The following is a 68,261-nucleotide window of genomic DNA, read 5'->3' as shown; positions in this document are numbered from 1 at the left end:
ATATTTCAATGCAGGATTTTATGAAACATGATTTGCCAAAAATTTATGTTTTATTTAGGTAAAATTATTGAATTTTTACAAAGGGTTGATATATTATGCAAAAGTGTGTGCTAGAGTCTTATTATTTATTTCAGCGTACTTACTCTCATCGCCATAAAAAACATCTTTATCAGGTGTGGCCTAGACCTAGAAGTTTTCACCAACCTTCATCCTCCTGTATGACTGCATTTGACTGTCAATTTTTTGCTTGAAAAATGCATTAAAGCTTTCGAAATGTATAAGAGAACACTACACATATCCTGAATCGAAAAAATAAGAAACACCAAAGCTCTCAATAGAATGCAGGAAAACTAATGATAAAGCTAATGATAACAATAAAATAGTGCAAATTATGGTGTATTGGACCTAGAATAAGAGGAGATTATAATGAAATACATCGGTTGGTTTTCAAGGGAAGAATTTAGAGAAAAGGTGAATAGTGAGAATACACAACTCATTGCTCGAGGATCTACACAGATGGCTCATTCAAAATCTTCAGAGCAGCTGTTTAACGAGTTGCTTGCCACTTGGATTGCCAACCTTTAAAGGAATAGGGCCGAATGGAAGGAGTAGAGCGGAGCTCTTATCACATCATGATTCTTAGAAGCATGATACCCCAAAAACCGTAAAAACAAATGGTCGTTAAGCTCACAGCGTTGCCGGGGCAGCACCTGTTAAACAATCTCTAATAAATTTAATTCTTTTTTGAATTAGTTTCCTCTGAACAAAAGCTTTTCTACTGGTCCCAACTGATCAAAGTACGAGCGAAGCTCGTACTTGTTATAAGAGCGTAGCTCTTATAGAGGGCCGCTTCTTTTTGGGAGTTTTCGCACGACCTCGGGACTCGTCGGATAAAAGTGGTTATAACTTTTTTTCTAATTAGGGTGGAGAAATGATTTTTACCTTTTTATAATCTAAAAATATGAGGCTTTAATCTCATTATTTACAAATTTTCATTTGTTTTTTTGTTTAGGACTAAGACGCCTTCAAAATCAAAAAATTTTTTTTGTCCAATTTTTTCAATGGGAATTCGATACAGGTCGCAGCGGTTCTTTGAATGTTATGAAATTTAACAGATCGATTACAGTTCATGGGCTACTTATCTGTATAGTTTTTGGTTATTCTCAGCACACGGGAAGTATTTTTTTTTAACGCTCAAAGTTTCAGACATGTGTGATATTCCAGCCCCTCTGACGGTTTAACGGTATCTTTCCGGAAATAGTGACTCACAGAAAATGTATGCGCCTCATCGAGAACTACAATTTTTATTCAGGACTTTTTTTAAAAAAATCTTTTTTTTTGGGAAAAAAATTAAAAAAACCTAAAAAAATTGATTTTTTTTAGTTTTTTCTGTGTAAAATTTTAATGGTGCAAAATTTAAAAAAATTTCATTTGGATTAATTAAACCTGCGTCCTTTCCGAATAAAACGGTGTATTAAGTTTAACGCTATCATTTATACAGGGTGAGCAGCGCTCAGTTGAAAATACCCTTTTTCACACTTTTTTTTTTCCCGCCTTAATAACTTTTTAGTGGCGCCGTTTAGAGCCAAATGGCTTATGGGCGGTTTGTAGCGCGTGATAAGCAGAATCTTTTGCAATTTCAACCTTACTTCTAAGTAAAACCGTTTTTGAGTTATGAATTTTTTAACATTTTTTGACTTTGGAAATTAATTGTGCGCACCCGGTATGTGATAGAAAAACCAAAACCAATCGAGAGGATGCGCCATTCATTTTACTATAACATACTAAAATTTCATTTTTTCGCTAATATTGCAAGTACCCTAAAAGTATTTTTATTTCAAAAAAGTCCCAAGCACGAAAAATCGCTAAAAATCACCCTGCACACTGATGAAATCTCGAAGTCGCCTATGGCCGCGTCTCCGTGGCGACGAAAACGGCGATTTTCGCCGAAAAAAGACCCTTTTTATAATCGAAATTTAACTACTAAAACCGATTGGAATCGGTCCAGAATTGATGTTAAACTGTTCCTAAGGCTTTATACTATTTTTCCATGTACAAATCATAAGGTAAAAACCTTTTTTTATACCCGAAATCATCGTCTGAAAATGGTCGATTTTGACGTCTACGCGCGATTTTAATGCCGACTTTTACGGCTGACTTTTACGTTTTGACAGCATGACGTCAACGCGGATGAATTGGCTCGGACTTGCTTCCTAATTTCATTGATAAAATGCTTAAAATAGCTCAGAACTTCCTGAAATTGGTACGAAATTATTCCAGAGACTCTGGAGAATCCGAATATGTGCATATCTTTTACCAAATCGGGTTCTTTTAGCCGTGATAATTCGGCAACGTTTGACGTTTTAGCATTTTCCGTGTAATATAATATAATATTCATGCGACACAGTGGCTATACAAGGCATTTTGCTAGACAAAAATTACAACACAGTGGGTCCTAATGATAAAAAAAAAATCTAATCGGGATTTAATGGGTATTATTATTTTATATGGTAATTTTTTTTTTTTTTTAACTTTTTTTGTATTTGCCCGATTTGAATGAAATTTGGTATTTGGGTTTGGTTTAGGGTATGATTATTAATTTTTTACAAATTTTTGAAATATTGAGTTTTAGGGTCACGTGACTACCAAAACTTTTTTCCTATGGGTCCGATTTGATTCAAATTTGGTATTTGGGGTTTATTTAGGAAATAATTATTGATTATTAACAAATTTTTAAAATATTGAGTTTTAGGGTCACGTGACTACCAAAACTTTTTTCCCATGGGTCCGATTGGATTGATATTTGGTATTTGGGGTTTATTTATGAAACAATTATTGGTTCGTATCAAATTTTTAAAATATTGAGTTTGAGGGTCACGTGACTATCAAAAGGTTTTTCCTATGAGTTCGATTGGATTGAAATTTGGTATTTGGGGTTTATTTATGAAATAATTATTGGTTTGAATCAAATTTTTAAAATATTGAGTTTGAGGGTCACGTGACTATCAAAAGGTTTTTCCTATGAGTTCGATTGGATTGAAATTTGGTATTTGGGGTTTATTTATGAAACAATTATTGGTTTGTATCTAATTTTTAAAATATTGAGTTTGAGGGTCACGTGACTATCAAAAGGTTTTTCCTATGGGTCCGATTTGATTGATGTTTGGTATCTGGGGTTTATATAGGATACAATTATCAATTTTAAGCAAATTTTTGCAATATTGAATTTTAAGGTCACGTGACTATCGGAACTTTTCCTTTCCGATACGAAAAGCGTGTGACTGTCCAAAAATTTCCAAAAGATGTCCTATACTTGCCTATACTTTCCTATTTAGTAGTAAACTTATTAAAATTAATAAAATAAATAGGCATTTAATACACGCATTAAAATAATTAATAGATACATATATCTATAATATATGTATAGGTTAGAGTGTTAGATATAAGTTTTTAGATTATTAAGTGACACAATGAGTTTTTCAAATTTGTTTGAGACATAGGTAGATGTGATATGAGCCATTATTTATCATAATTACCGTTGTTCTGCTTGAAACTCGTGGGTAATGTGCTCGGTACAGGGCCAATAGAAAAAAAAAAGTGTCACGTGACTATAAGTTTTTTTTCTTATTTTATTCATTTGATTGAGAGTTGTTATTTGAAGTACTTAGATTTATATGTATATAGGAAAAATAATGATTATAATATTATTTTTTATTTATTTATGATACTCGTAGTTGTAATCGTGAGAAACAGGGTTATTAAGGCTTAAGGTTATGGCTTAAAATTATTTGTAAAGAAAATAAGAGTAATAATTAGTAGTAGTAATAATTTTAGTTTATGGGATTCTTTCAAGTAGGGGCTGTTAAGTAGAATGTGAAAACAGTTGCTGTGTGAAAAACGTGCTTCCATTTGTTTTTTTTTTTTACTTTTTTTGATATCTCGGATTTTATAGCTTCTATTCAGTTCCTTGATGGCTTCTTATTCTTTTCTGTTCAATTATTTTCATCTTTTAATATAATTGCCTTTCAAACTAAAAATGGAAAATTGAACAGTCGACGTGAACATTCTTTTATCCAATCCCAATACACAGACTATTATACGATCTAATCTGTTCCTTTGCTATTGTGACACTGCCATAAATTGTAGAAAACTTTGTCAATAAGCGTTTTTACTATTTTTGAATGATCTTGAACCAATAAAAAAATTGAATAGGGAGCATATTTTGAAAAAAATTTCATTTTGAATACGGATTTTGTTCGAGAATTGACAAATGAAAAATAAATAGGTTTTCATTTCGCTTTAGAGTCAAATCGGTCATAAACTTTTTTAATGTCGATGTCCCTGTCGATTTTCGAACAAAATGTTTTTCTTTGGTTTCACTAGCCATTTTAAGAAAAAAAAGTGATATAGTGGGAAAAAACGAGTTTTCTTTTGGTTTTCCCACATTTTTACTTATATCTCAACTCCTATAGCTTCGATTCAATTCGTTTATGGTTTCTTTTATTCCTTATTCTCCTCTTGTCTTTTTTTTATATCTTATTACTATTGGCTCTCAAGCATAAAACTGAAAAATCAAAAAAATCTACGAAAAAACCCAGTTTTCTTATCCCCAAACATGAATTCTTATGGGAGCTAATATTTCTCTTTATATTCTGGCACTCGCATACATCGTACAAAATTTTGTCATAAAGCTTTTTTACTAGCTTTTGAATGGTCTCTAACCAGAAAAAAAAATTTTTGAATTCGGAGCATATTTTGAAAAATGCTCATTTTGGTGCCCGATTTTGCTTCAAAATCGAAAAATTCAAAGAAATAGGTTTTCCGTTTATTTTAGAGTTAAATCGGTAATAATCTTTTTTAAAGCTACTCTAAAGCTGTATATGATAGAAATATAAAAAATTGAAATTTTTCCATAGGACTCTTGATAATTCAATATTTATGTTTTACACTTTTTTTCAATTTTCTCCGATTCTATAATAGCTAGATCCGATTCATTTTAACATGCGAATACCTCGTAATATTCCTGAGAACTTTTATTTGAAACAAAAAGTTGCCAGAGTTCCAGTTAATTTAGAAAAAAATAAAAACCATTTTTTCGCAATTTTTCATGGCTATACCCCTTTCGATTTTCGACCGAAAAAAAATTATTTTTTTTATTGGGTTTTTTTACTATATATTGTTAGTTTAGGGCTTACTTTAAAATTTGCCAATAATCATTTTAGGAAAAAAAATGGTACGGTGGGAAAAACCAGTTTTCTTTTGTTTTTCCCACATTTTTACTTATATTTTGGCTTCTATAGCTTCGATTCAATTCGTTTATGATTTCTTTTATTCGTTATTCTCCTCCTGTCAATTCTTTTGATATTTTATTACTATTGGCTCTCAAAAATAAAACTAAAAAATCAAAAAAATCCACGAAAAAACCCGTTTGTCTTATCCCCATACATGAATTTTTATGCGACCTGATCTTTTCCTTTATATTGTGGCACTCGTATAAATCGTGAAAAATTTTATCATAAAGCTTTTTTACTAGTTTTTAAATGGTCTTTAACCAGAAGAAAGAAATTTTGAATTCGGAGCATATTTTGAAAAAATGTTCGTTTTGACCCCGGGTTTTGTTCGAAAATCGAAAAATGCCAAGAAGTAGGTTTTCTGTTCATTTTAGAGTTAAATTGGTAATAACATTTTTTAAAGGTATTTTGAAGTAGTACAGGATTAAAAAATAAAAAATTGAAATTTTTCCATAGGGCTCTTGATAATTCAATATATATGTTTAATAGTTTTTTCCAATTTTCTCCGATTCTATAATAGCTAGATCCGATTCATTTTGACATGCGAATACCTCGTAATATTCCTGAAAACTTTTATTTGAAACAAAAAGTTGCCAGAGTTCCAGTTAATTTAGAAAAAAATAAAAACCATTTTTTCGCAATTTTTCATGGCTATACCCCTTTCGATTTTCGATCAAAAAAAAATTTTTTTTTTCTTGGGTTTTTTTACTGGAAATTGTTAGTTTAGGACTTACTTTAAAATTTGCCAATAATAATTTTTTAGGAAAAAAAAATGGTACGGTGGGAAAAAACCAGTTTTCTTTTGTGTTTTCCACTGTTTCATTAATATCTCGGCTTCTGTAGCTCCGATTAAATCCGTTAATGGTTTATTGCATTCCTTATTCCGTTTCTGATAATCTTTTGCTTATTTCATTATATTGGCCTTAATATAAAGGCCAATATAAAATAAAGGATATTAGAAAAGACATATGACAAAACCAGTTTGGCATATTCCAATGCAGGCTTTTATGAAACATGATTTGCTAAAAATTTATGTTTTATTTAGGTAAAATTATTGAATTTTTACAAAGGGTTGATATATTATGCATAAGTGTGTGCTAGAGTCATATTATTCATTTCAGCATACTTATTTTCATCGCCATAAAAAAAACACCTTTATCAGGCGTGACCTAGACCTAAGTCTTCACCAACCTTCATCCTCGTGTATGACTGCATTTGACTCTCAATTCTTTGCTTGAAAAATGCATTAAAGCCTTTGAAATGTATAAGGCATTGGACATAGAATAAGAGGAGATTAGTATGAAATACATCGGTTGGTTTTCAAGGGAATAATTCAGGGGAAAGGTGAATAGTGAGAATACAAAACTCATTGCTCGAGGATCTACACAGATGGCTCATCCAAAATCTTCAGGGCAGCTGTTTAACGAGTTGCTTGTCACTTGGATCGGCAATCTTTGAAGGAAGACGGCCGAATGAAAAGAGTAGAGCGGAGCTCTTATCACATCATGATTCTTAGAAGCATGATACCCCAAAAACCGTAAAAACAAGACCTTGTATGACTCACAGCGTTGCTGGGGCAGCACCTGTTAAACAATCTTTTTAATTAGTTTCCTCTGACCAAAAGCTTTTCTACTGGTCCCAACTGATCAAAGTACGAGCGAAGCTCGTACTTGTTATAAGAGCGTAGCTCTTATAGAGGGCCGCTTCTTTTTGGGAGTTTTCGCACGACCTCGGGACTCGTCGGATAAAAGTGCTTATAACTTTTTTTCTAATTAGGGTGGAGAAGTGATTTTTACCTTTTTATAATCTAAAAATATGAGGCTTTAATCTGATTATTTACAAATTTTCATTTGTTTTTTTGTTTAGAACTAAGACGCCTTCAAAGTCAAAAAATTTTTTTTGTCCAATTTTTTCAATGGGAATTCGATACAGGTCGCAGCGGTTCTTTGAATGTTATGAAATTTAACAGATCGATTACAGTTCATGGGCTACTTATCTGTATAGTTTTTGGTTATTCTCAGCACACGGGAAGTATTTTTTTTTAACGCTCAAAGTTTCAGACATGTGTGATATTCCAGCCCCTCTGACGGTTTAACGGTATCTTTCCGGAAATAGTGACTCACAGAAAATGTATGCGCCTCAACGAGAACTACAACTTTTATTAAGGACTTTTTTTGAAAAAATCTTTTTTTTTGGGAAAAAAATAAAAAAAACCCAAAAAAATTGATTTTTTTTAGTTTTTTCTCTGTGAAATTTTTATGGTGCAAAATTTAAAAAAAATTCATTTGGATTAATTAAACCTGCATCCTTTCCAAATAAAACGGTGTATTAAGTTTAACGCTATCATTTATACAGGGTGAGCAGCGCTCAGTTGAAAATACCCTTTTTCACACTTTTTTTTTTCCCGCCTTAATAACTTTTTAGTGGCGCCACTTAGAGCCAAATGGCTTATGGGCGGTTTGTAGCGTGTGATAAGCAGAATCTTTTCCAATTTCAACCGTACTCCTAAGTAAAACCGTTTTTGAGTTATGAATTTTTTAACATTTTTTGACTTTGGAAATTAATTGTGCGCACCTGGTATGTGATAGAAGAACCAAAACTAATCGAGCAGATGCGCCATTCATTTTACTATAACATACTAAAATTTCATTTTTTCGCTATTTTTACAAGTACCCTAAAAGTAATTTTTTTTCAAAAAAGTCCCAAGTACGAAAAATCGTTAAAAATCTACCCACACAAGAGGTACATTCGAGTCACCTATGACCGGCGTTTTCGCCGGCGTGCGCATGGCAACGAACACGGCGATTTTCGCCGAAAAAAGACCCTTTTTATAATCGAAATTTAACTACTAAAACCGACTGGAATCGGTCCAGAATTGATGTTAAACTGTTCCTAAGGCTTTATACTATTTTTCCATGTACAAATCATAAGGTAAAAACCTTTTTTTATACCCGAAATCACCGTCTGAAAATGGTCGATTTTGACGTCTACGCGCGATTTTAATGCCGACTTTTACGGCTGACTTTTACGTTTTGACAGCATGACGTCAACGAGGATGAATTGGCTCGGACTTGCTTCCTAATTTCATTGATAAAATGCTTAAAATAGCTCAGAACTTCCTGAAATTGGTACGAAATTATTCCAGAGACTCTGGAGAATCCGAATATGTGCATATCTTTTACCAAATCGGGTTCTTTTAGCCGTGATAATTCGGCAACGTTTGACGTTTTAGCATTTTCCGTGTAATATAATATAATATTCATGCGACACAGTGGCTATACAAGGCATTTTGCTAGACAAAAATTACAACACAGTGGGTCCTAATGATAAGAAAAAAATCTAATCGGGATTTAATGGGTATTATTATTTTATATGGTAATTTTTTTTTTTTTTTATTTTTTTGGTATTTGCCCGATTTGAATGAAATTTGGTATTTGGGTTTGGTTTAGGGTATAATTATTAATTTTTTACAAATTTTTGAAATATTGAGTTTTAGGGTCACGTGACTACTAAAACTTTTTTCCTATGGGTCCGATTTGATTGAAATTTGGTATTTGGGGTTTATTTAGGAAATAATTATTGATTATTAACAAATTTTTAAAATATTGAGTTTTAGGGTCACGTGACTACCAAAACTTTTTTCCTATGGGTCCGATTTGATTCAAATTTGGTATTTGGGGTTTATTTAGGAAATAATTATTGATTATTAACAAATTTTTAAAATATTGAGTTTTAGGGTCACGTGACAATCAAAAGGTTTTTGCTATGGGTCCGATTGGATTGAAATTTGGTATTTGGGGTTTATTTATGAAACAATTATTGGTTTGTATCTAATTTTTAAAATATTGAGTTTGAGGGTCACGTGACTATCAAAAGGTTTTTCCTATGAGTTCGATTGGATTGAAATTTGGTATTTGGGGTTTATTTAGGAAATAATTATTGATTATTAACAAATTTTTAAAATATTGAGTTTTAGGGTCACGTGACTACCAAAACTTTTTTCCCATGGGTCCGATTGGATTGATATTTGGTATTTGGGGTTTATTTATGAAACAATTATTGGTTTGTATCTAATTTTTAAAATATTGAGTTTGAGGGTCACGTGACTATCAAAAGGTTTTTCCTATGGGTCCGATTTGATTGATATTTGGTATCTGGGGCTTATTTATAAAATAATTATTGGTTCGTATCAAATTTTTAAAATATTGAGTTTGAGGGTCACGTGACTATCAAAAGGTTTTTCCTATGAGTTCGATTGGATTGAAATTTGGTATTTGGGGTTTATTTATGAAATAATTATTGGTTTGTATCAAATTTTTAAAATATTGAGTTTGAGGGTCACGTGACTATCAAAAGGTTTTTCCTATGAGTTCGATTGGATTGAAATTTGGTATTTGGGGTTTATTTATGAAACAATTATTGGTTTGTATCTAATTTTTAAAATATTGAGTTTGAGGGTCACGTGACTATCAAAAGGTTTTTCCTATGGGTCCGATTTGATTGATGTTTGGTATCTGGGGTTTATATAGGATACAATTATCAATTTTAAGCAAATTTTTGCAATATTGAATTTTAAGGTCACGTGACTATCGGAACTTTTCCTTTCCGATACGAAAAGCGTGTGACTCTGTCCAAAAATTTCCAAAAGATGTCCTATACTTGCCTATACTTTCCTATTTAGTAGTAAACTTATTAAAATTAATAAAATAAATAGGCATTTAATACACGCATTAAAATAATTAATAGATACATATATCTATAATATATGTATAGGTTAGAGTGTTAGATATAAGTTTTTAGATTATTAAGTGACACAATGAGTTTTTCAAATTTGTTTGAGACATAGGTAGATGTGATATGAGCCATTATTTATCATAATTACCGTTGTTCTGCTTGAAACTCGTGGGTAATGTGCTCGGTACAGGGCCAATAGAAAAAAAAAAGTGTCACGTGACTATAAGTTTTTTTTCTTATTTTATTCATTTGATTGAGAGTTGTTATTTGAAGTACTTAGATTTATATGTATATAGGAAAAATAATGATTATAATATTATTTTTTATTTATTTATGATACTCGTAGTTGTAATCGTGAGAAACAGGGTTATTAAGGCTTAAGGTTATGGCTTAAAATTATTTGTAAAGAAAATAAGAGTAATAATTAGTAGTAGTAATAATTTTAGTTTATGGGATTCTTTCAAGTAGGGGCTGTTAAGTAGAATTTAAAAACAGTTGCTGTGTGAAAAACGTGCTTCCATTTGTTTTTTTTTTTACTTTTTTTGATATCTCGGATTTTATAGCTTCTATTCAGTTCCTTGGTGGCTTCTTATTCTTTTCTGTTCAATTATTTTCATCTTTTAATATAATTGCCTTTCAAACTAAAAATGGAAAATTGAACAGTCGACGTGAACATTCTTTTATCCAATCCCAATACACAGACTATTATACGATCTAATCTGTTCCTTTGCTATTGTGACACTGCCATAAATTGTAGAAAACTTTGTCAATAAGCGTTTTTACTATTTTTGAATGATCTTGAACCAATAAAAAAATTGAATAGGGAGCATATTTTGAAAAAAATTTCATTTTGAATACGGATTTTGTTCGAGAATTGACAAATGAAAAATAAATAGGTTTTCATTTCGCTTTAGAGTCAAATCGGTCATAAACTTTTTTAATGTCGATGTCCCTGTCGATTTTCGAACAAAATGTTTTTCTTTGGTTTCACTAACCATTTTAAGAAAAAAAAGTGATATAGTGGGAAAAAACGAGTTTTCTTTTGGTTTTCCCACATTTTTACTTATATCTCAACTCCTATAGCTTCGATTCAATTCGTTTATGGTTTCTTTTATTCCTTATTCTCCTCCTGTCACTTTTTTATATCTTATTACTATTGGCTCTCAAGCATAAAACTGAAAAATCAAAAAAATCCACGAAAAAACCCAGTTTTCTTATCCCCAAACATGAATTCTTATGGGAGCTAATATTTCTCTTTATATTCTGGCACTCGCATACATCGTACAAAATTTTGTCATAAAGCTTTTTTACTAGCTTCTGAATGGTCTTTAACCAGAAAAAAAAATTTTTGAATTCGGAGCATATTTTGAAAAATGCTCATTTTGGTGCCTGATTTTGCTTCAAAATCGAAAAATTCAAAGAAATAGGTTTTCCGTTTATTTTAGAGTTAAATCGGTGATAATCTTTTTTAAAGCTACTCTAAAGCTGTATATGATAGAAACATAAAAAATTGAAATTTTTCCATAGGGCTCTTGATAATTCAATATTTATGTTTTACACTTTTTTTCAATTTTCTCCGATTCTATAATAGCTAGATCCGATTCATTTTAACATGCGAATACCTCGTAATATTTCTGAGAACTTTTATTTGAAACAAAAAGTTGCCAGAGTTCCAGTTAATTTAGAAAAAAATTAAAACCATTTTTTCGCAATTTTTCATGGGTATACCCCTTTCGATTTTCGACCAAAAAAAAAATTTTTTTTTCTTGGGTTTTTTTACTGGAAATTGTTAGTTTAGGACTTACTTTAAAATTTGCCAATAATCATTTTAGGAAAAAAAAATGGTACGGTGGGAAAAACCAGTTTTCTTTTGTTTTTCCCACATTTTTACTTATATCTCGGCTTCTATAGCTTCGATTCAATTCGTTTATGATTTCTTTTATTCGTTATTCTCCTCCTGTCAATTCTTTTGATATTTTATTACTATTGGCTCTCAAAAATAAAACTAAAAAATCAAAAAATCCACGAAAAAACCCGTTTGTCTTATCCCCATACATGAATTTTTATGCGACCTGATCTTTTTCTTTATATTGTGGCACTCGTATAAATCGTGGAAAATTTTATCATAAAGCTTTTTTACTAGTTTTTAAATGGTCTTTAACCAGAAGAAAGAAATTTTGAATTCGGAGCATATTTTGAAAAAATGTTCGTTTTGACCCCGGGTTTTGTTCGAAAATCGAAAAATGCCAAGAAGTAGGTTTTCTGTTCATTTTAGAGTCAAATTGGTAATAACATTTTTTAAAGGTATTTTGAAGTAGTACAGGATTAAAAAATAAAAAATTGAAATTTTTCCATAGGGCTCTTGATAATTCAATATTTATGTTTTACACTTTTTTTCAATTTTCTCCGATTCTATAATAGCTAGATCCGATTCATTTTAACATGCGAATACCTCGTAATATTCCTGAGAACTTTTATTTGAAACAAAAAGTTGTCAGAGTTCCAGTTAATTTAGAAAAAAATAAAAACCATTTTTTCGCAATCTTTCATGGCTATACCCCTTTCGATTTTCGATCAAAAAAAAAATTTTTTTTTCTTGGGTTTTTTTACTGGAAATTGTTAGTTTAGGACTTACTTTAAAATTTGCCAATAATCATTTTAGGAAAAAAAATGGTACGGTGGGAAAAAACCAGTTTTCTTTTGTGTTTTCCACTGTTTCATTAATATCTCGGCTTCTGTAGCTCCGATTAAATCCGTTAATGGTTTATTGCATTCCTTATTCCGTTTCTGATAATCTTTTGCTTATTTCATTATATTGGCCTTAATATAAAGGCCAATATAAAATAAAGGATATTAGAAAAGACATATGACAAAACCAGTTTGGCATATTCCAATGCAGGCTTTTATGAAACATGATTTGCTAAAAATTTATGTTTTATTTAGGTAAAATTATTGAATTTTTACAAAGGGTTGATATATTATGCATAAGTGTGTGCTAGAGTCATATTATTCATTTCAGCATACTTATTTTCATCGCCATAAAAAAAACACCTTTATCAGGCGTGACCTAGACCTAAGTCTTCACCAACCTTCATCCTCGTGTATGACTGCATTTGACTCTCAATTCTTTGCTTGAAAAATGCATTAAAGCCTTTGAAATGTATAAGGCATTGGACATAGAATAAGAGGAGATTAGTATGAAATACATCGGTTGGTTTTCAAGGGAATAATTCAGGGGAAAGGTGAATAGTGAGAATACAAAACTCATTGCTGGAGGATCTACACAGATGGCTCATCCAAAATCTTCAGGGCAGCTGTTTAACGAGTTGCTTGTCACTTGGATCGGCAATCTTTGAAGGAAGACGGCCGAATGAAAAGAGTAGAGCGGAGCTCTTATCACATCATGATTCTTAGAAGCATGATACCCCAAAAACCGTAAAAACAAGACCTTGTATGACTCACAGCGTTGCTGGGGCAGCACCTGTTAAACAATCTTTTTAATTAGTTTCCTCTGACCAAAAGCTTTTCTACTGGTCCCAACTGATCAAAGTACGAGCGAAGCTCGTACTTGTTATAAGAGCGTAGCTCTTATAGAGGGCCGCTTCTTTTTGGGAGTTTTCGCACGACCTCGAGACTCGTCGGATAAAAGTGCTTATAACTTTTTTTCTAATTAGGGTGGAGAAATGATTTTTACCTTTTTATAATCTAAAAATATGGGGCTTTAATTTGATTATTTACAAATTTTCATTTGTTTTTTTGTTTAGGACTAAGACGCCTTCAAAGTAAAAAAATTTTTTTTGTCCAATTTTTTCAATGGGAATTCGATACAGGTCGCAGCGGTTCTTTGAATGTTATGAAATTTAACAGATCGATTACAGTTCATGGGCTACTTATCTGTATAGTTTTTGGTTATTCTCAGCACACGGGAAGTATTTTTTTTTAACGCTCAAAGTTTCAGACATGTGTGATATTCCAGCCCCTCTGACGGTTTAACGGTATCTTTCCGGAAATAGTGACTCACAGAAAATGTATGCGCCTCAACGAGAACTACAACTTTTATTAAGGACTTTTTTTGAAAAAATCTTTTTTTCTGGGAAAAAAATTAAAAAAACCCAAAAAAATTGATTTTTTTTAGTTTTTTCTGTGTAAAATTTTTATGGTGCAAAATTTAAAAAAATTTCATTTAGATTAATTAAACCTGCATCCTTTCCGAATAAAACGGTGTATTAAGTTTAACGCTATCATTTATACAGGGTGAGCAGCGCTCAGTTGAAAATACCCTTTTTCACACATTTTTTTTTCCAGCCTTAATAACTTTTTGGTAGCACCACTTAGAGCCAAATGGCTTATAGGCGGTTTGTAGCGTGTGATAAGCAGAATCTTTTGCAATTTCAACCGTACTTCTAAGTAAAACCGTTTTTGAGTTATGAATTTTTTAACATTTTTTGACTTTGGAAATTAATTGTGCATACCCAGTATGTGATAGAAAAACCAAAACCAATCGAGAGGATGCGCCATTCATTTTACTATAACATACTAAAATTTCATTTTTTCGCTATTATTGCAAGTACCCTAAAAGTATTTTTATTTCAAAAAAGTCCCAAGCACGAAAAATCGCTAAAAATCACCCTGCACACTGATGAAATCTCGAAGTCGCCTATGGCCGCGTCTCCGTGGCGACGAAAACGGCGATTTTCGCCGAAAAAAGACCCTTTTTATAATCGAAATTTAACGACTAAAACCGACTGGAATCGGTCCAGAATTGATGTTAAACTGTTCCTAAGGCTTTATACTATTTTTCCATGTACATATCATAAGGTAAAAACCTTTTTTTATACCCGAAATCATCGTCTGAAAATGGTCGATTTTGACGTCTACGCGCGATTTTAATGCCGACTTTTACGGCTGACTTTTACGTTTTGACAGCATGACGTCAACGTGGATGAATTGGCTGGGACTTGCTTCCTAATTTCATTGATAAAATGCTTAAAATAGCTCAGAACTTCCTGAAATTGGTACGAAATTATTCCAGAGACTCTGGAGAATCCGAATATGTGCATATCTTTTACCAAATCGGGTTCTTTTAGCCGTGATAATTCGGCAACGTTTGACGTTTTAGCATTTTCCGTGTAATATAATATAATATTCATGCGACACAGTGGCTATACAAGGCATTTTGCTAGACAAAAATTACAACACAGTGGGTCCTAATGATAAAAAAAAAATCTAATCGGAATTTAATGGGTATTATTATTTTATATGGTAATTTTTTTTTTTTTAACTTTTTTTGTATTTGCCCGATTTGAATGAAATTTGGTATTTGGTTTTGGTTTAGGGTATAATTAATATTTTTTTACAAATTTTTGAAATATTGAGTTTTAGGGTCACGTGACTACCAAAACTTTTTTCCTATGGGTCCGATTGGATTGAAATTTGGTATTTGGGGTTTATTTAGGAAATAATTATTGATTATTAACAAATTTTTAAAATATTGAGTTTTAGGGTCACGTGACTATCAAAACTTTTTTCCTATGGGTCCGATTTGATTGATATTTGGTATCTGGGGTTTATGTAGGAAATAATTATTAATTTTTAACAAATTTTTGATATATTAAGTTTAAAGGTCACGTGACTATTAAAACTTTTTTCAATTTGTCCGCTGTGGTTGAAATTTGGTATTTAAGGTTTATTAAGGTAATAAATATTGATAATTAACAAATTTTTAAAATATTAAGTTTCAAGGCCACGTGACTATAAAAACTTTTTGCCTATGGATCTGATTGTATTGAAATTTGGTATTTGGGGTTTATTTACGAAATAATTATTGATTTTTAACAAACTCTTAAAATATTAAGTTTTAATGTCACGTGACAATCAAAACTTTTTTCCTATGGGTCTGATATGTTTGACATTTGGTATTTGGGGTTTATATAGGATACAATTATCAATTTTTAGCAAATTTTTGCAATATTGAGTTTTATGGTCACGTGACTATCGGAACTTTTCTTTTCCGGTGCGAAAAGCATGTGACTCTGTCCAAAAGATGTCCTATACTTGCCTATACTTTCCTATTTAGTAGTAAACCTATAAGAATTAATAAAATAAATAAGCATTTAATACACGCATTAAAATAATTAATAGATACCTATATCTATAATATATGTATAGGTTAGAGTGTTAGATATAAGTTTTTAGATTATTAAGTGACAATGAGTTTTTCAAATTTGTTTGCGATATAGGTAGATGTGATATGAGCCATTATTCATCATAATTACCGGTGTTCTGCTTAAAACTTGTGGGTAAATGTGCTCGGTACATGGCCAATAGAAAAAAAAAGAGTCACGTGACTATAAGTTTTTTTTCTTATTTTATTCATTTGATTGAGAGTTGTTATTTGAAGTACTTAGATTTATATGTATATAGGAAAAATAATGATTATAATATTATTTTTATTTATTTATGATACTCGTAGTTGTAATCGTGAGAAACAGGGTTATTAAGGCTTAAGGTTATGGCTTGAAATTATTTGTAAAGAAAATAAGAGTAATAATTGGTAGTAGTAATAATTTTAGTTTATGGGATTCTTTCAAGTAGGGGCTGTTAAGTAGAATCTGAAATCAGTTGCTGTGTAAAAAACGTGCTTCCATTTGTTTTTTTTTTAACTTTTTTTGATATCTCGGATTTTATAGCTTCTATTCAGTTACTTGATGGCTTCTTATTCTTTTCTGTTAAATTATTTTCATCTTTTAATATAATTGCCTTTCAAACTAAAAATGGAAAATTGAACAGTCGACGTGAACATTCTTTTATCCAATCCCAATACACAGACTATTATACGATCTAATCTGTTCCTTTGCTATTGTGACACTCCCATAAATTGTAGAAAATTTTGTCAACAAGCGTTTTTACTATTTTTGAATGATCTTGAACCAATAAAAAAATTGAATTGGAAGCATATTTTGAAAAAATTTTCATTTTGGATACGGATTTTGTTCGAGAATTGAAAAATGCAAAATAAATAGGTTTTCATTTCGCTTTAGAGTCAAATCGGTCATAAACTTTTTTAATATTGATGTCCCTGTCGATTTTCGAACAAAAAAAATGTGTTTTTCTTTGGTTTTTTTTACTAGAAATTGTCAGTTTAAGGCTTACATTAAAATTGGTCACTAGCCATTTTAAGAAAAAAAAGTAATATAGTGGGAAAAAACGAGTTTTCTTTTGGTTTTCCCACATTTTTACTTATATCTCGACTCCTATAGCTTCGATTCAATTCGTTTATGTTTTCTTTTTTTTATGGATTATTCTCCTCCTGTCACTTTTTTTTATATCTTATTACTATTGGCTCTCAAAAATAAAACTGAAAAATCAAAAAAATCCACGAAGAAACCCGGTTGTCTTATACCCAAACATGAATTCTTATGGGAGCTAATCTTTCTCTTTTTATTCTGGCACTCGCATACATCGTAGAAAATTTTGTCATAAAGCTTTTTTACTAGCTTCTGAATGGTCTTTAACCAGAAGAAAAAAATTTTTGAATTCAGAGCATATTTTGAAAAATGCTCATTTTGGTGCCTGATTTTGCTTCAAAATCGAAAAATGCAAAGAAATAGGTTTTCCGTTTATTTTAGAGTTAAATCGGTAATAACCTTTTTTAAAGCTACTCTAAAGCTGTATATGATAGAAACATAAAAAATTGAAATTTTTCCGTAGGGCTCTTGATAATTCAATATTTATGTCTTACACTTTTTTTCAATTTTCTCCAATTCTATAATAGCTAGATCCGATTCATTTTGACATGCAAATACCCCGTAATATTCCTGAGAACTTTTATTTGAAACAAAAAGTTGTCAGAGTTCCAGTTAATTTATAAAAAAATAAAAACCATTTTTTCGCAATTTTTCATGGCTAAACCCCTTTCGATTTTCGACCAAAAAAAAATAATTTTTTTTATTGCGTTTTTTTACTATATATTGTTAGTTCAGGGCTTACTTTAAAATTTGCCAATAATCATTTTAGGAAAAAAAATTTTACGGTGGGAAAAAACCAGTTTTCTTTTGTTTTTCCCACATTTTTACTTATATCTCGGCTTCTATAGCTTCGATTCAATTCGTTTATGATTTCTTTCATTCGTTATTCTCCTCCTGTCAATTCTTTTGATATTTTATTACTATTGGCTCTCAAAAATAAAACTAAAAAATCAAAAAAATCCACGGAAAAACCCGTTTGTCTTATCCCCATACATGAATTCTTATGCGACCTGATCTTTTCCTTTATATTGTGGCACTCGTATAAATCGTGGAAAATTTTATCATAAAGCTTTTTTACTAGTTTTTGAATGGTCTTTAACCAGAAGAAAAAAATTTTGAATTCGGAGCATATTTTGAAAAAATGTTCATTTTGACCCCGGGTTTTGTTCGAAAATCGAAAAATGCCAAGAAGTAGGTTTTCTGTTCATTTTAGAGTCGAATTGGTAATAACCTTTTTTAAAGATATTTTGAAGTAGTACAAGATAGAAAAATAAAAAATTGAAGTTTTTCTATAGGGCTCTTGATATTTCGATATTTATGATTAACAGTTTTTTCCAATTTTCTCCGATTCTATAATAGCTAAAACCGATTCGTTTTGACAGACGGATACCTCTTAATATTCCCAAGAACTTTTATTCCATACAAAAAGTTGTCAGAGTTATAGTTTATTTATAAAAAAATAAAAACCATTTTTTTTTAATTTTTCGTGGGTATACCCCTTTCGATTTTCGACCAAAAAAAAAGTTTTTTTTTCTTGGGTTTTTTTACTGGAAATTGTTAGTTTAGGACTAACTTTAAAATTTGCCAATAATCATTTTAGGAAAAAAAAAATGTACGGTGGGAAAAAATCAGTTTTCTTTTGTTTTTTCCACTGTTTCATTATTATCTCGGCTTCTGTAGCTCCGATTCAATCCGTTAATGGTTTATTGCATTTCGTTTCTGATAATCATTTGCATATTTCATTATATTGTCCTTAATATAAGGGCCAATATAAAATAAAGGATATTAGAAAAGATATATGGCAAAACCAGTTTGGCATATTCGAATGCAGGTTTTTATGAAACATGATTTGCTAAAAATTTATGTTTTATTTAGGTAAAATTATTGAATTTTTACAAAGGGTTGATATGTTATGCATAAGTGTGTGCTAGAGTCATATTATTTTTTTCAGCATACTTAATCTCATCACCATAAATATCAGGCGTGGCCTAGACCTAAGTCTTCACCAACCTTCATCCTCCTGTATGGCTACATTTGACTCTCAATTATTCGCTTGAAAAATGCATTAAAGCTTTCGAAATGTATAAGGGATTGGACATAGAATAAGAGGAGATTAGTATGAAATACATCGGTTGGTTTTCAAGGGAACAATTCAGGGGAAAGGTGAATAGTGAGAATACAAAACTCATTGCTGGAGGATCTACACAGATGGCTCGTCCAAAATCTTCAGAGCAGCTGTTTAACGAGTTGCTTGTCACTTGGATCGCCAATCTTTGAAGAGAGAGGGCCGAAATAAAAGAGTAGAGCGGAGCTCTTATCACATCATGATTCTTAGAAGCATGATACCCCAAAAACCGTAAAAACAAGACCTTGTATGACTCACAGCGTTGCTGGGGCAGCACCTGTTAAACAATCTTTTTAATTAGTTTCCTCTGACCAAAAGCTTTTCTACTGGTCCCAACTGATCAAAGTACGAGCGAAGCTCGTACTTGTTATAAGAGCGTAGCTCTTATAGAGGGCCGCTTCTTTTTTGGAGTTTTCGCACGACCTCGGGACTCGTCGGATAAAAGTGTCTATAACTTTTTTTCTAATTAGGGTGGAGAAATGATTTTTACCTTTTTATAATCTAGAAATATGAGGCTTTAATTTGATTATTTACAAATTTTCATTTGTTTTTTTGTTTAGCACTAGGACGCCTTCAAAGTCAAAAATTTTTTTTTGTCCAATTTTTTCATTGTAGATTCGATACAGGTCGCAACGGTTCTTTGAATGTTATGAAATTTAACGGATCGATTAGAGTTCATGAGCTACTTATCTGTATAGTTTTTGGTTATTCTCAGCACACGGGAAGTATTTTTTTTTAACGCTCAAAGTTTCAGATATGTGTGATATTCCAGCCCCTCTGACGGTTTAACGGTATCTTTCCGGAAATAGTGACTCACAGAAAATGTATGCGCCTCATCGAGAACTACAATTTTTATTAAGGACTTTTTTTGAAAAAATCTTTTTTTTTGGGAAAAAAATCAAAAAAACCCAAAAAAATTGATTTTTTTTAGTTTTTTCTGTGTAAAATTTTTATTGTGCAAAATTTAAAAAAAATTCATTTGGATTAATTGAACCTGCATCCTTTCTGAATAAAACGGTGTATTAAATTTAACGCTATCATTTATACAGGGTGAGCAGCGCTCAGTTGAAAATACCCTTTTTCACACTTTTTTTTTTCCCGCCTTAATAACTTTTTAGTGGCGCCACTTAGAGCCAAATGGCTTATGGGCGGTTTGTAGCGTGTGATAAGCAGAATCTTTTCCAATTTCAACCGTACTTCTAAGTAAAACCGTTTTTGAGTTATGAATTTTTTAACATTTTTTGACTTTGGAAATTAATTGTGCGCACCCGGTATGTGATAGAAGAACTAAAACCAATCGAGCAGATGCGCCATTCATTTTACTATAACATACTAAAATTTCATTTTTTCGCTATTTTTACAAGTACCCTAAAAGTAATTTTTTTTCAAAAAAGTCCCAAGTACGAAAAATCGTTAAAAATCTACCCACACAAGAGGTACATTCGAGTCACCTATGACCGGCGTTTTCGCCGGCGTGCGCATGGCAACGAACACGGCGATTTTCGCCGAAAAAAGACCCTTTTTATAATCGAAATTTAACTACTAAAATCGACTGGAATCGGTCCAGAATTGATGTTAAACTGTTCCTAAGGCTTTATACTATTTTTCCATGTACAAATCATAAGGTAAAAACCTTTTTTTATACCCAAAATCATCGTCTGAAAATGGTCGATTTTGACGTCTACGCGCGATTTTAATGCCGACTTTTACGGCTGACTTTTACGTTTTGACAGCATGACGTCAACGTGGATGAATTGGCTCGGACTTGCTTCCTAATTTCATTGATAAAATGCTTAAAATAGCTCAGAACTTCCTGAAATTGGTACGGAATTATTCCAGAGACTCTGGAGAATCCGAATATGTGCATATCTTTTACCAAATCGGGTTCTTTTAGCCGTGATAATTCGACAACGTTTGACGTTTTAGCATTTTCCGTGTAATATAATATAATATTCATGCGACACAGTGGCTATACAAGGCATTTTGCTAGACAAAAATTACAACACAGTGGGTCCTAATGATAAAAAAAAAATCTAATCGGGATTTAATGGGTATTATTATTTTATATGGTAATTTTTTTTTTTTTTAACTTTTTTTGTATTTGCCCGATTTGAATAAAATTTGGTATTTGGGTTTGGTTTAGGGTATAATTAATATTTTTTTACAAATTTTTGAAATATTGAGTTTTAGGGTCACGTGACTACCAAAACTTTTTTCCTATGGGTCCGATTTGATTCAAATTTGGTATTTGGGGTTTATTTAGGAAATAATTATTGATTATTAACAAATTTTTAAAATATTGAGTTTTAGGGTCACGTGACTACCAAAACTTTTTTCCCATGGGTCCGATTTGATTGAAATTTGGTATTTGGGGTTTATTTATGAAATAATTATTGGTTTGTATCAAATTTTTAAATTATTGAGTTTGAGGGTCACGTGACTATCAAAAGGTTTTTCCTATGGGTCCGATTTGATTGATGTTTGGTATCTGGGGTTTATTTAGGAAATAATTATTAATTTTTAACAAATTTTTGATATATTAAGTTTAAAGGTCACGCGACTATTAAAACTTTTTTCTATTTGTCCGCTTTGGTTGAAATTTGGTATTTAAGGTTTATTAAGGTTATAAATATTGATAATTAATACATTTTTAAAATATTAAGTTTCAAGGCCACGTGACAATCAAAACTTTTTTCCTATGGGTCTGATTTGTTTGACATTTGGTATTTGGGGTTTTTATAGGATACAATTCTCAATTTTTAGCAAATTTTTGCAATATTAAATTTTAAGGTCACGTGACTATCGGAACTTTTCATATAATTCAATAAAATAAATAAGCATATAAGACACGCAATAAAATAATTAATAGATACATATATCTATAATATATGTATAGGTTAGAGTGTTAGATATAAGTTTTTAGATTATTAAGTGACACAATGAGTTTTTCAAATTTGTTTGAGATATAGGTAGATGTGATATGAGCCATTATTCATCATAATTACTGTTGTTCTGCTTGAAACTTGTGGGTAAATGTGCTCGGCACAGGGCCAATAGAAAAAAAAGAGTCACTTGACTATAAGTTTTCTTTCTTATTTTATTCATTTGATTGAGAGTTGGCATTCGATTTATTTAGGTTTATATATAAGGAAAATAGTGATTGTTATATATATTTTTTTATTTATGACAGTCGTAGTTGTAATCGTAAGAAACAGGGTTATTAAGGCTTAAGGTTATTAATAGCTTAAAATTATTTGTAAAGAAAATAAGAGTAATAATTAGTAGTAATAATATTAGTTTATGGGATTTTTTTAAAGTAGGGGTTAAGTAGAATATAAATGTGAAACCAGTTGCAGTGTAAAAAACCTGCTTCAATTTCTTTTTTTTAACTTTTTCTGATAAGTCAGATTTTATAGCTTTTATTCAGTTCCTTGATGGTTTCCTATTTTTTTTCTTTTAAATTCTTTTCATCTTTTAATATAATTGCCTTTTGAAATAAAAATGGAAAATAGAAACAGTCGACGTGAAAATTCTTTTATCCAATCCCAATACACAGACTATTATACGGTTTAATCTTTTCCTTTTCTATTGTGGCACTCTCATAATATGTAGAAAATTTTGTCAATAAGCTTTTTTGCTATTTTTTTAATGATCTTGAACCAATATGTTCATCTTGAATACGGATTTTCTTCGAGAATTAAAAAATGGAAATAAATAGGTTTCAGTTCATTTTAGAGTCAAATCGGTTATAACCTTTTTTAATCATTCCCTGTCGATTTTCGAACAAAAAAAAATGTTTTTCTTTGGTTTTTTTACTAATTATCTGTTTAGGGCTTATATTAAAATTAGTTAATAGCTATTTTAAGACAAAAAGTGATATAGTGGGAAAAAACGAGTTTTATTTTGGTTTTCATACATTTTTACTAATATCTCGGGTTCTATTGCTTCGATTCAATTCGTTGATGGTTTCTTTTATTCCTGTTTTTCCTCCTGTTAATTCTTTCATATTTTACTACATGTGTCTCTCAAAATAAAAGTAAGAAATTTAAAAAAATCGGTGTAAAAACTCGGTTGCATAATCCGAATACATAGACTCTTATGGGACCTAATCATTTCCATTTATATTGTGGCACTCGTATACATCGTGGAAAATTTTGTCATAAAGCTTTTTCACTTCTTTTTGAATGGTCTTTACTTAGAAAAAAGAAATTTTGAATTCAGAGCATATTTTGAAAAAATGCTCATTTTGGGCCGGATTTTGTTTGAAAATCGAAAAATGCAAATAAATAAGTTTGTGTTCATTTTATAGTCAAATCGGTAATAACCTTTTTTAAAGGTACTCTGAAATATTACATGATAGAGTAATAAAAAATTTAAATTTGTCCATAGGGCTCTTGATAATTTGATATTTTGATTTAATAGTTTTTTCCTATTTTCTCCGTTTCTGTGATGGCTAGAATCAATTCGTTTTAACACTCGAATACCTCGTAATATTCCCGAGAACTTTTATTTAAAGCAAAAAGTTGTCAGAGTTATAGTTTATTTAAAAAAAAATAAAAACCATTTTTTCGCAATTTTTCGTGGGTATACCCCTTTCGATTTTCGACCAAAAAAAAATTATTTTTTTTATTGAGTTTTTTTACTATATATTGTTAGTTTAGGGCTTACTTTAAAATTTGCTAATAATCATTTTAGGAAAAAAAAATGTTACTGTGGGAAAAAACTAGTTTTCTTTTGTTTTTCCCACATTTTTACTTATATCTCGGCTTCTATAGCTTCGATTTAATTCGTTTATGATTTCTTTTATTCGTTATTCTCCTCCTGTCAATTCTTTTGATATTTTATTACTATTGGCTCTCAAAAATAAAACTAAAAAATCAAAAAAATCCACGAAAAAACCCGTTTGTCTTATCCCCATACATGAATTCTTATGCGACCTGATCTTTTCCTTTATATTGTGGCACTCGTATAAATCGTGGAAAATTTTATCATAAAGCTTTTTTACTAGTTTTTGAATGGTCTTTAACCAGAAGAAAAAAATTTTGAATTCGGAGCATATTTTGAAAAAATGTTCATTTTGACCCCGGGTTTTGTTCGAAAATCGAAAAATGCCAAGAAGTAGGTTTTCTTTTCATTTTAGAGTTGAATTGGTAATAACCTTTTTTAAAGATATTTTGAAGTAGTACAAGATAGAAAAATAAAAAATTAAAGTTTTTCCAAAGGGCTCTTGATATTTCGATATTTATGATTAATAGTTTTTTCCAATTTTCTCCGATTCTATAATAGCTAAAACCGATTCGTTTTGACAGACGGATACCTCTTAATATTTCCAAGAACTTTTATTCAATACAAAAAGTTGTCAGAGTTATAGTTTATTTATAAAAAAATAAAAACCATTTTTTTGAAATTTTTCGTGGGCATACCCCTTTCGATTTTCGACCAAAAAAAAAAATTTTTTTTCTTGGGTTTTTTTACTGGAAATTGTTAGTTTAGGACTAACTTTAAAATTTGCCAATAATCATTTTAGGAAAAAAAAATTGTACGGTGGGAAAAAATCAGTTTTCTTTTGTTTTTTCCACTGTTTCATTATTATCTCGGCTTCTGTAGCTCCGATTCAATCCGTTAATGGTTTATTGCATTCCTTATTCAGTTTCTGACAATCATTTGCATATTTCATTATATTGGCCTTAATATAAGGGCCAATATAAAATAAAGGATATTAGAAAAGATATATGGCAAAACCAGTTTGGCATATTCGAATGCAGGTTTTTATGAAACATGATTTGCTAAAAATTTATGTTTTATTTAGGTAAAATTATTGAATTTTTACAAAGGGTTGATATGTTATGCATAAGTGTGTGCTAGAGTCATATTATTTTTTTCAGCATACTTAATCTCATCACCATAAATATCAGGGGTGGCCTAGACCTAAGTCTTCACCAACCTTCATCCTCCTGTATAGCTGCATTTGACTCAATTCTTCGCTTGAAAAATGCATTAAAGCTTTCGAAATATATAAGAGAACACTACGCATATCCTGAATCATAAAATTAAGAAACACCAAAGCTTTCAATAGAATCCAGAAAAACTAATAATAAAGCTAATGATAATAATCAAATAGTGCAAATTAAGGTGTATTGGACATAGAATTAGAGGAGATTAATATGAAATACATCGGTTGGTTTTCAAGGGAAGAATTTAGGGGAAAGGTGAATGAATCGTGAGAATACAAAACTCATTGCTCGAGGATCTACACAGATGGCTCATCCAAAATCTTCAGAGCAGCTGTTTAACGAGTTGCTTGTCACTTGGATCGCCAATCTTTGAAGAGAGAGGGCCGAAATAAAAGAGTAGAGCGGAGCTCTTATCACATCATGATTCTTAGAAGCATGATACCCCAAAAACCGTAAAAACAAGACCTTGTATGACTCACAGCGTTGCTGGGGCAGCACCTGTTAAACAATCTTTTTAATTAGTTTCCTCTGACCAAAAGCTTTTCTACTGGTCCCAACTGATCAAAGTACGAGCGAAGCTCGTACTTGTTATAAGAGCGTAGCTCTTATGGTGGGACGCTTTTTTTTTGGAGTTTTCGCACAACCTCGGGACTCGGCGGACAAAAGTGCCTATAACTTTTTTTCTAATTAGGGTAGAGAAGTGATTTTTACCTTTTCGTAATCTAGATATATGAGGCTACAACTCTATCAACTATAATTTTTCATTTGTTTTTTTAGTTGGGAGGGGGAAGCTTTAGAACTCAAAAAATTTTTTTTGTTCGATTTTTTCCGCGTGCTTCGATACAGGTCGCAACGGTTGTTTGAATTTTATGAAATTTAACGGGTCGATTAGACCTCATCTCTAGATGGACTGTATACTTTTTGGTAATTCTCAGCACACGGAAAGTATTTTTTTTTAACGCTCAAAGTTTCAAACATTTGTGATATTCTAGCCCCTCTGACGGTTTAACGGTATCTTTCCGGAAACAGTGACTCACAGAAGATGTGTGCGCCTTATCGAGAGCTACAATTTTTATTTAGGACTTTTTTTTAAAAAAAATTTTGTTTAGGAGAAAAACCAAAAAAACCTTAAAAAATTGACTTTTTTTAGTTTTTTCTCTGTGAAATTTTTATGGTGCAAAATTTAAAAAAAATTTATTTGGATTAATTGAACCTGCGTTCTTTCCAAATAAAACGGTGTATTAAGTTTAAGGCTATCGTTTATACAGGGTGAGAAGCCCTCAGTTGAAAATACCCTTTTTCACACTTTTTTTTTTCAAATATTAATAACTTTTTAGTGGAGGCACTTAGAGGTTTCATTCAATTGGAGCATTTAAAGAACCTTTTAAAAGCAATTTTTTGACATACTCTACAATCATCTACGTAGAGTAGTTTTTGCTCTACACTATTTTTTGACTTTGACGCCTTATACCGCAATGGCTATGCCACCTACGAAGACCATTTTTGTCCTCAGACACGCGGAATTTATCTGGTTATAATCCACTAAATACCATTTTGTTTCAAATATCACCATTTTCCAAGAAAATGGAATTTTCCATGAAAGGTCCCAAAAAATCGGTCAGCTGAACATTGGTACCCCCCCGGGCGGAGCTCACAGGGTATAATAACTAATATGGTCTAGCACCCAACAAGTGCGCGTCTCCATGGCAGCGAAACCGGCGATTTTCGCCCGTTTCCACTTAAAATAAGACCCTTTTTATAATCGAAATTTAACTACTAAAATCGATTGGAATCGGTCCAGAATTGATGTTAAACTGTTCCTAAGGCTTTATACTATTTTTCCATGTACAAATCATAAGGTAAAAACCTTTTTTTATACCCGAAATCATCGTCTGAAAATGGTCGATTTTGACGTCTACCCGCGATTTTAATGCCGAGTTTTTCGGCGGTTTTGACAACATGACATGACGTCAACGTGAGCAGTCAACGTCAACGTGGATGTATCGGCTCGGACTTGCTTCTTATTTTTATTGATAAAATGCTTATATTAGCTCAGAATTTCCTGATATTGGTGTGAAATTATTCAAGAGACTCTGCAGAATCCGATTATGTGCATATCTTCTATCAAATCAAGTTCTTTTAGCTGTGATAATTCTTGTGACAGTGTTTTCATGTGACAAAAGGACTCATACATGGCATTTTGGGTGCGGGAGTGGAAGTTTAATGTGGACTATTTATTTATTTTACCACAAAATCTAACTGTGGATCATTGTTATTATTTGAATAAGTTGTAAAGAAAACGCAAGCGTTAAAGGTAAGCCTTAATGTAATGTGAGCTTTAATGCAATGACAACCTAACCTCTGTCATGAGTGTCATGTACTATGTAAATAAATAATAATACCAAAAAGGAAAAAATATTGAACTTATAAGTTGGAATAAGGTCCAAAATGTTGAAGATTGGCAAATTTGCGCTTAACTAAACGTTGTAAATATTATATTACACCTTGCATATAAGTATATAATCAGTTTTCTGCGTTTCAAGCAAGAGGCGTGTAACCTTAAAAGAGTAAGAAAATTCAACTACAGTTATGTGTCCCTAGTAAAATATGAATAACAAATAGATATCTGTATGATCTAACAATGAGCGCCCATACAAGGGTATCTTAATGCTTTTGCTTCTGACTGTCACACATTAGTCTGAATGCTCTGGTCAGCGAGATGGCAGGCTTTAAAAATCTAAGAGGATAATCGAAGCAGTAGATAGCATCCAGTTGTGGCACTATCAATGGGGAGGAATGCAGATTCTAGCAGCAAGATGTTTCAAGTATTGAATTCATGATAAGGTGGAAGATGGTGAAAAGAAGCAGAAAAAACCAATCTAAAACTAGAGAGACTTTTTTTTATCTGTTCTTTATTGTTGTTTAATATTCTTTATTACTTCAGTACCAAAGATAGTTTCCTTACAGAGAAGTATTTATATATTACTCAGTTTGGTACATATTAAATAACATATTAGCGATTACTCCACAAACAAAAATGTACATGATCATTTTACGAGAAATAGAGAACATATATATATACAGATCTTTATAGGATACACAAGGGTATGTGTGGGGTTTCTTTCTATGGTCCCAAACTCTATAATGCTCTCCCTGCTACCATTAAACTGCCAAGTTTTTTACTGCAATTTAAATTTACTATAAAACAATATTTATTGAAAAAATGTTTTTTCTCAATACAAGAATTTCTAAACGATGATTTCTCATATATGTAATTATAATATAAAACTTTTAGGCTTTAAATCCTTTGATTATTAATAATATTAAGAAGTGTAAAGATTTTCTCTGTGACATATGTGAGCTCCTTTGTGTATATGGCATGAATAAATTGTGTTTATGTTTAAATTAGGTGAAAGAACAGCTATTTTTGTTAAATCTCTCTTTTCTATCAGATAAAGTGATGTGTAAGTGTAACATATGTGTGTATGAGTAACATAAGTGTTTCTGAAATAAAGATGATTTTACTTAATTATTTAACTGTGGCCACCATTTATTTTACCTACCTAAAATATAGCGGGTTGGGAAGGGCAGAAAAACTTCCTGGTTTTTCATGTAAACATTACAGCTATGTAGTGTTAGAGTCTGATGATGATGCAACAAACATCAACTCATCAAAATGCATACCTCTTGACAAAAGATTGGCATTTTCATTTGTCGAGAAAAGTCTTCCCAACCCACTATATTATAGCCACTCCACTTCAACAATGGACATCTACTTATAAAAAAAAAAAGATTTAAATAATATTGAATGTTTTTTCCTTTAACTTGGAATATTTAAGAGAATTGTGTGAGTATTCATGTTCTTCTTCTACTGGAAAATAAAACTGTAAAATAATAAAAATATTATAAATGATTTAACATATTTTTTTATAAAGTGGGCTAATATGAATGATCTCTCTTTAAATGTAAATAAGTGCTACTCAATTGGATTCTCTAGACTTAAAAATAAAATGATTAATATATACACTATTGATGACATAGTACTTAGTTCTGTTGACTCAATAAAGGATTTAGGAGTAGTCTTTGATACTCAGCTCAAATTTGGGGAACACTGTGATCTTGTGGAGGGGAAGGCCTCTCAGATGTTAGGTTTTGTTTTAGGAACTTGTCGTGACATGTCTATATCTACTTTGAAGATACTTTATTGTTCATTGGTTAGAAGTCATTTAGAGTATGCCTCGATCATTTGGTCTCCTTTTTATAATTGTCACAAAATGCAACTTGAAAGAGTCCAAAAGAGGTTTACCCAGTACTGTTCCTACAAGTTGAATATGCAGGATAACCTACTTGACATGGAGGCAATATTGGGACTTCAATCGTTGGAATCTAGAAGGATTCAAAGTGACCTCAGCTTTATGTATAAGGTTATTCATGGGCTTATTGATTGCCCTGCTCTCATCAACAGCTTTAATTTAAAAGTCCCTGCATGCACCCTAAGGAGACATGAACTGTTTGCTTTACCAATCTGTCACTCCAACTATTCTTTACATTCTCCAATCTGTCCTAGTCTTGCCTATTTCAACTCTCACCCTGAACTTGATCCATTTGCAAACTCACTGGATTTATTGGTCAACTGGGTCAAATATTTTAATTTATTGTTTTCTTATTGTGTTTATTTCTTGTGTATATGTTTTGAATACTGTCTTATTATGTTAGTGAAAGTACTTTTATTATGTTAATTATACATCTTTTACTTTATTTAATATTGTAACCTAATCTTTTGTACAATGGGGTTTCCCGTATATTGATTGAATAAATAAATATTTAATTGACCGAGAGCATTATGAGAAACTAAAAGATACTTGTAAGTGTGCTGAAAGGGTTAGTGTTCTCTTGTCCTCCCTTTCAGCCAGTGTACCAATTTAGAAACCAGATATGTTTGCTTTTCTGCAAGGCATTGTAACTTATGAATCACCTAAGTACATATCTGAAATGACTTTCTAAATAAATTAAAAACATTGATTAAACAAGATATATTATGATTAAGCAAAAGAATAAAGCACTCCTTTAGTTAAGTATGTAAGAACATTCAGGTATAAATACTGTCTATGAAATATTTCTGATTAAGTGTATGTACAAATTTAAACTGATCGCCACATATAAACAGTAGCTCATAGAAAACTGTTCCAATAATATCTGCTTTATATGAGGGTAGATTGTCAAAACTATTTATTATATGAAATTTTAAAATTAAACATGTGTATGAAATGGATAACAATCATATGGTAATAACTGCAGAGAAGAGCATAATGTGGTTTATGCCTTAAGGAATGGAATCTTCAAAAAAAAAAAACAACAACAACTTTCTCTTTAATTATTATAACTAAATAACTGTATGACAAAATTTAATAAAACAATAAACAGGTCATGGAACATAAACATTAAATAAGTTTTATTTTCTAACCAAAAATAGAGACTTTGGGTCCAGTTAAAGTTGACCAGGATGAAAACAAATCATACCTTGTAATAATTCTAGGTACACAAAACAAAGGCCACACAGGCAAAATATATGCGAACTTGAATGAAGTTATGAGATTTTCATCAGTTTTATTTAGCAAATAATTTGTGTTGAAGTTTTCCAATAAATATTAGTTAAAAAATAATAATAATTTCTCAAGGCGAATTATATTATTGTTTTATTGGGTTGACATTGACATCTGAATTTAACTGACTTGTCAAATTCAGATGTCATTGAGCATTGCTGTTTGAGCTTGGCATGTCATGGGCGCACTAAAATTTATTTTTTCACGGTCGGTTTGATAAATTATATAATTTAATATTTTGGCAGCAAAATTCCTATACCTAGTTCTAATTGTTTTTTTCAATTTAGGGTTTGGGCGACATAGGGTAAGTTTAGTAGATAAATTTCATTGCAGGGGTTGTTAAAGCAAGTGACGGTTATTTTATTTCAATGGTTTATTTTACTAGCTTAATTTTAGCTTCTATTGATCTTTCCATTTACCTAATTGACTTTCAAAATGAAAATGGAAAATAGAACAGTCGACGTAAGAATTCTTTTATCCAATCCTAATACACAGATTATTATACGGTCTAATCTTTTCCTTTTCTATTGTGGCACTCCCATAAATTGTAAAAAAATTTGTCAATAAGCTTTTTTACTATTTTTTGAATGATCTTGAACCAATAAAAAAATTGAATTGGGAGCATATTTTGAAAAAATGTTCATCTTGAACACGGATTTCTTCGAGAATTGAAAAATGCAAATAAATAGGTTTTCTGTTCATTTTAGAGTCAAATCGGTTATAACCTTTTTTAATCCTTCCCTGTCGATTTTCGAACAAAATGTGTTTCTTTGGTTTTTTTTACTAGAAATTATCTGTTTAGGGCTTACATTAAAATTAGTCAATAGCCATTTTAAGAAAAAGAAAGTGATATAGTGGGAAAAAACAAGTTTTCTTTTGTTTTTTCCAATGTTTCATTAATATCTCGGCTTCTGTAGCTCCGATTCAATCCGTTAATGGTTTATTGCATTCCTTATTCCGTTTCTGATAATCTTTTGCTTATTTCATTATATTGGCCTTAATATAAAGGCCAATATAAAATAAAGGATATTAGAAAAGATATATGGCAAAACCAGTTTGAAATATTTCAATGCAGGATTTTATGAAACATGATTTGCCAAAAATTTATGTTTTATTTAGGTAAAATTATTGAATTTTTACAAAGGGTTGATATATTATGCATAGGTGTGTGCTAGAGTCTTATTATTTATTTCAGCGTACTTACTCTCATCGCCATAAAAAACATCTTTATCAGGTGTGACCTAGACCTAGAAGTCTTCACCAACCTTCATCCTCCTGTATGACTGCATTTGACTCTCAATTTTTTGCTTGAAAAATGCATTAAAGCTTTCGAAATGTATAAGAGAACACTACACATATCCTGAATCGAAAAAATAAGAAACACCAAAGCTCTCAATAGAATGCAGGAAAACTAATGATAAAGCTAATGATAACAATAAAATAGTGCAAATTATGGTGTATTGGACCTAGAATAAGAGGAGATTATAATGAAATACATCGGTTGGTTTTCAAGGGAAGAATTTAGAGAAAAGGTGAATAGTGAGAATACAAAAATCATTGCTCGAGGATCTACACAGATGGCTCATCCAAAATCTTCAGGGCAGCTGTTTAACGAGTTGCTTGTCACTTGGATCGCCAATCTTTGAAGAGAGAGGGCCGAAATAAAAGAGTAGAGCGGAGCTCTTATCACATCATGATTCCTAGAAGCATGATACCCCAAAAACCGTAAAAACAAGACCTTGTATGACTCACAGCGTTGCTGGGGCAGCACCTGTTAAACAATCTTTTTAATTAGTTTCCTCTGACCAAAAGCTTTTCTACTGGTCCCAACTGATCAAAGTACGAGCGAAGCTCGTACTTGTTATTAGAGCGAAGCTCTAATGGAGGGCCGCTACTTTTGGGGAGTTTTCGCACGACCTCGGGACTCGGCGGACAAAAGTGCTTATAACTTTTTTTCTAATTAGGGTAGAGGAATGATTTTTATATTTTTATAATCTAGATATATGAGGCTACAACTCTATTATCTTCAATTTTTCATTTGTTTTTTTGTTTAGGAGGGGGAAGCCTTAGAACTCAAAAAAAAATTTTTGTTCGATTTTTTCCACGTGTTTCGATACAGGTCGCAACGGTTCTTTGAATTTTATGAAATTTAACGGGTCGATTAGACCTCACCTCTAGATGGACTGTATACTTTGTGGTTATTCTCAGCAAACGGGAAGTATTTTTTTTTAACGGTCAAAGTTTTAGACGTTTGTGATATTCTAGCCCTTCTGACGGTTTAACGGTATCTTTCCCGAAATAGTGACTCACAGAAGATATGTGCGCCTCATCGAGGGCTACAATTTTTATTTAGGAATTTTTTTGAAAAAATGTTTTTTTTAGAAGAAAAATCAAAAAAACCCAAAAAAAATGCTTTTTTTTAATTTTTTCTGTGTAAAATTTTTATGGTTCAAAATTTTAAAAAATGTCATTTGGATTAATTAAACCTGCATCCTTTCTGAATAAAACGGTATATTCAAATTAACGCTATCGTTTATACAGGGTGAGAAGCCCTCAGTTGAAAATACCCTTTTTCACACTTTTTTTCTTCAAATATTAATAACTTTTTAGTGGAGGCACTTAGAGGTTTCATTCAATTGGAGCATTTAAAGAACCTTTTAAAAGCAATTTTTTGACACACTCTACAATCATCTACGTAGAGTAGTTTTTGCTCTACACTATTTTTTGACTTTGACGCCTTATACCGCAATGGCTATGCCACCTACGAAGACCATTTTTGCCCTCAAACACGCGGAATTTATCTGGCTATAATCCACTAAATCCGTTTTGTTTCAAATATCACCATTTTCCAAGAAAATGCAATTTTCCATGAAAGGTCCCAAAATATCGGTCAGCTGAATATTGGTACCCCTACGGGCCCGATGATCAGGGTATAAAAACTAATGTGGTCTAGCACCCAACAAGTGCGCGTCTCCATGGCAGCGAAACCGGCGATTTTCGCCCGTTTGCACTTAAAATAAGACCCTTTTTATAATCGAAATTTAACTACTAAAACCGATTGGAATCGGGCCAGAATTGATGTTAAACTGTTCCTAAGGCTTTATACTATTTTTCCATGTACAAATCATAAGGTAAAAACCTTTTTTTATACCCGAAATCATCGTCTGAAAATGGTCGATTTTGACGTCTACCCGCGATTTTAATGCCGAGTTTTACGGCGGTTTTGACAACATGACATGACGTCAACGTGAGCAGTCAACGTCAACGTGGGTGTATCGGCTCGGACTTGCTTCTTATTTTTATTGATAAAATGCTTAAATTAGCTCAGAATTTTCTGATATTGGTGTCAAATTATTCAAGAGACTCTGTAGAATCCGATTATGTGCATATCTTCTACCAAATCAAGTTCTTTTAGCCGTGATGATTCGGCAAAATTTTTGAAGTTTTAGAATTTACCGTGTTTTCATGTGACAAAAGGACTCATACATGGCATTTTGGGTGCGGGAGTGGAGGTTTAATGTGGACTATTTATTTATTTTACCACAAAATCTAACTGTGGATCATTGTTGTTTGTTGTTATTTGAATATGTTGTAAAGAAAACGCAAGCGTTAAAGGTAAGCCTTAATGTAATGTGACCTTTAATGCAATGACAACCTAACCTCTGTCACGAGTGTCATGTACTATGTAAATAAATAATAATACCAAAAAGGAAAAAATATTGCACTTATAAGTTGGAATAAGGTCCAAAATGTTAAAGATTGGCAAATTCCGCTTAACTAGACGCTGTAAATGTTATATTACACCTTGCATATATTATAAGTTGTCAGCGTTTCAAGCAAGAGGTGTGTGTAACCTTAAAAGAAAGAAAATTCAACTACATTTATGTGTCCCTAGTAAAATATGAATAACAAATAGATATCTGTATGATCTAACAATGAGCGTCCATACAAGGGTATCTTAATGTTTTTGCTTCTGACTGGTAGCAGGCCACTTAGTCTGACTGCTCAGGTCAGCGAGATGGCAGGCTTTAAAAATCTAAGAGGATAATCGAAGCAGTTGATAGCATCCAGTTGTGGCACTATCCAATGGGAGGAATGCAGATTCTAGCAGCAAGATGTTTCAAGTATTGAATTCATGATAAGGTGGAAGATGGTGGTGAAAAGAAGCAGAAAAAACCAATCTAAAACTGGAGAGACTTTTTTTTATCTTATTGTTGTGGTTTAATATTCTTTATTACTTAGGTATCAAAGATAGTTTCCTTACAGAGAATTATTTATATATTACACAGTTTGATACATAATTAACAACATATTAGCGATTACTCCACTAACAAAAATGTACATGATCATTTTACGAGAAATAGAGAACATATATATACAGATCTTTATAGGATACACATGGGTATGTGTGGGGTTTCTTTCTATGGTCCCAAACTCTATAATGCTCTCCCTGCTACCATTAAACTGTTACCTACCAAGTTTTTTACTGCAATTTAAATTTACTATAAAACAATATTTATTGAAAAAATGTTTTTTCTCAATACAAGAATTTCTAAATGATGATTTCTCATATATGTAATTATAATATAAAACTTTTAGGCTTTAAATCCTTTGATTATTAATAATATTAAGAAGTGTAAAGATTTCTCTGTGACATATGTGAGCTCCTTTGTGTATATGGCATGAATAAATTGTGTTTATGTTTAAATTATGTGAAAGAACAGCTATTTTTGTTAAATCTCTCTTTTCTATCAGATAAAGTGATGTGTAAGTGTAACATAAGTGTTTCTGAAATAAAGATGATTTTACTTAATTATTTAACTGTGGCCACCATTTATTTTACCTACCTAAAATATAGCGGGTTGGGAAGGGCAGAAAAACTTCCTGGTTTTTCATGTAAACATTACAGCTATGTAGTGTTAGAGTCTGATGATGATGCAACAAACATCAACTCATCAAAATGCATACCTCTTGACAAAAGATTGGCATTTTCATTTGTCGAGAAAAGTCTTCCCAACCCACTATATTATAGCCACTCCACTTCAACAATGCACTTACAAAAAAAAAGATTTAAATATTATTGAATGTTTTTTCCTTTAACTTGGAATATTTAAGAGAATTGTGTGAGTATTCATGTTCTTCTTCTACTGGAAAATAAAACTGTAAAATAGCTAATCTAGTGAAAATATTATAAATGATTTAACATATTTTTTTGTAAAGTGGGCTAATATGAATGATCTCTCTTTAAATGTAAATAAGTGCTACTCAATTGGATTCTCTAGACTTAAAAATAAAATGAATAATATATACACTATTGATGACATAGTACTTAGTTCTGTTGACTCAATAAAGGATTTAGGAGTAGTCTTTGATACTCAGCTCAAATTTGGGGAACACTGTGATCTTGTGGAGGGGAAGGCCTCTCAGATGTTAGGTTTTGTTTTAGGAACTTGTCGTGACATGTCTATATCTACTTTGAAGATACTTTATTGTTCATTGGTTAGAAGTCATTTAGAGATGCCTCGATCATTTGGTCTCCTTTTTATAATTGTCACAAAATGCAACTTGAAAGAGTCCAAAAGAGGTTTACCCAGTAATGTTCGTACGAGTTGAATATGCAGGAGAACCTACTTGACATGGAGGCAATATTGGGACTTCAATCGTTGGAATCTAGAAGGATTCAAAGTGACCTCAGCTTTATGTATAAGGTTATTCATGGGCTTATTGATTGCCCTGCTCTCATCAACAGCTTTAATTTAAAGGTCCCTGCACGCACCCTAAGGGGACATGAACTATTTGCTTTACCAATCTGTCACTCCAACTATTCTTTACATTCTCCAATCTGTCGTAGTCTTGCCTATTTAAACTCTCACCCTGAACTTGATCCATTTGCAAGCTCACTGGATTTATTGGTCAACTGGGTCAAATATTTTAATTTATTGTTTTCTTATTGTGTTTATTTCTTGTGTATATGTTTTGAAGACTGTCTAATTATGTTCGTGAGAGTACTTTTATTATGTTAATTATACATCTTTTACTTTATTTAATATTGTAACCAAATCTTTTGTACAATGGGGTTTCCCGTATATTGATTGAATAAATGAATAAATAAATATTTAATTGACCGAGAGCATTATGAGAAACTAAAAGATACTTGTAAGTGTGCTGAAAGGGTTAGTCTTTGGAGTTCTCTTGTCCTCCCTTTCAGCCAGTGTACCAATTTAGAAACCAGATATGTTTGCTTTTCTGCAAGGCATTGTAACTTATGAATGACCTAAGTACATATCTGAAATGACTTTCTAAATAAATTAAAAACATTGATTAAACAAGATATATTATGATTAAGCAAAAGAATAAAGCACTCCTTTAGTTAAGTATGTAAGAACATTCAGGTATAAATACTGTCTATGAAATATTTCTGATTAAGTGTATGTACAAATTTAAACTGATTGCCACATATAAACAGTAGCTTGTAGAAAACTGTTCCAATAATATCTGCTTTATATGAGGGTAGATTGTCAAAACTATTTATTATATGAAATTTTAAAATTAAACATGTGTATGAAATGGATAACAATCATATGGTAATAACTGCAGAGAAGAGCATAATGTGGTTTATGCCTTAAGGAATGGAATCTTCAAAAAAAAAAAACAACAACAACTACTATAGATCAATTTTCTCTTTAATTATTAAAACTAAATAACTGTATGACAAAATTTAATAAAACAATAAACAGGTCATGGAACATAAACATTAAATAAGTTTTATTTTCTAACCAAAAATAGAGACTTTGGGTCCAGTTGGAAGATTCTCGTGCCATTTTGCCTATTCAAGATCTGAAACAAATAAAGTATATATAATTAGATATGCATATTTCATTGAGACAACACAAAGTATATAAATTATCTTCTGGTGAAACAATCCAGTAATAAGTAAAACTTTATTAAAATATTGCTCCGCTTTACTCACAACAAAAAAGCTGATTCATATCCCTTCAAACACATTTCATGATCTCTGGGGAATCCTAACATACTTCCTGTAGCTTATTTATTTCTGGCTGTGTACTCTAACCAACAGTAAAGACAGGCAGTTCTTCCTGGTTTCCCAATTTCATCAATATGGTAGAATCTCAATGATTTCTTGACGGATGTCCTTAAGTGCATGGTCTGAGCCCTATCAAACACATTTCATGATCTCTGGGTATCCTAACATACTTCATTTAGCTTATTTATTTCTGGTTGTGTAGTCTAATTAGCAGTTAAAACATGCAATTCTTCTCCTACAACAAATGGGTCCCACAGCTGTTAAATTGTTGACCAGGATGAAAACAAATCATACCTTGTAATCATTCTAAGTACACAAAACAAAGGCCACACTGGCAAAATATATGCGAACTTGAATGAAGTTATGAGATTTTCATCAGTTTTATTTAGCAAATAATTTGTGTTTGCCAATAAACATTAGTTAAAAAATAATAATAATTTCTCAAGGTGAATTATGTTATTGTTTTGTTGGGTTGACATTGACATCTGAATTTAACTGACTTGTCAAATTCAGATGTCATTGAGCTTGGCATGTCATGGGCGCACTAAAATTTATTTTTTCACGGTCAGTTTGATAAATTATATAATTTAATATTTTGCCGCAAAATTCATATACCTAGTTCAAATTGTTTTTTTCAATTTAGGGTTTGGGGGACATAGGGTAAGTTTAGTAGATAAATTTTATTGCAGGGGTTGTTAAAGCAAGTGACGGTTATTTTATTTCAATGGTTTATTTTACTAGCTTAATTTTAGCTTCTATTGATCTTTCCATTTACCTAATTGACTTTCAAAATGAAAATGGAAAATAGAACAGTCGACGTGAAAATTCTTTTATCCAATCCCAATACACAGATTATTATACGGTCTAATCTTTTCCTTTTCTATTGTGGCACTCCCATAAATTGTAAAAAAATTTGTCAATAAGCTTTTTTACTATTTTTTGAATGATCTTGAACCAATAAAAAAATTGAATTGGGAGCATATTTTGAAAAAAATTTCATCTTGAACACGGACTTTCTTCGAGAATTGAAAATTGCAAATAAATAGGTTTTCTGTTCATTTTAGAGTCAAATCGGTTATAACCTTTTTTAATCCTTCCCTGTCGATTTTCGAACAAAATGTTTTTCTTTGGTTTTTTTTACTAGAAATTATCTGTTTAGAACTTACATTAAAATTAGTCAATAGCCATTTTAAGAAAAAGAAAGTGATATAGTGGGAAAAAACAAGTTTTCTTTTGTTTTTTTTCAATGTTTCATTAATATCTCGGCTTCTGTAGCTCCGATTCAATCCGTTAATGGTTTATTGTATTCCTTATTCCGTTTCTGATTATCATTTGCATATTTCATTGTATTAACCTTAATATAAAGGCCAATATAAAATAAAGGATATTAGAAAAGATATATGGCAAAACCAGTTTGAAATATTTCAATGCAGGATTTTATGAAACATGATTTGCCAAAAATTTATGTTTTATTTAGGTAAAATTATTAAATTTTTACAAAGGGTTGATATATTATGCATAGGTGTGTGCTAGAGTCTTATTATTTATTTCAGCGTACTTACTCTCATCGCCATAAAAAACATCTTTATCAGGTGTGACCTAGACCTAGAAGTCTTCACCAACCTTCATCCTCCTGTATGACTGCATTTGACTCTCAATTTTTTGCTTGAAAAATGCATTAAAGCTTTGGAAATGTATAAGAGAACACTACACATAACCTGAATCGAAAAAATAAGAAACACCAAAGCTCTCAATAGAATGCAGGAAAACTAATGATAAAGCTAATGATAACAATAAAATAGTGCAAATTATGGTGTATTGGACCTAGAATAAGAGGAGATTATAATGAAATACATCGGTTGGTTTTCAAGGGAAGAATTTAGAGAAAAGGTGAATAGTGAAAATACACAACTCATTGCTCGAGGATCTACACAGATGGCTCATTCAAAATCTTCAGAGCAGCTGTTTAACGAGTTGCTTGTCACTTGGATCACCAATCTTTGAAGGAAGACGGCTGAATGAAAAGAGTAGAGCGGAGCTCTTATCACATCATGATTCTTAGAAGCATGATACCCCAAAAACCGTAAAAACAAATGGTCGTTAAGCTCACAGCGTTGCCGGCGCAGCACCTGTTAAACAATCTCTAATAAATTTAATTCTTTTTTGAATTGGTTTCCTCTGACCAAAAGCTTTTCTACTGGTCCCAACTGATCAAAGTACGAGCGAAGCTCGTACTTGTTATAAGAGCGTAGCTCTTATAGAGGGCCGCTTCTTTTTGGGAGTTTTCGCACGACCTCGGGACTCGTCGGATAAAAGTGGTTATAACTTTTTTTCTAATTAGGGTGGAGAAATGATTTTTACCTTTTTATAATCTAAAAATATGAGGCTTTAATCTGATTATTTACAAATTTTCATTTGTTTTTTTGTTTAGGACTAAGACGCCTTCAAAGTCAAAAAATTTTTTTTGTCCAATTTTTTCAATGGGAATTCGATACAGGTCGCAGCGGTTCTTTGAATGTTATGAAATTTAACAGATCGATTACAGTTCATGGGCTACTTATCTGTATAGTTTTTGGTTATTCTCAGCACACGGGAAGTATTTTTTTTTAACGCTCAAAGTTTCAGACATGTGTGATATTCCAGCCCCTCTGACGGTTTAACGGTATCTTTCCGGAAATAGTGACTTACAGAAAATGTATGCGCCTCAACGAGAACTACAACTTTTATTAAGGACTTTTTTTGAAAAAATCTTTTTTTTTGGGAAAAAAATCAAAAAAACCCAAAAAAATTGATTTTTTTTAGTTTTATCTCTGTAAAATTTTTATGGTGCAAAATTTAAAAAAAATTCATTTGGATTAATTAAACCTGCATCCTTTCCGAATAAAACGGTGTATTAAGTTTAACGCTATCATTTATACAGGGTGAGCAGCGCTCAGTTGAAAATACCCTTTTTCACACTTTTTTTTTTCCCGCCTTAATAACTTTTTAGTGGCGCCACTTAGAGCCAAATGGCTTATGGGCGGTTTGTAGCGTGTGATAAGCAGAATCTTTTCCAATTTCAACCGTACTTCTAAGTAAAACCGTTTTTGAGTAATGAATTTTTTAACATTTTTTGACTTTGGAAATTAATTGTGCGCACCCGGTATGTGATAGAAAAACCAAAACCAATCGAGAGGATGCGCCATTTATTTTACTATAACATACTAAAATTTCATTTTTTCGCTATTATTGCAAGTACCCTAAAAGTATTTTTATTTCAAAAAAGTCCCAAGCACGAAAAATCGCTAAAAATCACCCTGCACACTGATGAAATCTCGAAGTCGCCTATGGCCGCGTCTCCGTGGCGACGAAAACGGCGATTTTCGCCGAAAAAAGACCCTTTTTATAATCGAAATTTAACTACTAAAACCGATTGGAATCGGTCCAGAATTGATGTTAAACTGTTCCTAAGGCTTTAAACTATTTTTCCATGTACAAATCATAAGGTAAAAGCCTTTTTTTATACCCGAAATCATCGTCTGAAAATGGTCGATTTTGACGTCTACGCGCGATTTTATTGCCGACTTTTACGGCTGACTTTTACGTTTTGACAGCATGACGTCAACATGGATGAATTGGCTCGGACTTGCTTCCTAATTTCATTGATAAAATGCTTAAAATAGGTCAGAACTTCCTGAAATTGGTACGAAATTATTCCAGAGACTCTGGAGAATCCGAATATGTGCATATCTTTTACCAAATCGGGTTCTTTTAGCCGTGATAATTCGGCAACGTTTGACGTTTTAGCATTTTCCGTGTAATATAATATAATATTCATGCGACACAGTGGCTATACAAGGCATTTAGCTAGACAAAAATTACAACACAGTGGGTCCTAATGATAAAAAAAAAATCTAATCGGGATTTAATGAGTATTATTATTTTATATGGTAATTTTTTTTTTTTAACTTTTTTGGTATTTGCCCGATTTGAATGAAATTTGGTATTTGGGTTTGGTTTAGGGTATAATTAATATTTTTTTACAAATTTTTCAAATATTGAGGTTTAGGGTCACGTGACTACCAAAACTTTTTTCCTATGGGTCCAATTTGATTGAAATTTGGTATTTGGGGTTTATTGAGGAAATAATTATTAATTTTTAATAATTTTTTTAAATATTGAGTCCTAAGGTCACGTGACAATCAAAACTTTTTTCCTATGGGTCCGATTTGATTGAAATTTGGTATTTGGGGTTTATTGAGGTAATAATTAATAATTTTTTAATAATTTTTTTAAATATTGAGTCCTAAGGTCACGTGACAATCAAAACTTTTTTCCTATGGGTCCGATTTGATTGAAATTTGGTATTTGGGGTTTATTTATGAAACAATTATTGGTTTGTATCTAATTTTTAAAATATTGAGTTTGAGGGTCACGTGACTATCAAAAGGTTTTTCCTATGGGTCCGATTTGATTGATGTTTGGTATCTGGGGTTTATTTAGGAAATAATTATTAATTTTTAACAAATTTTTGATATATTAAGTTTAAAGGTCACGCGACTATTAAAACTTTTTTCTATTTGTCCGCTTTAGTTGAAATTTGGTATTTAAGGTTTATTAAGGTTATAAATATTGATAATTAATAAATTTTTAAAATATTAAGTTTCAAGGCCACGTGACAATCAAAACTTTTTTCCTATGGGTCTGATTTGTTTGGTATTTGGGGTTTATATAGGATACAATTATCAATTTTTAGCAAATTTTTGCAATATTAAATTTTAAGGTCACGTGACTATCGGAACTTTTCATATAATTCAATAAAATAAATAAGCATATAAGACACGCAATAAAATAATTAATAGATACATATATCTATAATATATGTATAGGTTAGAGTGTTAGATATAAGTTTTTAGATTATTAAGTGACACAATGAGTTTTTCAAATTTGTTTGAGATATAGGTAGATGTGATATGAGCCATTATTCATCATAATTACTGTTGTTCTGCTTGAAACTTGTGGGTAAATGTGCTCGGCACAGGGCCAATAGAAAAAAAGAGTCACTTGACTATAAGTTTTCTCTTTTATTTTATTCATTTGATTGAGAGTTGGCATTCGATTTATTTAGGTTTATATATAAGGAAAATAGTGATTGTTATATATATTTTTTTATTTAAGACAGTCGTAGTTGTAATCGTAAGAAACAAAGTTATTAAGGCTTAAGGTTATTAATAGCTTGAAATTATTTGTAAAGAAAATAAGAGTAATAATTAGTAGTAGTAACAATTTTAGTTTATGGGATTTTTGTAAAGTAGGGGTTAAGTAGAATATAAATGTGAAACCAGTTGCAGTGTAAAAAACCTGCTTCAATTTCTTTTTTTTAACTTTTTCTGATATGTCAGATTTTATAGCTTCTATTCAGTTCCTTGATGGTTTCCTATTTTTTTTCTTTTAAATTCTTTTCATCTTTTAATATAATTGCCTTTTAAAATAAAAATGGAAAATAGAAACAGTCGACGTGAAAATTCTTTTATCCAATCCCAATACACAGACTATTATACGGTTTAATCTTTTCCTTTTCTATTGTGGCACTCTCATAATATGTAGAAAATTTTGTCAATAAGCTTTTTTGCTATTTTTTGAATGATCTTGAACCAATATGTTCATCTTGAATACGGATTTTCTTCGAGAATTGAAAAATGGAAATAAATAGGTTTTCAGTTCATTTTAGAGTCAAATCGGTTATAACCTTTTTTAATCATTCCCTGTCGATTTTCGAACAAAAAAAAATGTTTTTCTTTGGTTTTTTTACTAGAAATTATCTGTTTAGGGCTTATATTAAAATTAGTCAATAGCTATTTTAAGACAAAAAGTGATATAGTGGGAAAAAAACGAGTTTTATTTTGGTTTTCATACATTTTTACTAATATCTCGGGTTCTATTGCTTCGATTCAATTCGTTGATGGTTTCTTTTATTCCTGTTTTTCCTCCTGTTAATTCTTTTATATTTTACTACATGTGTCTCTTAAAATATAAGTAAGAAATTTAAAAAAATCGGTGTAAAAACTCGGTTGTATAATCCGAATACATAGACTCTTATGGGACCTAATCATTTCCATTTATATTGTGGCACTCGTATACATCGTGGAAAATTTTGTCATAAAGCTTTTTCACTTCTTTTTGAATGGTCTTTACCTGGAAAAAAGAAATTTTGAATTCAGAGCATATTTTGAAAAAATGCTCATTTTGGGCCGGATTTTGTTTGAAAATCGAAAAATGCAAATAAATAAGTTTGTGTTCATTTTATAGTCAAATCGGTAATAACCTTTTTTAAAGGTACTCTGAAATATTACATGATAGAGTAATAAAAAATTTAAATTTGTCCATAGGGCTCTTGATAATTTGATATTTTGATTTAATAGTTTTTTCCTATTTTCTCCGTTTCTGTGATGGCTAGAATCAATTCGTTTTAACACTCGAATACCTCGTAATATTCCCGAGAACTTTTATTTAAAGCAAAAAGTTGTCAGAGTTATAGTTTATTTAAAAAAAAATAAAAACCATTTTTTCGCAATTTTTCGTGGGTATACCCCTTTCGGTTTTCGACCAAAAAAAAATTATTTTTTTTATTGAGTTTTTTTACTATATATTGTTAGTTTAGGGCTTACTTTAAAATTTGCTAATAATCATTTTAGGAAAAAAAAATGTTACTGTGGGAAAAAACTAGTTTTCTTTTGTTTTTCCCACATTTTTACTTATATCTCGGCTTCTATAGCTTCGATTTAATTCGTTTATGATTTCTTTTATTCGTTATTCTCCTCCTGTCAATTCTTTTGATATTTTATTACTATTGGCTCTTAAAAATAAAACTAAAAAATCAAAAAAATCCACGAAAAAACCCGTTTGTCTTATCCCCATACATGAATTCTTATGCGACCTGATCTTTTCCTTTATATTGTGCCACTCGTATAAATCGTGGAAAATTTTATCATAAAGCTTTTTTACTAGTTTTTGAATGGTCTTTCACCAGAAGAAAAAAATTTTAAATTCGGAGCATATTTTGAAAAAATGTTCATTTTGACCCCGGGTTTTGTTCGAAAATCGAAAAATGCCAAGAAGTAGGTTTTCTGTTAATTTTAGAGTCAAATTGGTAATAACTTTTTTTAAAGATATTTTGAAGTAGTACAAGATAGAAAAATTAAAAATTGAAGTTTTTCCATAGGGCTCTTGATATTTCGATATTTATGATTAACAGTTTTTTCCAATTTTCTCCGATTTTATAATAGCTAAAACCGATTCGTTTTGACAGACGGATACCTCTTAATATTCCCAAGAACTTTTATTCAATACAAAAAGTTGTCAGAGTTATAGTTTATTTATAAAAAAATAAAAACCATTTTTTCGAAATTTTTCGTGGGCATACCCCTTTCGATTTTCGACCAAAAAAAAAATTTTTTTCCTTGGGTTTTTTTACTGGAAATTGTTAGTTTAGGACTAACTTTGAAATTTGCCAATAATCATTTTAGGAAAAAAAAATTGTACGGTGGGAAAAAATCAGTTTTCTTTTGTTTTTTCCACTGTTTCATTATTATCTCGGGTTCTGTAGCTCCGATTCAATCCGTTAATGGTTTATTGCATTCCTTATTCAGTTTCTGACAATCATTTGCATATTTCATTATATTGGCCTTAATATAAGGGCCAATATAAAATAAAGGATATTAGAAAAGATATATGGCAAAACCAGTTTGGCATATTCGAATGCAGGTTTTTATGAAAGATGATTTGCTAAAAATTTATGTTTTATTTAGGAAAAATTATTGAATTTTTACAAAGGGTTGATATGTTATGCATAAGTGTGTGCTAGAGTCATATTATTTTTTTCAGCATACTTAATCTCATCACCATAAATATCAGGCGTGGTCTAGACCTAAGTCTTCACCAACCTTCATCCTCCTGTATAGCTGCATTTGACTCAATTCTTCGCTTGAAAAATGCATTAAAGCTTTCGAAATATATAAGAGAACACTACGCATATCCTGAATCATAAAATTAAGAAACACCAAAGCTTTCAATAGAATCCAGAAAAACTAATAATAAAGCTAATGATAATAATCAAATAGTGCAAATTAAGGTGTATTGGACATAGAATTAGAGGAGATTAATATGAAATACATCGGTTGGTTTTCAAGGGAAGAATTTAGGGGAAAGGTGAATGAATCGTGAGAATACAAAACTCATTGCTCGAGGATCTACACAGATGGCTCATCCAAAATCTTCAGAGCAGCTGTTTAACGAGTTGCTTGTCACTTGGATCGCCAATCTTTGAAGAGAGAGGGCCGAAATAAAAGAGTAGAGCGGAGCTCTTATCACATCATGATTCTTAGAAGCATGATACCCCAAAAACCGTAAAAACAAGACCTTGTATGACTCACAGCGTTGCTGGGGCAGCACCTGTTAAACAATCTTTTTAATTAGTTTCCTCTGACCAAAAGCTTTTCTACTGGTCCCAACTGATCAAAGTACGAGCGAAGCTCGTACTTGTTATAAGAGCGTAGCTCTTATGGTGGGACGCTTTTTTTTTGGAGTTTTCGCACAACCTCGGGACTCGGCGGACAAAAGTGCCTATAACTTTTTTTCTAATTAGGGTAGAGAAGTGATTTTTACCTTTTCGTAATCTAGATATATGAGGCTACAACTCTATCAAATACAATTTTTCATTTGTTTTTTTAGTTGGGAGGGGGAAGCTTTAGAACTCAAAAAATTTTTTTTGTTCGATTTTTTCCGCGTGCTTCGATACAGGTCGCAACGGTTGTTTGAATTTTATGAAATTTAACGGGTCGATTAGACCTCATCTCTAGATGGACTGTATACTTTTTGGTAATTCTCAGCACACGGGAAGTATTTTTTTTTAACGCTCAAAGTTTTAAACATTTGTGATATTCTAGCCCCTCTGACGGTTTAACGGTATCTTTCCGGAAACAGTGACTCACAGAAGATGTGTGCGCCTTATCGAGAGCTACAATTTTTATTTAGGACTTTTTTTAAAAAAATTTTTTGTTTAGGAGAAAAACCAAAAAAACCTTAAAAAATTGACTTTTTTTAGTTTTTTCTCTGTGAAATTTTTATGGTGCAAAATTTTAAAAAAATTTATTTGGATTAATTGAACCTGCGTTCTTTCCGAATAAAACGGTGTATTAAGTTTAAGGCTATCGTTTATACAGGGTGAGAAGCCCTCAGTTGAAAATACCCTTTTTCACACTTTTTTTTTTCAAATATTAATAACTTTTTAGTGGAGGCACTTAGAGGTTTCATTCAATTGGAGCATTTAAAGAACCTTTTAAAAGCAATTTTTTGACACACTCTACAATCATCTACGTAGAGTAGTTTTTGCTCTACACTATTTTTTGACTTTGATGCCTTATACCGCAATGGCTATGCCACCTACGAAGACCATTTTTGCCCTCAAACACGCGGAATTTATCTGGCTATAATCCACTAAATCCGTTTTGTTTCAAATATTACCATTTTCCAAGAAAATGCAATTTTCCATGAAAGGTCCCAAAATATCGGTCAGCTGAATATTGGTACCCCTACGGGCCCGATGATCAGGGTATAAAAACTAATGTGGTCTAGCACCCAACAAGTGCGCGTCTCCATGGCAGCGAAACCGGCGATTTTCGCCCGTTTGCACTTAAAATAAGACCCTTTTTATAATCGAAATTTAACTACTAAAACCGATTGGAATCGGTCCAGAATTGATGTTAAACTGTTCCTAAGGCTTTATACTATTTTTCCATGTACAAATCATAAGGTAAAAACCTTTTTTTATACCCGAAATCATCGTCTGAAAATGGTCGATTTTGACGTCTACCCGCGATTTTAATGCCGAGTTTTACGGCGGTTTGGACAACATGACATGACGTCAACGTGAGCAGTCAACGTCAACGTGGATGTATCGGCTCGGACTTGCTTCTTATTTTTATTGATAAAATGCTTAAATTAGCTCAGAATTTCCTGAAATTGGTGTGAAATTATTCAAGAGACTCTGTAGAATCCGATTATGTGCATATCTTCTATCAAATCAAGTTCTTTTAGCCGTGATAATTCTTGTGACAGTGTTTTCATGTGACAAAAGGACTCATACATGGCATTTTGGGTGCGGGAGTGGAGGTTTAATGTGGACTATTTATTTATTTTACCACAAAATCTAACTGTGGATCATTGTTATTATTTGAATAAGTTGTAAAGAAAACGCAAGCGTTAAAGGTAAGCCTTAATGTAATGTGAGCTTTAATGCAATGACAACCTAACCTCTGTCATGAGTGTCATGTACTATGTAAATAAATAATAATACCAAAAAGGAAAAAATATTGCACTTATAAGTTGGAATAAGGTCCAAAATGTTGAAGATTGGCAAATTTCCGCTTAACTAGACGCTGTAAATGTTATATTACACCTTGCATATATTATAAGTTGTCAGCGTTTCAAGCAAGAGGTGTGTGTAACCTTAAAAGAAAGAAAATTCAACTACATTTATGTGTCCCTAGTAAAATATGAATAACAAATAGATATCTGTATGATCTAACAATGAGCGTCCATACAAGGGTATCTTAATGTTTTTGCTTCTGACTGGTAGCAGGCCACTTAGTCTGACTGCTCAGGTCAGCGAGATGGCAGGCTTTAAAAATCTAAGAGGATAACCGAAGCAGTTGATAGCATCCAGTTGTGGCACTATCCAATGGGAGGAATGCAGATTCTAGCAGCAACATGTTTCAAGTATTGAATTCATGATAAGGTGGAAGATGGTGAAAAGAAGCAGAAAAAACCAATCTAAAACTGGAGAGACTTTTTTTTATCTTATTGTTGTGGTTTAATATTCTTTATTACTTAGGTATCAAAGATAGTTTCCTTACAGAGAATTATTTATATATTACACAGTTTGATACATAATTAACAACATATTAGCGATTACTCCACTAACAAAAATGTACATGATCATTTCACGAGAAATACAGAACATATATATACAGATTTTTATAGGATATACAAGGTTAAGTGTGGGGTTTCCTTCTATGGTCCCAAACTCTATAATGCTCTCCCTGCTACTATTAAACTGTTACCTACCAAGTTTTTTACTGCAATATAAATTTACTATTAAATAAATGTCTATTGAAAAAATGTTTTTTCTCAATACAAGAATTTCTAAATGATGATTTCTCATATATGTAATTATAATATAAAACTTTTAGGCTTTAAATCCTTTGATTATTAATAATATTAAGAAGTGTAAAGATTTTCTCTGTGACATATGTGAGCATCTTTGTGTATATGGCATGAATAAATTATGTTTATGTTTAAATTAGGTGAAAGAACAGCTATTTTTGTTAAATCTCTCTTTTCTATCAGATAAAGTGATGTGTAAGTGTAACATAAGTGTTTCTGAAATAAAGATGATTTTACTTAATTATTTAACTGTGGCCACCATTTATTTTACCTACTTAAAATATAGCGGGTTGGGAAGGGCAGAAAAACTGGTTTTTCATGGAAATATTACAGCTATGTAGTGTTAGAGTCTGATGATGATGCAAAAAAAATCAACTCATCAAAATGCATACCTCTTGACAAAAGATTGGCATTTTCATTTGTCGAGAAAAGTCTTCCCAACCCACTATATTATAGCCACTCCACTTCAACAATGGACTTCTACTTACAAAAAAAAAAGATTTAAATAATATTGAATGTTTTTTCCTTTAACTTGGAATATTTAAGAGAATTGTGTGAGTATTCATGTTCTTCTTCTACTGGAAAATAAAACTGTAAAATAGCTAATCTAGTGAAAATATTATAAATGATTTAACATATTTTTTTGTAAAGTGGGCTAATATGAATGATCTCTCTTTAAATGTAAATAAGTGCTACTCAATTGGATTCTCTAGACTTAAAAATAAAATGAATAATATATACACTATTGATGACATAGTACTTAGTTCTGTTGACTCAATAAAGGATTTAGGAGTAGTCTTTGATACTCAGCTCAAATTTGGGGAACACTGTGATCTTGTGGAGGGGAAGGCCTCTCAGATGTTAGGTTTTGTTTTACAAACTTGTCGTGACATGTCTATATCTACTTTGAAGATACTTTATTGTTCATTGGTTAGAAGTCATTTAGAGTATGCCTCGATCATTTGGTCTCCTTTTTATAATTGTCACAAAATGCAACTTGAAAACGTCCAAAAGAGGTTTACCCAGTACTGTTCCTACGAGTTGAATATGCAGGAGAACCTACTTGACATGGAGGCAATATTGGGACTTCAATCGTTGGAATCTAGAAGGATTCAAAGTGACCTCAGCTTTATGTATAAGGTTATTCATGGGCTTATTGATTGCCCTGCTCTCATCAACAGCTTTAATTTAAAGGTCCCTGCATGCACCCTAAGGAGACATGAACTGTTTGCTTTACCAATCTGTCACTTCAACTATTCTTTACATTCTTCAATCTGTCCTAGTCTTGCCTATTTCAACTCTCACCCTGAACTTGATCCATTTGCAAGCTCACTCTCTGGATTTATTGGTCAACTGGGTCAAATATTTTAATTTATTGTTTTCTTATTGTGTTTATTTCTTGTGTATATGTTTTGAAGACTGTCTAATTATGTTCGTGAAAGTAATTTTATTATGTTAATTATACATCTTTTACTTTATTTAATATTGTAACCAAATCTTTTGTAAAATGGGGTTTCCCATATATTGATTGAATAAATAAATATTTAATTGACCGAGAGCATTATGAGAAACTAAAAGATACTTGTAAGTGTGCTGAAAGGGTTAGTCTTTGGAGTTCTCTTGTCCTCCCTTTCAGCCAGTGTACCAATTTAGAAACCAGATATGTTTGCTTTTCTGCAAGGCATTGTAACTTATGAATGACCTAAGTACATATCTGAAATGACTTTCTAAATAAATTAAAGACATTGATTAAGCAAGATATATTATGATTAAGCAAAAGAATAAAGCACTCCTTTAGTTAAGTATGTAAGAACATTCAGGTATAAATACTGTCTATGAAATATTTCTGAATAAGTGTATGTACAAATTTAAACTGATCGCCACATATAAACAGTAGCTCATAGAAAACTGTTCCAATAATATCTGCTTTATATGATGGTAGATTGTCAAAACTATTTATTATATGAAATTTTAAAATTAAACATGTGTATGAAATGGATAACAATCATATGGTAATAACTGCAGAGAAGAGCATAATGTGGTTTATGCCTTAAGGAATGGAATCTTCAAAAAAAAAACAACAACAACTTTCTCTTTAATTATTAAAGCTAAATAACTGTATGACAAAATTTAATAAAACAATAAGCAGGTCATGGAACATAAACATTAAATAAGTTTTATTTTCTAACCAAAAATAGAGACTTTGGGTCCAGTTGGAAGATTCTCGTGCCATTTTGCCTATTCAAGATCTGAAACAAATAAAGTATATATAATTAGATATGCATATTTCATTGAGACAACACAAAATATATAAAATATCTTCTGGTGAAACAATCCAGTAATAAGTAAAACTTTATTAAAATATTGCTCCGTTTTACTCACAACAAAAAAGCTGATTCATATTCCTTCAAACACATTTCATGATCTCTGGGGAATCCTAACATACTTCCTGTAGCTTATTTATTTCTGGTTGTGTAGTCTAATCAGCAGTTAAAACATGCAATTCTTCTCCTACAACAAATGGGTCCCATAGCTGTTAAATTGTTGACCAGGATGAAAACAAATCATACCTTGTAATAATTCTAGGTACACAAAACAAAGGCCACACAGGCAAAATATATGCGAACTTGAATGAAGTTATGAGATTTTCATCAGTTTTATTTAGCAAATAATTTGTGTTGAAGTTTTCCAATAAATATTAGTTAAAAAATAATAATAATTTCTCAAGGTGAATTATATTATTGTTTTATTGGGTTGACATTGACATCTGAATTTAACTGACTTGTCAAATTCAGATGTCATTGAGCATTGCTGTTTGAGCTTGGCATGTCATGGGCGCACTAAAATTTATTTTTTCACGGTCGGTTTGATAAATTATATAATTTAATATTTTGGCAGCAAAATTCATATACCTAGTTCTAATTGTTTTTTTCAATTTAGGCTTTGGGCGACATAGGGTAAGTTTAGTAGATAAATTTCATTGCAGGGGTTGTTAAAGCAAGTGACGGTTATTTTATTTCAATGGTTTATTTTACTAGCTTAATTTTAGCTTCTATTGATCTTTCCATTTACCTAATTGACTTTCAAAATGAAAATGGAAAATAGAACAGTCGACGTAAGAATTCTTTTATCCAATCCTAATACACAGATTATTATACGGTCTAATCTGTTCCTTTTCTATTGTGGCACTCCCATAAATTGTAAAAAAATTTGTCAATAAGCTTTTTTACTATTTTTTGAATGATCCTGAACCAATAAAAAAATTGAATTGGGAGCATATTTTGAAAAAATGTTCATCTTGAACACGGATTTCTTCGAGAATTGAAAAATGCAAATAAATAGGTTTTCTGTTCATTTTAGAGTCAAATCGGTTATAACCTTTTTTAATCCTTCCCTGTCGATTTTCGAACAAAATGTGTTTCTTTGGTTTTTTTTACTAGAAATTATCTGTTTAGGGCTTACATTAAAATTAGTCAATAGCCATTTTAAGAAAAAGAAAGTGATATAGTGGGAAAAAACAAGTTTTCTTTTGTTTTTTCCAATGTTTCATTAATATCTCGGCTTCTGTAGCTCCGATTCAATCCGTTAATGGTTTATTGTATTCCTTATTCCGTTTCTGATTATCATTTGCATATTTCATTGTATTAACCTTAATACAAAGGCCAATATAAAATAAAGGATATTAGAAAAGATATATGGCAAAACTAGTTTGAAATATTTCAATGCAGGATTTTATGAAACATGATTTGCCAAAAATTTATGTTTTATTTAGGTAAAATTATTGAATTTTTACAAAGGGTTGATATATTATGCATAGGTGTGTGCTAGAGTCTTATTATTTATTTCAGCGTACTTACTCTCATCGCCATAAAAAACATCTTTATCAGGTGTGACCTAGACTTAGAAGTCTTCACCAACCTTCATCCTCCTGTATGACTGCATTTGACTCTCAATTTTTTGCTTGAAAAATGCATTAAAGCTTTCGAAATGTATAAGAGAACACTACACATATCCTGAATCGAAAAAATAAGAAACACCAAAGCTCTCAATAGAATGCAGGAAAACTAATGATAAAGCTAATGATAACAATAAAATAGTGCAAATTATGGTGTATTGGACCTAGAATAAGAGGAGATTATAATGAAATACATCGGTTGGTTTTCAAGGGAAGAATTTAGAGAAAAGGTGAATAGTGAGAATACACAACTCATTGCTCGAGGATCTACACAGATGGCTCATTCAAAATCTTCAGAGCAGCTGTTTAACGAGTTGCTTGTCACTTGGATCACCAATCTTTGAAGGAAGACGGCTGAATGAAAAGAGTAGAGCGGAGCTCTTATCACATCATGATTCTTAGAAGCATGATACCCCAAAAACCGTAAAAACAAATGGTCGTTAAGCTCACAGTGTTGCCGGCGCAGCACCTGTTAAACAATCTCTAATAAATTTAATTCTTTTTTGAATTGGTTTCCTCTGACCAAAAGCTTTTCTACTGGTCCCAACTGATCAAAGTACGAGCGAAGCTCGTACTTGTTATATAGGAGCGTCTGCGACTATATTATGCACGCGAGCCCGGGCCCGAAAAATCGTGTTTTTTTGGAAATAAAAATTCATATCTTTGGCTGTATGGTTAGCGAAACGATGAAATTTGGCATAGGGCCTCTCAATACATTGAGAATGATGGATCCGTAAACGATTTTTTTTTCCGGTACCACCAAACGGAGCGGTACTGTCTCAAAGTCAAAAATTCGTAAAAAAATGGGTCAAATTCCTTTCAGACGCGAGAACTCAAATAAAAAGCCTTTAAAAGACTTAAAATTTTTAGGACATAAGGGTCGGTGGGGCCTTAAGAACTGTATACTTTTTGGGCCAGATCGGTATACAGGGTGAGTTGTTATAAGCGAACAAAAGTGACTAAAAAAAAAATTGAAACTTCTCCAGAGGCTAAAAAAAAATTTTTATAAAAAAAGTGTTTCGGCGAAAAGACTTCGTTTTATAAGAGATTAAACATACTTGGAGCTTTTTTTTGTAAAAAATTTATTTTACGAGTTCTGGCATTTTCAGTTTTTTGGAATTTTCCGCCAAACGATACTTATTTTGGGAATTTTTTTTTTTTCAAAAAATAACTTCATCTTTTACCTTTCATATGCCATATAACCGAAATTTTTGGGAACCATACAGGGCGAGCAATAATGTACTTTACCCATGAAGGTCCGACCCGAAAATCACATTTAATTTAATAACTTTTTAGTGGTGGCACCTGGACCATTTATATTCTCAGGGATTAAATACTTTAATAACCCCATTATTTGTGTAAAATTACAATCTTCCAACTTTAATAGGTTCTGAGCAATTCGAATTTTCGCGTTTAATTCATTTGTCACGTCCCTGTACATGGTGAAAAGATCAAACAACATCTAAAGGATTCGAAATTTTGTTTTACAACACATATTAAAATTTCAGGGTTCCAGCGATAGTACAAGTACCCGAAAAATGCGATTTTATGAAAAAAGTCCATTTTTTTGCGTTTTTGCAGGTAATTGGAGGTGTCAACCTAAACTCTGATGAAATGGCTGGTGGGAACAATACTTTGACGCATGGTGGATACAAATTTTTTGCTCGTGACAGGTGGCCGGGACTTGGTTGGGTTTTTTGTAAAATTATGAATGAAAATGAACCGGAAACGATCAGGGAAAGGAAGCACCGAATCAGAAAATGAATGGGCTTTCCGAATCTGTGCATATCAATTGGGGAAATTGTGTATTGCGTCCAGGAAAATTCGGCAAACATTTTGACGTCTTCGAAAAATGCCGTTTTTTTGAAATGTCAGTGTCTTTATACCGGGGTGAGACGAAATGAAATTTGCCCGATTATTTTATTAAAATTATTCGAATATATACACGGGTCAGTCGTAATGATCTATTTAATTTAAAATAAAAATTTCGATATTAGGTGAGTTTTTACTATTTAGTTTATTATTAATAAATGTTAACAATTCTTAAACATTGCTTTTGGGTTATAAATAAAAATTTTTTGAAATTATTGATTTTTAAGGTTAGTCGAGTATCATAACTTTTTTGGTATTGGTGCGATTTGGTTGAAATTTGGTACCTAGTACCTATTTCGGATAAGATTAATAAATTTTTACAGATATTTGACATGACTATGTTTTAAGGTCACCTGACTACCTTAACTTTCTTCCTATTTGTCCGATTTGATTAAAATTTGGTATTTGGGGTTTATTTAGGATGCAATTATGAATTTTTTACAGATATTTGACATTTGACTTCCAGGTCACGTGACTATTGTAACTTTTTTGCTATTGGTCTGATTGGGTTCAAATTTGGTATTTGGGCTTTATTTAGGATGCAATTATTAATTTTTGACAGATATTTGACATTTGACTTCCGGGTCACGTGACTATTGTAACTTTTTTGCTATGAGTCCGATTGGGTTCAAATTTGGTATTTATGCTTTATTTAGGATACAATTAATAAATTTTAATAGATAATTGACAAATTATATTTTAAAGTCACGTGACTTTCATATTTCTTTTGCTATTGATCCGATTGGGTTGAAATTTAGTATTTGGGCTTTATTTAGGATGCAAGTAATAAATTATGACAGAAATTTGACATATTGAATTTTAAAGTCACGTGACTTCCATAACTTTTTTGCTATTAATCCGATTGGGTTCAAATTTGGAATTTGGGGTTTATTTAGGATGCAACTATTGATTTCTTACAAAATTTTAAAATATTAAGTTCTAGGGTCACGTGACTATCAAAATTTCCTATTTGATTAAAATTTGCTATTAGATGATATGTATATATTTGTAGATAATATTTTGTATTACCCTATTCCTTTTATCTTAATTAGTTAAATTATTTCTTAAATTTGCCATTCAAAAAAAAAATTAAAAAATCATCTGTTCGAATACATAGGCTTTAAAGGGAACTTATCTTCTTTCATAATATTGTAGCATTATTATAGATTTTGAAAAATTTTGTCATTAAGCTTTTTCATTAATTTTTGAATGGTCTTTAGCCAGAAAAAATAAATTTTGATTTTGGAGCATGTTTTGAAAAAATTTTCATTTTGGGCCGGATTTTGTTCGAAAATCGAAAAATGCAAAGAAATAAGTTTTCTGTTCATTTTAGAGTCAAATCGATAATAACCTTTTTGAAAGGTATCCTGAAGTAGTACAAGATAGAAAAATAAAAAGTTGAAATTTTTCCATAGGGCTCTTGATAATTCGATATATATGATTAATAGTTTTTTACAATTTTCTCCGAATCTGTGATAGCTATAATCAATTAGTTTTAACATTTAAATACCTCGTAATATTCCCTAGAACTTTTGTTTAGGACAAAAAGTTGTCAGAGTTATAGTTTATTTAGAAAAAAATAAAAACCATTTTTTCACAATTTTTCATGGCTATACCCCTTTCGATTTTGGAGCAAAAAAAAATTTTTTTTTTTTGGGGTTTTTTACTGGAAATTGCCAACTTAGGGCTTACATTATAATTTGTCAGTTATCATTTTAAGAAAAAAAAATTATACCGTGGGAAAAAAACCAGTTTTCTTTTGTTATTTCCCACATTTTTACTAATATCTCGGCTTCTATAGCTTCGATTCAATTCATTGATGGGTTCTTTTAATTCTCATTCTCCTCCTCTCAATTCTTTTGATATTTTATTACTATTACATTTCAAAATAAAATGAAAAATTAAAACAAATCGACGTAAAATCCCGTTTGTTCTATTTCGATAAATAGATCCTTATGGGAGTTTTTTTCTGAATTTGGTATTTATGGTTTATTTAGGATACAACTAATAAATTATAACAGATAACTGACATTTGAGTGTCAGCCTAGGTCACGTGACTACCGTAACTTTTTTGCTATTGGTCCGATTTTGTTGTAATTTGGTATTCAGGCTTTATTTAGGATACAATTAACATATTTTAACAGATATTTGAAATATAAGAGAGTATATTGACACACAACGCGACTATATAACAAATTATGGTTCTTTGAAGCATGATACCCCAACAACTGGTCCTCTCTTTCCTTGGCATATAAACGTTGGTACAGCTGATAATTTTTGTTTTTTTTTTAAGAATTCCTTTATAGCCCTTCACAGACAAGACCTAAAGGTTCCAAACTGGTCCCCACGGACCAAAAGTATAGGAGCGAAGCGACTATACTTGTTATATAGGAGCGTCTGCGACTATATTATGCACGCGAGCCCGGGCCCGAAAAATCGTGTTTTTTTGGAAATAAAAATTCATATCTTTGGCTGTATGGCTAGCGAAACGATGAAATTTGGCATAGGGCCTCTCAATACATTGAGAATGATGGATCCGTAAACGAATTTTTTTTCCGGTACCACCAAACGGAGCGGTACTGTCTCAAAGTCAAAAATTCGTAAAAAAATGGGTCAAATTCCTTTCAGACGCGAGAACTCAAATAAAAAGCCTTTAAAAGACTTTAAATTTTTAGAACATGAGGGTCGGTGGAGGCTTAAGAACTGTATACTTTTTGGGCCAGATCGGTATACAGGGTGAGTTGTTATAAGCGAACAAAAGTGACTAAAAAAAAAATTCAAACTTCTCCAGAGGCTAAAAAAAAATTTTTATAAAAAAAGTGTTTCGGCGAAAAGACTTCGTTTTATAAGAGATTTAACATACTTGGAGCTTTTTTTTGTAAAAAATTTATTTTACGAGTTCTGGCATTTTCAGTTTTTTGGAATTTTCTGCCAAACGATACTTATTTTGGGATTTTTTTTTTTTTCAAAAAATAACTTCATCTTTTACCTTTCATATGCCATATAACCGAAATTTTTGGGAACCATACAGGGCGAGCAATAATGAACTTTACCCATGAAGGTCCGACCCGAAAATCACATTTTATTTAATAACTTTTTAGTGGTGGCACCTGGACCATTTATATTCTCATGGATTAAATACTTTAATAACCCCATTATTTGTGTAAAATTACAATCTTCCAACTTTAATAGGTTCTGAGCAATTCGAATTTTCGCGTTTAATTCATTTGTCACGTCCCTGTACATGGTGAAAAGATCAGACATCATCTAAAAGATCCGAAATTTTGTTTTACAACACATACTAAAATTTCAGGGTTCCAGCGATAGTACAAGTACCCGAAAAATGCGATTTTATGAAAAAAGTCCATTTTTTTGCGTTTTTGCAGGTAATTGGAGGTGTCAACCTAAACTCTGATGAAATGGCTGGTGGGAACAATACTTTGACGCATGGTGGATACAAATTTTTTGCTCGTGACAGGTGGCCGGGACTTGGTTTGGTTTTTTGTAAAATTATGAATGAAAATGAACCGGAAACGATCAGGGAAAGGAAGCACCGAATCAGAAAATGAATGGGCTTTCCGAATCTGTGCATATCAATTGGGGAAATTGTGTATTGCGGCCAGGAAAATTCGGCAAACATTTTGACGTCTTCGAAAAATGCCGTTTTTTTGAAATGTCAGTGGTTTTATACCGGGGTGAGACGAAATGAAATTTGCCCTATTATTTTATTAAAATTATTTGAATATATACACGGGTCAGTCGTAATGATCTATTTAATTTAAAATAAAAATTTAGATATTTTGTGAGTTTTTACTATTTAGTTTATTATTAATATATGTTAATAATTCTTAAAGATTGCTTTTGGGTTATAAATAAAATTTTTTTGAAATTATTGATTTTTAAGGTTAGTCGAGTATCATAACTTTTTTGGTATTGGTGCGATTTGGTTGAAATTTGGTACCTAGTACCTATTTCGGATAAGATTAATAAATTTTTACAGATATTTGACATGACTATGTTTTAAGGTCACGTGACTACCTTAACTTTCTTCCTATTTGTCCGATTTGATTGAAATTTGGTATTTGGGGTTTATTTAGGATGCAATTATTAATTTTTGACAGATATTTGACATTTCACTTCCGGGTCACGTGACTATTGTAACTTTTTTGCTATGAGTCCGATTGGGTTCAAATTTGGTATTTGGGCTTTATTTAGGATGCAATTATTAATTTTTGACAGATATTTGACATTTGACTTCCGGGTCACGTGACTATTGTAACTTTTTTGCTATGAGTCCGATTGGGTTCAAATTTGGTATTTATGCTTTATTTAGGACACAATTAACAAATTTTGACAGATAATTGACAAATTATATTTTAAAGTCACGTGACTCTCATAATTCTTTTGCTATTGATCCGATTGGGTTGAAATTTAGTATTTGGGCTTTATTTAGGATGCAAGTAATAAATTTTGCCAGAAATTTGACATATTGAATTTTAAAGTCACGTGACTTCCATAACTTTTTTGCTATGGGTCTGATTGGGTTCAAATTTGGAATTTGGGGTTTAATTAGGATGCAATTGTTGATTTCTTACAAAATTTTAAAATATTAAGTTCCAGGGTCACGTGACTATCAACATTTCCTATTCGATTGAAATTTGCTATTAGATGATATGTATATATTTATAGATAGTATTTTGTATTACCCTATTCCTTTTATCTTAATTAATTAAATTATTTTTTAAATTTGCCTTTCAAAAAAAAATAAAATAATCATCGGTTCGAATACATAGGCTTTAAAGGGAACTTATCTTCTCTCGTAATATTGTGGCATTATTATAGATTTTGAAAAATTTTGTCATAAAGCTTTTTCATTACTTTTTGAATGGTCTTTAGCCAGAAAAAAGAAATTTTGAATTTGGAGCATGTTTTGAAAAATTTTCATTTTGGGCCGGATTTTGTTTGAAAATCGATAAATGCAAATAAATAGGTTTTCTGTTCATTTTAGAGTCAAATCGATAATAACCTTTTTGAAAGGTATCCTGAAGTAATACAAGATAGAAAAATAAAAAGTTGAAATTTTTCCATAGGGCTCTTGATAATTCGATATTTATGATTAATAGTTTTTTACAATTTTCTCCAAATCTGTGATAGCTATAATCAATTAGTTTTAACATTCGAATACCTCGTAACATTCCCTAGAACTTTTGTTTAAGACAAAAAGTTGTCAGAGTTATAGTTTATTTAGAAAAAAATAAAAACCATTTTTTCACAATTTTTCATGGCTATACCCCTTTCGATTTTGGAGCAAAAAAATTTTTTTTTTTCTTGGGTTTTTTTTACTTGAAACTGCCATCATAGGGTTTACATTATGATTTGTCGATTATAATTTTAAGAAAAAAAAAATGGTACCGTGGGATAAAACGAGTTTTCTATTATTTTTTTTCACATTTTTACTAATATCTCGACTTCTATAGCTTCGATTCAATTCGTTGATGGTTTCTATTATTCCTTATTCTTCTCCTGTTAGTTCTTTTTATATTTTATTACAATTGCCTTTCGAAATAAAACTGAAAAATTAAAAAAATCGACGTAAAAACCCGGTTGTGTTATCCCTATACATAGGCTCTTATGGGACCTTATTTTTTCCTTTATATTATGGCACTCGTATAAATCGTGGAAAATTTTATCATAAAGCTTTTTCATTAGTTTTTGAATGGTTTTTAACCAGAAAAAAGAAATTTTCAATTTGGAGCATATTTTGAAAAAATGCTTATTTTGAGCCCGGATTTTGCTTCAAAATCGAAAAATGCAAAGAAATAGGTTTTCCGTTTATTTTAGAGTCAAATCGATAATAACCTTTTTGAAAGGTACTTAAAAGTAGTATAGGATAGATAAATAAAAAATTTAAATTTTTCCATAGGACCCTTGATAATTCGATATTTTTGTTTCATGGTTTTTCTTTATTTTCTCCGATTTTATGATAGCTAGAACCGATTCGTTTTAACGTACGGATACCTCGTAATATTTCTCATAACTTTTTTAAAAGACAAAATGTTGTTAGTCTTATAGTTTATTTTTAAAAAAATAAATACCGTTTTTTTCAAATTTTTTATGGCCGTACCCCTTTCGATTTTGGAGCAAAAAAAAATTTTTTTTTTCTTGGGTTTTTTTACTTGAAATTGCCAACTTAGGGCTTACATTATAATTTGTCAATAATTATTTTAAGAAAAAAAAATGATACCGTGGGAAAAAACCAGTTTTCTTTTGTTTTTCCCACATTTTTACTAATATCTCGGCTTCTATAGCTTCGATTCAATTCATTGATGGTTTCTTTTATTTCTTATTCTCCTCCTCTCAATTCTTTTGATATTTTATTACTATTACATTTCAAAATAAAAAGAAAAATTAAAACAAATCGACGTAAAATCCCTGTTTGTTCTATTTCAAGAAATAGACCCTTATGGGAACTTCTCTTTGAATTTGGTATTTATGGTTTATTTAGAATACAATTAATATACTTTCACAGATATTTGAAATATAAGACAGTATATTGACACACAACGCGACTATATAACAAATTATGGTTCTTTGAAGCATAATACCCCAACAACTGGTCCTTTCTTTCCTTGGCAGGTAAACGTTAGCCTCCCCCACTCACCTAAGTACACCTGATAGTTTTTGATTTTTTTTATAATTACCTTATGGCTTTTCACAGACAAGACCTAAAGGTTCCAAACTGGTCCCCACGGACCAAAAGTATAGGAGCGAAGCGACTATACTTGTTATATAGGAGCGTCTGCGACTATATTATGCACGCGAGCCCGGGCCCGAAAAATCGTGTTTTTTTGGAAATAAAAATTCATATCTTTGGCTGTATGGTTAGCGAAACGATGAAATTTGGCATAGGGTCTCTCAATACATTGGGAATGATGGATCCGTAAACGAATTTTTTTTCCGGTACCACCAAACGGAGCGGTACTGTCTCAAAGTCAAAAATTCGTAAAAAAATGGGTCAAATTCCGTTCAGACGCGAGAACTCAAATAAAAAGCCTTTAAAAAACTTTAAATTTTTAGGACATAAGGGTCGGTGGGGGCTTAAGAACTGTATACTTTTTGGGCCAGATCGGTATACAGGGTGAGTTGTTATAAGCGAACAAAAGTGACTAAAAAAAAAATTCAAACTTCTCCAGAGGCTAAAAAAAAATTTTTATAAAAAAAGTGTTTCGGCGAAAAGACTTCGTTTTATAAGAGATTTAACATACTTGGAGCTTTTTTTTGTAAAAAATTTATTTTACGAGTTCTGGCATTTTCAGTTTTTTGGAATTTTCTGCCAAACAATACTTATTTTGGGAAATTTTTTTTTTTCAAAAAATAACTTCATCCTTTACCTTTCATATGCCATATAACCGAAATTTTCGTAAGCCATACAGGGCGAGCAATAATGAACTTTACCCATGAAGGTCCGACTCAAAAATCACATTTTATTTAATAACTTTTTCGTAGTGGCACCTGGACCATTTATATTCTCAGGCATTAAATACTTTATTAACCCCATTATTTGTGTAAACTTACAATCTTCCAACATAATTAGGTTCTGAGCAATTCGAATTTTCGCGTTTAATTCATTTGCCACGTCCCTGTACATGGTGAAAAGATCAGACATCATCTAAAAGATCCGAAATTTTGTTTTACAACACATACTAAAATTTCAGGGTTCCAGCGATAGTACAAGTACCCGAAAAATGCAATTTTATGAAAAAAGTCCATTTTTTTGCGTTTTTGCAGGTAATTGGAGGTGTCAACCTAAACTCTGATGAAATGGCTGGTGGGAACAATACTTTGACGCATGGTGGATACAAATTTTTTGCTCGTGACAGGTGGCCGGGACTTGGTTGGGTTTTTTGTAAAATTATGAATGAAAATGAACCGGAAACGATCAGGGAAAGGAAGCACCGAATCAGAAAATGAATGGGCTTTCCGAATCTGTGCATATCAATAGGGGAAATTGTGTATTGCGGCCAGGAAAATTCGACAAACATTTTGACGTCTTCGAAAAATGCCGTTTTTTTGAAATGTCAGTGGTTTTATACCGGGGTGAGACGAAATGAAATTTGCCCGATTATTTTATTAAAATTATTCGAATATATACACGGGTCAGTCGTAATGATCTATTTAATTTAAAATAAAAATTTCGATATTAGGTGAGTTTTTACTATTTAGTTTATTATTAATATATGTTAATAATTCTTAAACATTGCTTTTGGGATATAAATAAAAATTTTTTGAAATTATTGATTTTTAAGGTTAGTCGAGTATCATAACTTTTTTGGTATTGGTGCGATTTGGTTGAAATTTGGTACCTAGTACCTATTTCGGATAAGATTAATAAATTTTTACAGATATTTGACATGACTATGTTTTAAGGTCACGTGACTACCTTAACTTTCTTCCTATTTGTCCGATTTGATTGAAATTTGGTATTTGGGGTTTATTTAGGATGCAATTATGAATTTTTCACAGATATTTGACATTTGACTTCCAGGTCACGTGACTATTGTAACTTTTTTGCTATTGGTCTGATTGGGTTCAAATTTGGTATTTGGGCTTTATTTAGGATGCAATTATTAATTTTTGACAGATATTTGACATTTGACTTCCGGGTCACGTGACTATTGTAACTTTTTTGCTATGAGTCCGATTGGGTTCAAATTTGGTATTTATGCTTTATTTAGGACACAATTAATAAATTTTAACAGATAATTGACAAATTATATTTTAAAGTCACGTGACTTTCATAACTCTTTTGCTATTGATCCGATTGGGTTGAAATTTAGTATTTGGGCTTTATTTAAGATGCCAGTAATACATTTTGACAGAAATTTGACATATTGAATTTTAAAGTCACGTGACTTTCATAACTTTTTTGCTATTGATCCGATTGGGTTCAAATTTGGAATTTGGGGTTTATTTAGGATGCAATTGTTGATTTCTTACATAATTTTAAAATATTAAGTTCTAGAGTCACGTGACTATCAACATTTCCTATTCGATTGAAATTTGCTATTAGATGATATGTATATATTTGTAGATAATATTTTGTATTACCCTATTCCTTTTATCTTAATTAGTTAAATTATTTCTTAAATTTGCCTTTAAAAAAAAAATTAAAAAATCATCGGTTCGAATACATAGGCTTTAAAGGGAACTTATCTTCTTTCGTAATATTGTAGCATTATTATAGATTTTGAAAAATTTTGTCATAAGGCTTTTTCATTACTTTTTGAATGGTCTTTAGCCAGAAAAAAGAAATTTTGAATTTGGAGCATGTTTTGAAAAATTTTCATTTTGACCCCGGATTTTGTTCGAAAATCGAAAAATGCAAAGAAATAGGTTTTCTGTTTATTTTAGAGTCAAATTGGTAATAATCTTTTTTAAAGATACTCTGAAGTAGTACAGGATAGAAAAATAAAAAATTTAAATTTTTCCATAGGGCTCTTGATATTTCGATATTTATGATTAATAGTTTTTTACAATTTTCTCCGATTCTGTGATAGCTAGAATCAATTCGTTTTAACGCACGGATACCTCGTAATATTCCCGAAAACTTTTGTTTAAGACAAAAAGTTGTCAGAGTTATATTTTATTTAGAAAAAAATAAAAACCATTTTTTTTTAATTTTTCGTGGGTATACCCCTTTCGATTTTCGACCAAAAAAAAAAATGTTTTTTTCTAGGGTTTTTTTTGTGAAAATTACAAGTTTAGGGCTAAAACTAAAATTTGTCATAAATTATTTTAAGAAGAAAAATTATACCGTGGGAAAAAACCAGTTTTCTTTTGTTTTTCCCACATTTTTACTTATATCTCGGCTTCTATAGCTTCGATTCAATTCGTTGATGGTTTCTTTTATTTCTTATTCTCCTCCTGTCAATTCTTTTGATATTTTATTACTATTACATTTCAAAATAAAAAGAAAAATTGAAACAAATCGACGTAAAATCCCTGTTTGTTCTATTTAAATAAATAGACCCTTATGGGAACTTCTCTCTGAATTTGGTATTTATGGTTTATTTAGGATACAACTAATAAATTATGACATTTAAGTTTCAGCCTAGGTCACGTGACTACCGTAACTTTTTTGCTATTGGTCCGATTCTGTTCGAATTTGGTATTCAGGCTTTTTTTAGAATACAATTAATATACTTTCACAGATATTTGAAATATAAGACAGTATATTGACACACAACGCGACTATATAACAAATTATGGTTCTTTGAAGCATGATACCCCAACAACTGGTCCTCTCTTTCCTTGGCAGATAAACGTTAGCCTCACCTAAGTACACCTGATAATTTGCGATTTTTTTTAAGAAATCCTCTAAGGCCCATCACTGACAAGACCTAAAGGTTCCAAACTGGTCCCCACGGACCAAAAGTATAGGAGCGAAGCGACTATACTTGTTATATAGGAGCGTCTGCGACTATATTAAGCACGCCACCTCGGGTCCGAAAAATCGTGTTTTTTTGGAAATAAAAATTCATATCTTTGGCTGTATGGCTAGCGAAACGATGAAATTTGGCATAGGGTCTCTCAATACATTGAGAATGATGGATCCGTAAACGATTTTTTTTTCCGGTACCACCAAACGGAGCGGTACTGTCTCAAAGTCAAAAATTCGTAAAAAAATGGGTCAAATTCCTTTCAGACGCGAGAACTCAAATAAAAAGCCTTTAAGAGACTTTAAATTTTTAGGACATGAGGGTCGGTGGGGGCTTAAGAACTGTATACTTTTTGGGCCAGATCGGTATACAGGGTGAGTTGTTATAAGCGAACAAAAGTGACTAAAAAAAAAATTCAAACTTCTCCAGAGGCTAAAAAAAAATTTTTATAAAAAAAGTGTTTCGGCGAAAAGACTTCGTTTTATAAGAGATTTAACATACTTGGAGCTTTTTTTTGTAAAAAATTTATTTTACGAGTTCTGGCATTTTCAGTTTTTTGGAATTTTCTGCCAAACGATACTTATTTTGGGAAAATTTTTTTTTTCGAAAAATAACTTCATCCTTTACCTTTCATATGCTATATAACCGAAATTTTCGTAAGCCATACAGGGCGAGCAATAATGAACTTTACCCATGAAGGTCCGACCTAAAAATCACATTTTATTTAATAACTTTTTAGTGGTGGCACCTGGACCATTTATATTCTCAGGGATTAAATACTTTAATAACCCCAGTATTTGTGTAAAATTACAATCTTCCAACTTTAATAGGTTCTGAGCAATTCGAATTTTCGCGTTTAATTCATTTGCGGCGTCCCTGTACATGGTGAAAAGATCAAACAACATCTAAAGGATCCGAAATTTTGTTTTACAACACATACTAAAATTTCAGGGTTCCAGCGATAGTACAAGTACCCGAAAAATGCGATTTTATGAAAAAAGTCCATTTTTTTGCGTTTTTGCAGGTAATTGGAGGTGTCAACCTAAACTCTGATGAAATGGCTGGTGGGAACAATACTTTGACGCATGGTGGATACAAATTTTTTGCTCGTGACAGGTGGCCGGGACTTGGTTGGGTTTTTTGTAAAATTATGAATGAAAATGAACCGGAAACGATCAGGGAAAGGAAGCACCGAATCAGAAAATGAATGGGCTTTCCGAATCTGTGCATATCAATTGGGGAAATTGTGTATTGCGGCCAGGAAAATTCGGCAAACATTTTGACGTCTTCGAAAAATGCCGTTTTTTTGAAATGTCAGTGGTTTTATACCGGGGTGAGACGAAATGAAATTTGCCCTATTATTTTATTAAAATTATTCGAATATATACACGGGTCAGTCGTAATGATCTACTTAATTTAAAATAAGAATTTAGATATTAGGTGAGTTTTTACTATTTAGTTTATTATTAATAAATGTTAACAATTCTTAAACATTGCTTTTGGGATATAAATAAAAATTTTTTGAAATTATTGATTTTTAAGGTTAGTCGAGTATCATAACTTTTTTGGTATTGGTGCGATTTGGTTGAAATTTGGTACCTAGTACCTATTTCGGATAAGATTAATAAATTTTTACAGATATTTGACATGACTATGTTTTAAGGTCACGTGACTACCTTAACTTTCTTCCTATTTGTCCGATTTGCTTGAAATTTGGTATTTGGGGTTTATTTAGGATGCAATTATTAATTTTTGACAGATATTTGACATTTGACTTCCAGGTCACGTGACTATTGGTACTTTTTTGCTATTGGTCTGATTGGGTTCAAATTTGGTATTTGGGCTTTATTTAGGATGCAATTATTAATTTTTGACAGATATTTGACATTTCACTTCCGGGTCACGTGACTATTGTAACTTTTTTGCTATGAGTCCGATTGGGTTCAAATTTGGTATTTGGGCTTTATTTAGGATGCAATTATTAATTTTTGACAGATATTTGACATTTGACTTCCGGGTCACGTGACTATTGTAACTTTTTTGCTATGAGTCCGATTGGGTTCAAATTTGGTATTTATGCTTTATTTAGGACACAATTAATAAATTTTAACAGATAATTGACAAATTATATTTTAAAGTCACGTGACTTTCATAATTCTTTTGCTATTGATCCGATTGGGTTGAAATTTAGTATTTGGGCTTTATTTAGGATGCCAGTAATACATTTTGACAGAAATTTGACATATTGAATTTTAAAGTCACGTGACTTCCATAACTTTTTTGCTATTGATCCGATTGGGTTCAAATTTGGAATTTGGGGTTTATTTAGGATGCAATTATTGATTTCTTACAAAATTTTAAAATATTAAGTTCTAGGGTCACGTGACTATCAAAATTTCCTATTTGATTAAAATTTGCTATTAGATGATATGTATATATTTGTAGATAATATTTTGTATTACCCTATTCCTTTTATCTTAATTAGTTAAATTATTTCTTAAATTTGCCATTCAAAAAAAAAATTAAAAAATCATCTGTTCGAATACATAGGCTTTAAAGGGAACTTATCTTCTTTCATAATATTGTAGCATTATTATAGATTTTGAAAAATTTTGTCATTAAGCTTTTTCATTACTTTTTGAATGGTCTTTAGCCAGAAAAAAGAAATTTTGAATTTGGAGCATGTTTTGAAAAAATTTTCATTTTGGGCCGGATTTTGCTCGAAAATCGAAAAATGCAAAGAAATAGGTTTTCTGTTCATTTTAGAGTCAAATCGATAATAACCTTTTTGAAA

General features: G+C 31.3%; 1 long non-coding RNA gene across 2 annotated transcripts; it reads right to left on the bottom strand.

The window, feature by feature from the left end:
- Positions 1-37,616: 37,616 nt before the first annotated feature.
- LOC126743523 (uncharacterized) lies at positions 37,617-53,601 on the bottom strand. 2 transcript variants are annotated; one of them, XR_007662909.1, is made up of 3 exons: positions 51,772-53,601; positions 37,925-38,293; positions 37,617-37,791 (listed from the first exon to the last, which is right to left on the bottom strand). It is a non-coding gene; the product is annotated as an uncharacterized LOC126743523 (long non-coding RNA). The 2 variants fall into 2 exon arrangements; XR_007662910.1 differs by lacking the exon at positions 51,772-53,601 and adding an exon at positions 38,294-38,460 and having other exon boundaries at positions 37,925-38,234.
- Positions 53,602-68,261: the final 14,660 nt, after the last annotated feature.

This window comes from Anthonomus grandis, chromosome 13 (genome assembly GCF_022605725.1).
Source record: "Anthonomus grandis grandis chromosome 13, icAntGran1.3, whole genome shotgun sequence".
NCBI lineage: Eukaryota > Metazoa > Arthropoda > Insecta > Coleoptera > Curculionidae > Anthonomus > Anthonomus grandis.
This window is presented reverse-complemented; position numbering and strand designations above follow the sequence as displayed.